Source organism: Bos indicus x Bos taurus, chromosome 12 (assembly GCF_003369695.1).
Source record: "Bos indicus x Bos taurus breed Angus x Brahman F1 hybrid chromosome 12, Bos_hybrid_MaternalHap_v2.0, whole genome shotgun sequence".
Classification (NCBI taxonomy): domain Eukaryota; kingdom Metazoa; phylum Chordata; class Mammalia; order Artiodactyla; family Bovidae; genus Bos; species Bos indicus x Bos taurus.
Window position 1 is genome coordinate 85,533,011 of NC_040087.1, and position 71,821 is coordinate 85,604,831.

Sequence of the window (71,821 nt, forward strand, 5' to 3'; positions counted from 1 at the left end):
GCTTGGAGAAGACCCCACATCGGGGGAGGGGACAGGCGTGAGCGAGGTGACGCTGGGGTGGGGGCAGGAAGAGACGAGCGTCCCAGGCAGGAGAGAAGGCAGGGCGGCAGGAGGCCCCCAGCGACCGGGGGCATTTTTCCCCAGTGTTTTATTTTGTCTTTCTGTGTTTTGACTCTTCTCAAGGAGCCACCCACTTGGTTATTATTTTCAAGTGTAGGGGCCCCAGTTCCCAAGTTTTGATTATTCAACTTTGCAACTCTTTGCAACTTTGCAACTCTTTGCAGCTTTGTCTCTGTGCTTCCCAGGTGGCACCAGTGGTAAAGAACCCACCTGGCAATGGAGGAGACACAAGAGACACGGGTTCAATCCCTGGGTTGGGAAGATCCTCTGGAGGAGGAAATGGCAACCCCACTCCTGCATTCTTGCCTGGAGAATCCCATGGACAGAGGAGCCTGGAGGGCTACAGTCCATGGGGTCACACAGTCAGACGCAATTTAGCAACTAAAATCAACAACCATTTTTAACTGTAGGATTCTACGGCATTAAATACACTCACATTGGAGTTGACCCTGAACAACATGGGTTTAAACTGCACAGTCCGCTTATACATGGATTTTTTTCAAAAGTAGTCACAGCAGCTCCACACAACAGGGGCTGGGTTGAATCTGCAGCTGGAGAACCATGCGTGTGGAGGACCCGTGTACACAGAGGACTGACTATAAATTATTCTACGGTTTTCTACTGTGTAGGTCAGCGTCCATACTTCCGCTTGGAGTTCAGGGCTCAACTGTACTGAGCAGCCATCCACACCACCTGCAGAACTTTTCCACCTGCCCAAGCTGAAACTCTGTCCACTCAGCGCTAACCCGCAGCCCCTCCTCCCCAGCCCGTGGGGTCACCAGCTACTTTCTGCTTTAAGACTTTGATGACTCCAGGTCCCTCCTCCGAGCACACTCAGGTCATACCTGTCCTTCTGTGACTGGCTTACTCCACTGAGCATATCGTCCTCAGGCCTCATCCGTGTTGAGGCCTGTGAAGGATCTCCAACCTCTTCGTGGCCGAGTGGTGTTCCACTGCGTGGGTGGGCCACGGTGTGTTCAGCTGTCCCCTGTTGGCGGGTGTGAGTTTGCTGCTGAACACGTGGGTGTGCAAACATGAGACGGTTCCCTTGTGAAGCACACGTGTGTTTACAGTCATCGCCGCGAAGTGGGTTCAGCCCCTCCAGCCGCAGGCTTTGACTGTGTCACCTTGTAGCGGGGAGCCCAGTGATGTTTGAGGGAGAGCTCAGGATGGAGGAGCAGGTCCCCGGCCGGGAGTTTGGAGACGCGGCTGAAAGCGGGAGGAGGCGCCAGGGCTGCGGCGTCTGGGCAGAGCCCTCTGGTTCCTAGGGTCCCCACGACAGGCGGGCGTTGGGCTGGCCTTTACGGGGCATCCATTTGGGATGAGAAGATGGAACCCGAGCTCTGGGGAGAGAGAACCTCCCACGAGGGCCCCACGTAGAGGGCGGGCCGGCTTTGTTTCAGGGGCGGCCCCGCCCCTCCCGGCAGGGTCTTAGTCTGCCCCGTGGGCCCCTGGCCTCCGTGACTCCCAGACGTGGACCCACGGTAGTTGTTCCTGAGGCTTTTATCTTCATCGCCGTGCTGGGCTCTTTTTTTAGACTCAGCCTAGATCTGCATGTCCCCGACGCCACTATCCATTACACTGTCAGCCCGCAGGGTGCCTTGGGGCAGGGCGAGTGTCAACAGAAGGTGAGAGGGGAAGTCAGCCGCCAGGGCTAATTACCCTGCCTCGCAGTTAATTAAATGCTTGTTAGGAGCAGCGGGGTAGATCCTAATTAAACGTGTCTAATCACAGTCCCCTGACATTCCCGGACACCAGGCGCCTACCGGGCTGAAGTCGCTCTCTCGAGGGCAATAATACCTGTCAGGACCCGAGGGGCAGGAGAGGGGGCGCCCGGCTCCGTGTTTTCTGCCCTCGGTTTCCAGGAAGCGCGCACTTGGCGTCAGTGTAATTTACACTCGTTTCCGGGCAGTGACCCCGAATTGCCCTGACAATTCTGTCGCTTTCCCCTCTTTTTCAAGAGGAGAAGAAAAGGAACAGAAAGTAACAAACATTCAGCGGAAGCGGTCAGCAGTGTCCTTCCGTGCGATTTGGGTAATGATCATGATTAATGCGTGTTGATTGTTCTGTCTCTTATGTTATGTAAACAAAGCTGTGGCCTTCTCCTTCCAATGCCAATTCCATTTGGAAGCGTGGAGGGAGGGCAGGGTGGCCCTGCCAGCCTGCGGGCGCCTGTGCCCGGCTGTGCCCGCCCCATGGTACCAGACCCGCCTCCTGCCCTGGGCATGCGGACTGGCACCACCCCCTCAAAATGAGCCGGGATGGGGCGAGCGGGTGTCCGCAGGGGCGCTGCAGACCCCAGACAGTGAGCAGAAAAGGGTGGACTTGCCGGGGCTCTTTCAGCCTTCGTGGGCAAAAAAGGAGACGGTGGAGGGGAGTCGGCAGCCGCGTAGGGGGCGGGGAGGTGCGGGGAAGGCAGAGATGGGGCAGCCTCTCCAGGCCCGTGGGGGTTGGGGCTTCGACCTGGTCAGAGACAGAGCTACAGTGCCATGGAGCCGGTCCAGACAGACCCAAGAGCTTTCTCAGGCTGGGGGGGTCTGGGACCACTTTTTAAAAGCTTGTTAAGAAGCACAGATGCCTGCACAAGTCTAATGGCTGCAAGAGAGGAACCCCGACTCCCAGCCAGCTCTGTGGTTCAGCTGGGGGGCAGCAGGCACCATCAGGGGAGGGAAGATCCTCAGTGTCCTGGCTGGGCATCAGGAGAGGAGGCTGTCTGTGACAAACCCCTGGTGACTGACGGCGTGCGTCCTCCCCAGGAGCCCAGGCAGCATGCCCAGGGCCGGCAGCCGGTGCTGCAGGGCCAGAGTCCGGAGGAAACCCACCGCTCGGGTTACAAACCGGCTCGCATATCCATCAGGCAGAAACCCAGGCTCAGGACGCAGGAGGCCGTGCTAATTCATGGGTGTTCAGCACACAGAGCTGCAGTTTGTCCCGGTAAAGCATGCCTAGAACTGCCCCTCTTTCGGAGGCCCCGTAACGAAGGGGTTAAACCAAGCCACCCCTTCTTATTTTTCACCTTCTCACCAAACAGCATGAATTAATGAAAAGATGTGAGCACTCAGATCTTTTCTGGCAAGAATGCTTGTTGAAATAATCAATTAACCTTGGAAGATCAAATTGACAGGCCTTAAGTGCAAAGTTATTCAAGATGCCAGATTATCTAGCCAGATGACTGCTTCTGTTGCAAGAAGGCGGTGAGAATGCTTTTGAGAAATTTCAAGGCTTCGGAAAGATTTAATGTTATTTCCCCACAGAATTAATCTGCCCATTAGAACATACTTTAACCTCTCACGAGTAATAACCTGGGATAACTTTAATTTACCTCTTTCCTTTATTCATACAGTGAAAATGAGCTGAAGACAGCAAACAGATAAATTAGGTTCAAGCTTTTGCCTTCATTTATTTTCAAAAGGGTTTTTTTTTTTAAATGAAATGAAATCTCAATTTGCATGAGATATTCTAAATTCGTCAAGGTGCCACTCAAATGTCCTTTATCTTGTAATAGTAACTACACTGGATTTTGTAGGCTCAGGATGAGAACATTTTATTCAGTAATGCTTCTACGATGGAAGCTGTCTTTTTCATAACTGGCCAGTCTGATCGCTTTTGCAGAAAATAATGGTATGCTGTCTGGGGGCTAAAGACTCCCTGAGAGGTGGTGTCCGTGGGTTTACACGTCACGTGTCCACGCCTGGCCATGGTGCCATGTTGACTACAGCACTGCCGGCCGTGGGATGCGAGGCAAAGGTGGTTTCGCTTGGCGTCACGCTTGAAAAGTGGCGCTAGGAGAAGCCGGCTTTTCCACGGTGTTTTTCTTACCCCATTTTCAAAGTCATTAGCAAGATGTGAGTATTGCTGTAATTTGGAACAGTGGCTGTGCAGAGGAGAGTGTAATTCCGTCTCGGCGTTCCCCGACCCTGGCTAGCTCCGTGACAGTTTTTGTTTCGTATGAAAGCCGCCTGCTTATTGGTAATTCCTTTAAATAAAGGAATTATTTTCCTAAGCAATTTGTTTTGATTGTGTTACGTTCTAGCTCGTCCCTCCTCGGCTGTGATGAAAGAAAAGCTAATCTGCTGGTTTACTATCTTGCCACACATAAAAGACAAGTGGAAAATGGAATTTTCGAAACGCGAAACTCCTAATTTCTGTGACAAAATGTGAATGAAAATGATGAACTTATTCACAAGAGATGAGATTTTGAAGTGAATGATTTACGGGTGTGAGCGTTAAAATACATTAATTTCGTGTGGAGGCAGCGACCGTCACTGTTGGTTCGTTGCTGGGCACGGCGGGCGTGAGCGGGCGTGCCGAGGGCAGACCCCTCCTGAGCCACCACACGGTTGAGCGGGCCTGGCAGGGGAGCAGCGGCGGGGCTCAAGTCCAGGTGCGGGGGCACCGACCACCCCAGCCCAGGGGTCCCCTCCGTCCGTGGCCCCGAGTCCGTGGGTGCCCTCCAGCAGCCATGCTGTGCACCCCGCGGGGACAGCAACTCTCTAGCCAAACCCGGGACTCTCCCACCTCCACGCAGTCAACGCTGAGGCGTCCTGCGCATCTCGGGGTGATGAGCGACGTCCCTGGCCTCTCCCGCTGATGCCCATAGCACCCGCTGTCCAGCTGGGACAGTCCAAACTGTTGGCAAATGCTGGCAACCGTCCCCCAGAAAAGAAGGCCAACGGAGGCGCCCCACCGTGGCCTGCTACAACTTGAGACATCCCTGCGCCAGGCTGGGGCCTCAGCAGAGGCTGCCTCACACACAGCTGCAGAGACGCAGGGTCGGCCCCTTGCGTCTGTAAACTCCCATCCGAATGGGATGTTTGCAATCGTTTGCATCTTTATGAAAGAGGACACCCCAAAGGCCAGTAGTTCAGGCCCCGTAACATCTGGACCCAGACCTCGTGTCAAGCCAGTCAGCGTGAGTCAACTCCCTTTACCAGGATCGTGCCCTGCCCTCTGCCCGCCTGCCCGTCTCACACTTGGCGGCATGTGCCATGACCCCCACAGAAACAGCCGTCCTGCCCCGTGGACCCCCACACGGCTGGGACCGACGGTCAAGATGCGCCCTGACGTTGCTTCCTGTGCTCAGGGGGCACGTCCACAGGCAGGGACTTGGAGCCCTGTTCTCACACATTTGAGGATTTCACACAGATACAGGTTGCCACCTGGAATTGTACACGTGATTTGTCGTCAGGTTACCTGCAGACCACGAACTCCTGAGGAACACGCCCAGTCCCAGGCAGTGTGTGGGGTGGGGGGTAGAGCTGAGAAGACGAGCCGTGTGTCTTTGCTGCTGAGCCCTGGCCCTGCTGGGAAGACCGAGCTCGGAGACCACCACGAGGCGGACGCGTGGTCCTGACGGGACCTCCCCAGGAAAGGGCCCCTTCCCTCCTCGGCCGGTCGCAGTTCGCTGGGGCATCCCCAGCCGTGGGGCTGGTGGGTGGGCGTGCGTCAGCCCCTTCTCCCCAGCGCCCGTCCAGCTCAAGCCCCCTGCCTCCCAGCCCCCTTGACCTGCCCCGTTCACCTGGGCCCCCCGCAACCTGGGGAGCATGATGTGACCACAGGCAGGAGAGACCCCCGCGGAGATATGGGCCCACGGAAGCGCCTAGAACAGGAGGGCTGAGGCTGTCCCTCCACCCGTCGGCTCTCTGTTGCCAAAGAGTGCTTTTGCACTTGAGATGGGTCCTGGGGCCTGAAGCCACCGAAGGCGGTGGGCAGGGCAGTGGAGCAGACCAGCACTGGGCAGGGGCGGGGGTCGCGTGTGAGCTTGAACACTCATGCTCGAGCATGCAGTTGACAGCTCTGGTGACCTCGCAGCTGCACAGACCACGTGTGCAAGCAAAGCGCAGCCCCTCCCCCGCCACCGCCTCTCTGCCCGCGAGGCGACCTTAGAACACTGCCCAGGGAGCTGGGAATGCAAACCGTGTCCACAGGCTCCAGGCACACCCCGCAGACAAGCCCTTCCCACCTACAGCCCCCGGAGTCTCCAGGCCAGCGGTCAGCCAGAAATGTAATGTGGGCCACACTGCTGCTGGTGCTAAATCGTGTTTGACTCTGTGCGACCCCGTAGACGGCAGCCCACCAGGCTCCCCCCACATGGGTGAGCTTAAATGTTTCTACTAATCACTTTTTTTTTTAAGTAAAAGCAAGTAATTTTAATAGTATGCTTTATTTAATCCAGTGTATTAAAAACACATCTGTTTTCAATCCAGCAACCACGCTCCTTGGTTTTTACTCAGATGAGTTGAAAAGGTGCGGCCACACAAAAACCGACACTCGGCGTCTATGGCAGCTTCACTCAGCGCCACCAAATCCTGGAAGCAACCAAGATGCCCTTCAGTAGGTGATGGGTGAACACACCGGTGCATCCACGTGATGGCAGTTCATTCTGTACAAAAAGAAGTGTGTTTCAGTTCACAGAAAGACGTGGAGGAAACAGAAACGCGTGTGACTGAGCGAGAAGAGCCGGTCTGAAAAGGCTACGCCCTGCGTGACTCCAGCAAGACGATGTCCTGGGAAAGACGAGATGCTGGGGACTATGAGAAAGGTCGGTGGAGTCCAGGGGTCAGGGCGGAGAGAGACCAGGGAGAGCACAAGGACCGCAGGGCGACGAGACTCCCCTTCAGGAGACGGCGACGGTGGGGACACGACGTCAGAATTCTCACCAAGAGCGCACCCCAGTGTCACCCGCGGGCTCTGGGTGGTGACGACACGTCCGTCAGGTAGGCAGTCCAGTCGCGTAGTCATGTCCGACTCTCTGTGACCCCACGGACTGCAGCACGCCAGGCTTTGCCGTCCTCAACCGTCTCCCGGAGTTTGCTCAGAACTCATGTCTACTGAGTCGGTGATGCCATCCAACCATCTCATCCTCTGTCGTCCCCTTCTCCTCCCACCTTCAGTCTTTCCCAGCATCAGGGTCTTTTCAAATGAGTCAGTTTTTCCTATCAGGTGGCCAAAGTACTGGAGTTTCAGCTTCAGCATCAGTCCTTCCAATAAACACCCAGGACTGATCTCCTTTAGAATGGACTGGTTGGATCTCCTTAGTCTAAGGGACTCTCAAGAGTCTTCTCCAACACCACAGTTGAAAAGCATCAGTTCTTCGGCGCTCAGCTTTCTTTATAGTCCAACTCTCACATCCATACATGACCACTGGGAAAACCATAGCCTTGACTGGATGGGCCTTTGTTGGTAGGGTGATGCCTCGCTTTTTAATATGCTGTCCTGGTGGGTCCATCAGTGGTAACAGGTGCCCCGCTGCAGTGGGGGCTGCTGGTAATGAGGAGGCTGTATGGGGAGGGGTGGGGGTTTGTGGGGGTCTGAACCCCTTTCTTCAGTTTTACTGTGAGCCTAAAAACTGCTTCAGAAAATGAAGTCTATTTATTAAAATTTTTAAAAACACATTCTTCTTTTCATGATAAGCCTTCAAAACCTGATCCAGGCTTTCCCTCAACCCCCACCTCCTTTCCACTGGATTTCATGTCTCAGTGGCCGCCTGGCACCAGTGGCTCCACCCTGGGGGCTCAAGTGCCACCTGCCCAGCTCTGCGGAGGTTGGCACACCAGGCCAGTTACCTGCGGGATGGAGTCGGGGCAGGGAACCACGAGGAGGGGGCTTCACCTCCAAGAGCCAGCTTCGCCCTCCTGGGCAAACGGCACCAATGCTGAGGCTCCAACACCCGGCCAGGCGCAGAGGAGTGAAGCGTCTTCCCCTGACCTGCCTTGGCTTCCTCGGACGCACCAGTGTGCAAGCGGTCTGCGAATGGGTGTTTCCAGCTCACCATCAGCGTCCTTCAGGCTCTCGCAGGGTTGTTTCAGGACCCAGTGCTCACTGGAGTGAGCAGTACTTATTCACTCAGCTCAGAGGAGCACTATTACTTCAGAAAAACCCTGCATTTTAGGGCAATTAGATAAATAGGTATCAGATTTTATTCCTTGGCTATACAATGAAGTAGGAAGTTAGTTTTAAAATAGACCTTTCGGGAAAACACATTGTCATAAAACATCACTGATTTCATGTTCAAACAGAGGGCTTTACCTCTAAAAACCTTCCCTGAACATTTTACCTACCAACAGTTCAGCTGAAAACCAAGCTGTGCCCAGTAAGTCTGGCCCCGCTTAGAGGATGCTGTGGGTGATGGCAGGAGAGCTGGCATCTGTGACGCTCTTTCCTCCAGGGCAGCCCGGGACCCCGGGGACAAGTCGTGAGGAGAGGAGGCCGCCTGTGGCACGGAGGAGAAGTGGACCCACAGGCCCGGCCTGCCAGGCCACAGAGTCAGGGCTCTCCCCACCTGCTGCGGGCAGGGCATGGTCGAGTTCACGGGGGTGGTCAGCAGGCAGATAGCACTCTGGGAACAGCGTGGGCCACGGTGGCACCTGAGCTCTGCACCCTCTCAGCCCTGTACATGGGGCCCCACTGCCCCCCTCCTGCACCAGACGGGCGAGCCTCAGCCATCCCCAGGGTTCCAGAAGCTTCGGTGAAGAGGTCCATGTAACCCTGAGCCCGCCCTGCACAGTCAGGTCTCAGGAAGCGTCAGCCACCACAGCTCTGGACAGTTCGGGGACCAGATCCACGTGGCAGGAAATAAATCGGGGCAGCCACACAAGGGCATGGACTGAGTCAGCGAAAGAGCATGGGTGTGTAGGAGAAGGAGGAAATCAATGGATGAGAGACGGGGAATGGGGCAAAAACGGAGAAGGAGAAAGGAGCGCCTGCAAGGGAGAGGGGCTAGCTGGCACTGGGGGACAGAGAGCCCAGCTCCATGGCTGTGAAGCAGGGAGACGCTTGCCGGTGATGAGAGGGCAGGACGCCAAGGTCTGTAATAAAGAAGTGATTAATTGAGGCAGACGGAGAGGATTAGAACAGAGCGCTTTTGATATTATGCAGTTGGGGAGGAAGGCTGCAAGGAATTTTAAAGCATATTTAAAAAAAAAAAGAAAGGAGAACGAAGAGCTGAAAAAAATTAAAGAGTGGAGAACTGACTTTGTTTTTTGATGGGCTTGCTGCAAACTCAGGCCAGGAAAGCATGCACCGCTCTGCCCAGAGTATGTGTGTGGTCAGTTCCCTGGGCAGCAGCGCCCGTCGCTTAAAAATCTGGACATAGCAGAACCCAAGGTGGAGAAGGGGGGTCCACAACCACAGGCCCGCTCAGTCTGTCCGACTCTCTGGGGCCTCGTGGACTCTAGCCCGCCAGGCTCCTCTGTCCATGGGGTTCTCCAGGCAAGGATACTGGAGCGGGTTGCCACCTCCTTCTCCAGGGGATCTTCCTGACCCAGAGATCAAACCCACATCTCTTACATACATCTCCTGCACTGGCAGATGGATTCTTTACCACTGGGCCACCTCTACCTTCTGCACATTATAAAAATTCAGGTTCTTAAATGTCCGTGTGAAAAGTCCGAGTGCAAGGGTCAGGCTCCTCACATCCCGTCTAGTTGGGACTACGATGCGCAGTAGAGAAGCGGGAGGCGCTGAAACACCCGAGGTGAAATGGATTCGCCAGGGGAAGAGCACCAAGCCAGCTCGGGGGAGCCCCTTCCAACGCAGACTAGAGCCGCCTGGGACACACACAGCACCTTTCCCCCCAGAGTCCACAAAGAGTACTTCTAACGCACCCTCCCCCAAGGTCGCCCTCCCCCAAGGTCGCCCTCCCCCAAGGTCGCCGCTGAGTAAACATATCACAGGGACATTCGTGTCTTTAGGAAACAGGTGACGTTGAGGGCATAGAAGCAGATGTACATAAATTGTCAAGACCACTTTAGTGTTTACAATTGTTTATTGTGGTGTATTTACAATGTTGTGTTAATTTCTTCTGTACAGCAGAATGATTCAATTATATGTATATATATATTCTATCCATGCATTCTATCTGCATAAAAAGAATTTATGTATATGAATCAATATATTCTTTTTAGAATTCTTTCCCATTGTGCGCCTATAAGACATTGACTGCACGCCCTGCTCTGCACAGAGGGCCTTGCTCATCCATCCGGTACGCAGTGGTTTGTGTCTGCCAACCCCAGACTCCCCCTCCAGCCCTCCCGTCCGTTCTCCAAGTCCGTGATGCTGTTTCACAGATAAGGTTGCTTGTGTCCAGTTTAGACTCCGCACACAAGCAGTATCAAGACCATCTTAAAGTTGGAGAACCGGAAGACCAGATTTAAAGTTGGGGAACTGGGAGCCCAGGTCGGGTCCCCAAAACCCGAAGTGAGATGTGGACTCACCTCCTCCCCTCAGCAGCGCTCCAGCCCCTGAATCTCGGACCCACCCCCTTACCATGGTCGAACCAAGAGAAACACTTACAGCGATGCGTTCTGGGACCAGCCATCTGGTGCATGCTGATGGCCTAGCAAATAAGTGAGTGAGTCTCTCTAAGGCTGGGGAATGATCCAGAAGCTGAGCCTGCTTTCCAGGCCGCAGGTTCGGGCGGCCTGCTTCTGGCTGCTACCAGTGGTCCTGTGAGAACTGACGTTATCTGGAGCACAAGCCCCTCCGGGAGATACCTGTGGCTTTATCAGCACACAGAGGAACCCACAAAGACGGAGGACCCCCAGACCAAGGGGTCTCTGAGTCACCTGTCACCTGATCGTTTTTGAGTCATTGAAAGACTGAAAGTCTGTGTACAAAATGGAAAACTCCTGGAGAAAATAGTGGATGTTTCCTGGAGTGTCTATATCGCAAAAGTAATTGTATCATTTACTACTGCTTTTCATGGACCACTGTATTTAAACCTCTTTTAGTTAAAAAAGGTGTTTACGTATTTAAATGGCTTAACAGATCTGAGAACTTATCCCAATTTGTTGGCTAACTGATCTTGAAAACCCAAATTGCTTTGAATCTCAATTTTTCCCTCTCTAAAATGAGAACATTAGACCAACTGATTTCTCAGATTCCTACCAGATCCTGTTGTTCTCCGAGCTTCCACAACCCTTACGCTCTGGACTCCAGCTTGCTCTACTGAGAAATAAAAACATTAAATTCCAGGACAAGCCCAGAGCCCCCAGGGCTCCCGATAAAGCCAGCGTGGATTCCATCAACCAGGCTGTTTGGCCACATAGCAGTGCACTGATTTTTTTTAAAAAAGGAAAGTGTTCCAACTTCAGAGAAGTACTAGCAACATGGAGGTTGAAGAAACAGAGGCTCAGAGAGGCGGGACAGGGTCCCATCACAGCCGGGCGGGGACTCGCCACTTCCACTACGTTTGATTGTCCACTTTCGGTCATTAGCACGTTTAATGGTGTTTTTCCTGTAGAAGCTTCACTAAGATCTCAGTGTTGTGATCTTTGTAAATGGAGAGCTCTCCAGAATCTGCCCAGATGGTACCCTCAGAGCCATTCAAAGAACCCCTGCTTTAGAAGCTGTTCACTGATAACTATTTCTAGCACAGGAAATAAACATTTTTAAAAGAGCTTTACAAACGTCCCACTACAAAAGCCACATCGCAGCAGCACAGCAGCAGGTCACCGCGTGTCGGACGTGGTTGGAACTCACGTGGTCTCTGTTCCTGCAGAGGGAGGTGTTTCCGGAGCGTGAAAGTGATGGAAAGGGTCATCCCGAGAGGAGGACACGCTGGCTTTGACAGGCCAGGGGCAGGAGGACCCTCAAAACACTGAAAAACGGGCAATTTTCCGAAATACAAGAGGTAACAAGCGTTGCTGAGGACGAGCCGAGAAAGGAGCCCGTGAGCACCCAGGGGGAACGCAAGCTGCCGCGGGCGCTGCAGAGAACAGGGTCGGCTCCCCCAGAGGTGAAGCTGGGCCGCCATGCGATCCAGCAGTTCCACTCCTGGGGCTTCTCCTGAAGAAATGGAAGCGGGACACTGGGAAAAGCCTGCGTCGCCACGGTAGTTGCAGCGTTATTCACAGACGCCGAGACACAGAAACGACCGAGTGTCTGTCAGTGATGAATGGGTGAGAAATGTGGTATGTGTTTATTCTATTATATGTATATTCCACTTATGCATACTAAGAGGCAGCCTGGTGGCTCAGACGGTAAGGAATCTGCTGGCAGTGAGGGAGATGCGGGTTCAATCCCTGAGTTGGGAAGATCCCCTGGAGAAAGGAATGGCTACCCACTGCAGTATTCTTGCCTGGAGAATCCCATGCACAGAGGAGCCTGGCGGGCTACAGTCCATGGGGTCTCAAAGAGTCAGACACGCCTGAGGGACTAACACGCACACAATATACATAATGTTATATATTCTACTACATATGTTGTATGTTATAGCTATTCCACTTTATATAATATTATATATTATATGGAGTTGTATAACATTATATATGTTTATATTATATAACGATAATATATTGCAATATAATATGATTATATACAATTTTATGTTATATAGCATATTTGACAGAGAAGGCAATGGCTCCCCACTCCAGTACTCTTGCCTGGAAAATCCCATGGGCGGAGGAGCCTGGTAGGCTGCAGTCCATGGGGTCGCTAAGAGTCGGACACGACTGAGCGACTTCACTTTCACTTTCACTTTCATGCATTGGAGAAGGAAATGGCAACCCACTCCAGTGTTCTTGCCTGGAGAATCCCAGGGACGGAGGAGCCTGGTGGGCTGCCGTCTACGGGGTCGCACAGAGTCGGACATGACTGAAGCGACTTAGCAGCAGCAGCAGCACCATATTTGATATTTAATTATATTATAAATAGATTATATTATACTATATTATGTATTGTTATTGTTCAGTTGCTAAGTTGTGTCCAACTCTTTGCAACCCCATGAACTGCAGCATGTCAGGCTTCTCTGTCCTTCACCATCTCCCAGAGTTTGCTCAAACTCATGTCCATTGAGTTGATGATGCCATCCAGCCATCTCATCCTCAGTTGCCGCCCTCTCCCCCTGCCCTCAATATTTCCCGGAATCAGGGTCTTTTTCGGTGAGTCAGCTCTTCACATCAGGTGGCCAAAGTACTGGAGGTTTAGCTTTAGCATTAGTCCTTCCAATGAATATTCAGGGTTGATTTCCTTTAGGATGGATTGGTTTGATTCCCTTGCTGTCCAAGGGACTCTCAAAAGTCTTCTCCAGCACCACAAGTTGAATGCAGCAATTCTTCAGCTCTCAGCCTTCTTTATGGCCCAACTCTCACATCCGTACATGACCACTGGAAGAACCATAGCTTTGACTGTACGGACCTTTGTCAGCAAAGTAATATCTCTGCTTTGTAATACACTGTCTAGGGACTATTATATATTATATGATACTATATAAAGTGAAATATATATAATATATAGCATATGTACTGGAATATATAATAATGTTACGTATGTAGTGGAATATACATAAATAGAATTATACATATCACATATTTTTTAATCCTTTCATCACTGACAGACTGGACATTTCTGTATCTTGGCTGCTGTGAATAATGCTGCAAAGAACGTGGTGAGGTGTATCCTACAGTGTCAATTCCACTATTTATAATACTGTGTGTTATATATAATATATTCCACTATATATACTTCACATATTTCACAGATGTAATATTAGTGATATTACATAATGATAGTAGATAATATTCTATATGTTTCACTCTATATATAATATTCTACTATATATAACTTTATATATTATATAATACATATATTCTACTAGACATAGTATTACATATAGCACGTAATATTATATATGTTACGTATATATATGTGGGGTTCCCTGGTGGCTATATATATAGGCTATATCTATCCTACTATATACGCTTAGGACTTCCCTGGTGGCAAGACGGTAAAAGTGCCTGCAATGTGGGAGACCCGGGTTCGACCCCTGGGTCAGGAAGATCCCCTGGAGAAGGAAATGGCAACCCACTCCAGTACTCTTGCCTGGAAAATCCCATGGACGGAGGAGCCTGGTGGGCTACAGTCCATGGGGTCACAGAGTCAGACACGACTGAGCGACTTCACTTTCACTCTCTACACCACTAAATAATGGTATATATTATATATATCCCACCATATAAATAAGATTCCGGCTAGATACAGATACAGATACAGGTGCAGAGAGAGAGGAAGGATTCTCATGGTAAAAGGAAGGAAATCCTACCACTGGGACGGCACAGAGGGACCTCGAGGACACGGAGCTCGGGGAGGTCAGTGAGAAGGACAGACTGCAGGCCAACCCACAGCTGGAGTCTGGACGCTGAACTCAGACTCCGCAGCCTGGCGGTTTCCAGAGGTGGTGGATGCGGCGGGCTGGCACGGGTGGAGGTGACCAAAGGCACAGACCTCCAGCTTTAACTGTGAAAACAGAAACGTCTGTCTTAGGGAACACTGAGAACCAGCAAGAGGTGTGAGGCGTCTGTCTCAGCCTGAGGGTGGACGCAGTCAGTCACTAAAGTGCAGTGAGGGAGTGAGGCCTGGAGCCGGACACCCAGTAACTGCAGGGACTCGGCTCTGAGAGTCTGGGGAGCGGGCCCCATGTTCTCGGCTCGGTGAGGCCTGCGTGGCCTGGGGAGCCTCTGACCCCTGCAGCCCGGGGCCTCTGTGTGTGTGCAGCCCGAGGAGGGGGCACCTCCAGGTGACTGTGGGCTGGCCACGCGTCCCAGCTCGCCGTGACCACCATCCCCTCTCGTGTGCGTGGCACACGCAGGTCACGCTGGCGGTGCCTCCCTGCCGGGACCACAGCAGCCACTCTGCACAGAAGAGCAACGCTTAGAGAACCAGCGTCGCAGCCTTCTTTGCCTGCACAGCGCACTTCTGAGCAGGCACTTGGCTCCCCTGGAAGGGGACGTCTGGGGAGCGGGGACAGCTGGAGACAGCCCAGGGTTGGGGATCAGAGGGCTGGCGGCAGGGCTCCAGGGCAGCGCACCCCGGGAAAGACCTGGGTCTGGGCGGCCCCCGCACCCAGCTGAGAACCACAGTTACAGCCGTGACCTGTCTTCCCCTGTTGGCACGAGTGGGGAAAACGTCTTACTGGCAGAAAACTAAAATTCAAAAACGCTTTTTCCTCCAGCTGGCAGGGGAAGAGGAAGTTTACAGGTTGTAACGAGCAGGCCCTTTTCTCACAACTGCAATCCAGGCATGTGACTAAAGCAATGCTTAGCTGCTAGACCCGAAGCTGACACAGAACAGCCATCTCTGTGGCCACCAACTCTCGGAATGTGGAGTCAGGCCGCAAGCTCTGGACCGCGCAGGGCACCGGGAGGCCATCACTGAGTCTATGCTGGGCCTTATGGAGCCTGCTCTCAGTGGGGGAGACCGGTGTCCTCCCAGTGGAAGGTTCTGGAAATGGTCAGAGGGGTCACCCAGGAGTGTGGGTGGTGGGCGCATGCCCAGGCTGGTGCTGCCTAAGCAAAGCTTCCGGAGCCCCCGTGCGCCTGAAGGGGGGTGACAGGGGACAGGAGGGAGTGCCCCTGGGCTGAGCCCCCGTCACGTGGACTCCGGTGGGTTTTGCTGATCCGGGTTTTCCCTGCCGGAACCGGGGGGCTGGGAGCACCCCCGCGGCCCGGCCGCCCAGAGGCCACTCGGCTCCTGTCTGCCTTTTTGTTTACACTGGGGACACAATAGGAGCTGCAGTCCTTCCAATACATCATTTATAAGTGTATTCTACCTCTGAATGTACAGACAGAGCTGGCTGTGCGTGAATAAGCCCTGTGAATATTGCCAAGACACTGTGCTTTGTTCAGCATTATTCTTCACAATAGATACCACACTTTGGAAGTAATTTTAAAAAGGGAATCAAAATAGTGGTACTTTTAGCCTTTGTTTCTTTTATACCACACTGCATTCTCTGTCTCTCATTCAGCCGCTCCCATTATCCTGACAAATTAAATAAACCACTCCAGTGCAGAAAGGCTCGGGCAAGCAGGACTTCGCTCCAGTGCAGCCCCGGGAAGTCGAAATAAACATTGAGGCGGTTTCTGTTAGCCTTTTCGGCTCATTTTAGTGGGGAAAAAAAAAGTCGGGGGGACTGGAGGCTTGGAGCCGGCCAGCAGCGCCCAGAGCCAGCCTCCGCGGCAGGTGACGGACAGGTGGAGAGGCTGCGGTTCCAGGGTGCCGAGCGCCTGTCCTGCTGGCGGCCGGGAGCCGGACAGGTGAGTCCCGGGAGCGCGGGGCAGGCTGGGGGCTCCGCGGACCCGGGCAGCTGCCGAGCCGCTGACCCCAGTGTGAGGTCCAGACTCCCCTCCTGCAAGCATCTTGGCGTGTCTCTTCTTTCTGGAAGGCATGATTTATTCATTGTCTCCTGAGCCGCTCCCTAAGGAGGGTCGGTGGGGGCCAGGTGTGGGGAAGCTCCTCTCTGTCTCTCTCTCAATATCTGCTCGACTTGCAGCGGGTTTTGGTCTGTACAGACTCCATCTGTTTTTGAAATTCAAGTCCTGGAGGAACTGAAGACAGGATTTTTGAGTGCAGGCTTGGTTTTGGTTCTTTTGAGGGCCCAAGGAGCCATGAATGCCAGCTTTAGATGGTATCTAACTTTTTGCCTGAAAACATTTTTATTTTTGCATGAGCAGAAAGACAAAAAATTTACTTGATACTTGGGAAGGAAGCTCTTTCAAATTAACCACTGACTTTTGTTTTAAGACACAAATTCACTGAAATAGAGTGCACGCTGGAGCCCACAGAAGTCTGGGTTTGTCCTTGTGAGTCAGGCCCAGAAGGCAGTGTCGGTCTTGAAGAGCAGCTCTGGCTTGACCTGGGAAAAGAGCTGTGAATGTTGTGAAAGCCACCTTCCGATGGCTGTACTGGGACCCCACAGCCCCCCCCGCCTTTGGCCCCCACCCACTCTTAACAAAATAGGGGAGTTGGTGGAAAAGCCTGAGTCCAGAGAGCTGGTTGTCAGGGGCCTCTGAGGCAGCCAGATTCCTCATGAAAACAGGGCCAGTAAATGCCAGTCACGGGAAAGGCTTTGAAGCCTGCAGCCACCAGCCAGGATGACCTCATTGAAAATGCACGCTGTCCCAGGCCTGGGGTGGGAACTCTGTGTTCCAGCAGAGGCGTCCCCCGGCTTCCGAGTCAGAGGCCACCGCAGGCAGAGGGAAATATTGAGCTGGAGGAGTTTGAACAGAACCATCGGGGTTCATCTTTTATTACCAAAGAAAGACTTGAAAAAGCCCAGGTGAAATTTCCTTCCATTGTCTAGGAAAATTCTCTGTAATTTGCCCCCAGGGAAACCCAAGTGCCTTGCGGCCGGGCCCTCTGCACCCCTGCGTCCCCCCGCTCCTCCAGCTCAGCGTAAATGTCTCCAGGGTCCCTGGAGGATGGCGTGGGTGAGCGGAGGACGCTGAAGGTCAGGGTTGCCCACTGTGGCCTGACTTTTAAGCTAAAAAGGTTTTTCTTTCTCTTGTTGCCATGTCAGGTCTAATTTGGCGGCATTATGCTAAAGGGGTGGGCCTGCTCCTGACAGGAGGGGGTTAAATGAGATTACAAGCTTCAGAGTCTGTCAGCAGCTCCCACTGCCTGGGATGTTAAATTGCGATTTAATGGTCAGCTTTATCTGTGGAGTATCAGTGGAAATCTGCTGTTTTCAGCAACTTAATTGGCACTGTGTGCACAGGAGTTTTTTCGGGGAGGTGGGAGAGCTGACCAGATTTTACTGCTGAATTATTTAGAGATCACCCTGGCAGAATGTCAGTGAAATGTGTGGTGCGTTTTGATTTTCTGGAGCGCGGAGAGCTTATGAATGGGCAAGATGATGGGATTCTGCTGCAATACCCAAAAGTTTTCTAAAAATATTCCTGGGCTCCGATGTAGTTTATTTATAGACGGAATAAACAAAGAGTAACAGTTGCTACCACAACATATGTGTGGAGCCTGACTGCCAGCGGGGCTGTGAGAATGTGCAGCAGAGAGGCAGGGACGTGCGCTCGCCCTTCTGAAATCTTAGCCGACCGCATCCGTGTGGAGCTGACTCTTCTGGGCTGGCTTACAGGTGAATCACAGGTGACTGAGGTGTGTGCACACATGTGCACGCGTGCAGGATGGCGTGTAATCAGTGTCCAGCATACCGGTTGGTCCCACGTGTCAAAGTCGCCTGCGGAAGGCGAAACTGCACAGACACGCTGTGGACGCCCCATCCCATCCTCCACAAACCCATCAGTTACCTCGGGTTCCGGCCAAGCGGCTCAGGCCGGAAGGACCCTGAACAGCCCGTGTTTCCAGCCAGGGAGGGGGTATGGTGCCCTCTTCCCATCACCTGCAGGAGAGCATGCGCCCATCGGAGGCACCCGCGGCCTGGGCGCCGGTGATGCTTGAGGGAGCACAGGTGTCAGGCGCACTGGGGGCGGTGGGGACATGTGAGGGGTCCAGGGCAGAAAAGGTGGAAGGACGAGAGAAGACAGAGAAAGTGCTTTCCCGGCAGACACCCGCATTGCCTGCTCCCAGGGAGGGTCAGTCCGGAAAGTGCAGGATTAGTAAATTTAATATCCTGTCAAAATTCTCATGATAATGAGTCCTGGCCAGCCGCAGCCACAGCCGCCTCCACGCTGCAGCCGGAGAGATAGCGGCGCTCGATCGCCGGCAGGAGACCGTGCCGGGCCCCCAGCCCCGCGCGCCCTGGGCCCTCACAAGGCAGGGCGGGCCCCGGTTTTCCCTAGAACCGGGGGAAAGGCCTCATAAGGAAATCTAGTTCTAAGAAGATCGCTTGCCAGCCTGCCTCTATGATCCAAAGCGAGCCTAGACGGATGAGCTGGAGAGTCCCAGAGCTGGGGGAGCGACAGGCAAGGAGAGGGCAGGCTGGCCGCGGCCGCCTCCCGGCAGGACCGCCACTCGGCCTGCGGGCTGCAAGGGTGATGCAAGCTGTGATGGGCTCAGCGAGGAGCACGGCAACGAGACCGTTCCTCTGCAGTTTGTTCAAGGCGCTGCACCTCTCTAAGCAGCTGTCAGATCCGTGCATTATGGCGCATTGAATCTGAATGAGGCTCTCAACATCAAAACCTTGCCTCCATTATGATATCATCTCCCGCTCTAAGCCGTAATGCTTATTAATTCTGCACCCATACTCCCCGGCTCCGGCAAATGTATTCCATCAGCCTAGCATTTAATTTAATTAGTACAGCTGGGCTCTCATTCTCCTTTCTGTGTCAGAGGTATTGTCAGCACGGTCTGCTGTAACACAATTACTGATTGCTTTTAGATAGGCAGAAATATGATTAGGGTATTGGGTGACTGTATCATAAGCCTTATTAGATTCATTTGAAATCTGGAGATAAATAGGAAACTTTTATTTGCAGTGTAATGAGATTATGCTTATTAGGCCAAGACCTCACAGCCTTTTGCAGAGAACACTGTATCAGCCGGATTATACTCTGGGAACACATTCCCAGCTCCCAGCACCCGAGCCATTTCCGAGCCTCCGAGACTTCCCTGTTGTCACACTGGAGTTGTCTGGGGATTAAGGCCACCCCAGATCTTCCCGGTGACAAAGAGCCCTGGAGTCCCTTTTCCTTCTCAGAGTCTGATGGAATACACACATTTTGATATGGAATTTCACTTTGCGAGAAACATTTTGAAAAATCGGTACACAGGCTAAGAGAAATTATACTTTTAAACGTATTTATTTGCTTTTAAGGATGTTTGCATTTATTACATGTCGCTTACGGAGATTGGCATGTAATGAATGTCTGAAAAATCCCTGGTGCTCAATCTCTAAAACATTTATCACTGCTGTTATTGTTTTGATAACAGCTAGTACAATTCCAGAAACATTTTTTTTCCATTGGCATTTATTTGATCGTCTCAAATTTCGAATATTTGTAGAGGGTTCAGGCAGGAATTTTATCCTACCTAAAATATGAATAGTGTGGAGCTGCCATGAAAGGGCTGGTATGACCTAAGGAAATCTGCTGAAACAGAGCATTCAAGATGGCAATGTATTTAACTGAGCTGAAATTTGTCAAACACACCTATTAGTTTTAAAATAAAGTGTTTCTATACCCAAGGAAAATGATGATGATTTCTCCTAGATACAAAAGTGTTGAAATGATATAAATGAATTTTGCTTTAGGAAAATCCAAGGTGTAAAATCTAAATTTGCAAGTTACATGCAGTATCTTTAAACTATGAATCGTCTCCTATATGACTCCCATTTAACCCCACTTCATTGTTACCAGATAATTTATAGCATCATTTGATTTAAATGAATCTAGGTAGATAATTTCCATGAGTTCACTAATCACATAAGACTTCTGTGTACAATGGACGTGCTTTGGCGTGAATGTCCACAAAACAAGGACCACATGCTTCGTGATTAAATATGTGATCAAATCAAGATACATGGAAAAGGAACACCTGTGCTGGGTCACCCGAACGGACAGCTAAAAAGGAGGTGGAGGTGGTGACAGGGAGAACGAGGCTTGTTGCTTACTGGGCACCGTGCTTCCATCTGGGGAGATGGAAAAGTCTGGGAGACACGGTTACAGTCCAACAATGGGGGGGATGTCATTACTGCCACTGGATTGTACACTTACAAATGGCTAAAATGCCAAGTTTTATGTTGTGAATGTTGCACAACAGCAGCAGAAAAAAAATGGAAGGGAGAGGCGGGTCTGTGGTGTGAGTGGCAGGCCGTGGGCACCCCGGCCAGTGACTTGACGCTCCAGCCCCGGAGTTGATGACCCGTGGAGTTTAAGCCCCGATTTAGTGAGCTCTGCATCATTCCTGCAAGTTCCGTTTTGACATTTCCTCTCAAATAAAGTATCAGACACTCTAGGGAAGACGCACGTTGTCTCCCCAGAACGATCCCCAGGGAGGATCTTGCTTGGCCTTGGCAATCATTCTTGCTGGCGTGATTTGTATCCAGAACTAGGACTGTCTGACTCCGTTCAGGGAGCTGGTGTTCAGGGAAGGATTAAATGAGTAAGGAGTGAAGAAGCATCAACACGTGTTGGTGACTTCTTTTTCCAGAGGAGAGAGCTGACACTCCGGCTGCCGCCCAGCCTTTCATCAGCCTTACAGAGGCGTGTTTGAGACATGAAACCACCACCTATTTTAACTGTTCGTCACGGTGACTTGCTATATATGAGCTGTGGAGGGCTTCCCCCATCTAGTTTATCACCAGGCATCACCTCACACATTTATTTTTATGGGGGAAGTGACAACCTTGAAGTTCAACTCCCTTAGCAAATTCCAGTACAGCAGTGTCATCAATGGTGTTACATCAGACACGGGGACTTGTCCGCCTTCTGCCAAAAGTCTGTGCCCTTTGACCTGCCTCTCCCCATCCTCCCCGCCCACTGCCGTCCTCGCATGGGGTGAAGTGGAGGTGGGATCTAAAGTCTGTGAGGGGAATGGGGTTGGCCTCCAGGGGCGTCGGCAGCCGGAGGGAGCCCTCTGCACCCACCTCATCCTAACTGGCCTTCCCCAAACCCTCATCCCCTCCAAGATACGGCACCCCCAAACCCTCTTCCTCTCTGGGGTATGGCACTCCAACCCTCTTCCTCCCTAGGTTCCGTTCAGTTCAGTCACTCAGTCATGTCCGACTCTTTGCGACCCCATGGGCTGCAGCACGCCAGGCCTCCCTGTCCATCACCAACTCCTGGAGTTCACCCAAACTCATGTCCATTGAGTCGGTGATGCCATCCAACCATCTCATCCTCTGTCGTCCCCTTCTCCTGCCCCCAATCCCTCCCAGCATCAGGGTCTTTTTCAGTGAGTCAACTCTTCACATCAGGTGGCCAAAGTACTGGAGTTTCAGCTTCAACATTAGTCCTTCCGATGAACACTCAGGACTGATCTCTTTTGGGATGGACGGGTCGGATCTCCTTGCAGTCCAAGGAACTCTGGGGTACAGCACCCCAAACCCTCTTTCCCCCTGGGGTAGGGCACTTGCATAGCTCCCAACCCTGCCAGAGGTGCTAGATTTTCTCCAACATCAAAGCATGCCGTGTGCAATTCCTGTTGTTTTTTAATTTAACTAAATATGTGAGCCACTGAAATAAGAGTGCAAAAGACCATAAAGAATATTTTTCTATGGAAATTGAAGTATTTAGGAAAGACCATATAAAACCAGTTGTTTGAAAATATGTAGAATTGGCGCTCCGCTGGCAGTGGGCAGCCGAGGTGCAGAGGGCAGTCAAGCAGGCACGGGGCGCAGCAGCTGGGCGGATGCAGCAGAATGTTGGTGCCAGAGCATTTAGCCTAATCAGTAGGCAGGCACTTTCCACCTTGCTGTGTGTGCGAGCACACGGAAGTGATGTGAAGACCGAAGACTATGCTCTGACTATGTGCTCCTGGGTTACGTGGACAGGCGCACCATCGCCCGACGTGGCCCGTGTTGAAAACCTGTCTGCCAGCCAGAGGCCTTGAAGGGAAGGAGAAGGCCTCCTGGGGCAGCCTGTCCGCTGATGAGAAAGTCTGACTCTGCAGCTGGAGTTCAGGAGCTCTGCTGACGTGAAGGGGCACCTGAACGAGCGGGAGGCTCTGCTGGGTGCCTTGCGCGTCTTCAGCTTCTCCACACCCTTGTCCCCTGGGAGAAGCAGACGCAGCTCCACCTGCACACTGCTGCGGGGGCTGAGCAGACTGAGAGGAGGCTCGGTGTGAAGGCGGCCCCCATCCAGGGCTTCTCGGCGAGCGGGACTATGCCACAGACAAGCCGAAGAAGTAAGGCCAGGCCTGCCCCTCACCTGGGCCGGCCCCTCCATGCTGCTCCGCGTGGCTACTGGAGGGGTTGTCCCAGCACCAGTGCTGATAATAAACGAGCAGTTCATGTGGGGAAAAAAAAAGACTCACTTGTAGGTGAGATCAGTGTCAGTTATCAGTGGAAAATCATTGAAACCTAAGAGTCAACTTTCAGATTGCTTCACAAGCAGTTAAACTAATTGTTTCATTTTAAAGAAAACACGAGGGATGCATTATAGATAGAAGTTGTGTGTACAAGAGAAAGGACTATGAAACCCCCTCAGCAGCAGCTTTGGCCCTACCTCAACGTAAGTACATGAGTCACGTTAAAAGGTTCAGGTATAAATCTGGATTTTTTATTCCTTATTGGGACACTCTTTTCTGATCACCCACTAATCCCCGGCCCCAGTGCTTGAGCCCAGAGGAGCTCTGAGCCGGGGCCGGGGGGAGTCTGGAGGAGACAGGAGGAGCTGTCTGTGTGGTGATGCCTCAACTGTAGTTCTGACTCCGAGGAATTTGTTGGGGGTATTTCCCAAGTGGTTCCAGACGTTTGCCGTTGGGGTAGCGTGAACAGGTGTGCACAGGTAAATGCCTGGCAGAAGCGTAAGTGGAAGGATGGACCCTTTCATGGTGGCCCTAGGATGGGACAGACGGGTTGGCATGGAGTGGGGGGGAAGGGAGAAGATGTCTCCTGCTTTCTCCGGCAGGCTCAGGAAAACACGTGTCCAACCATCACGCATGGCTCAGTCCTCCCTTTGCCTCCCTAACCAGTCTCAGGACATTAATGGGTGAACTTTAGAGAGACACCACTCAACACGTGAAGGAGCAGAAAGCGTTTTGCTCAGCAATGATGAATTTCACAGAGAACCTGCACTTCTCTGGTGACTTTCCAGCCAAGCCCGAGGCGCATCCTGTGAGTGTGGCGCCGCAGCCGCCGTTCCAGCCCCTGCTTTATCGGGGAAGCGCTTGGCGGCTTGTCGGTCCTTCTCCCTGAAGTGAGTTGGAAGCCGCCTTGTGTTTCTGACTGTGGGAATCCACCTTGCTGGCGGGCTCGGCAGAGGCAGGGACTGGACCGCCACAGTACAAAGAGCCCTGATGGCCCAGAGAGCCAGGGACGGTGCATGGGGCAAGAATGGCCACGGGGAAATCTGGGCTTGGTGTGGACTCCAGGGCTGACCCTGCGGAAGCCCGGGGCAGCTTTCAAGCCCTGGCAGATGCTGGCCCTGCCCTGGGTCTGTTTCACCGAACCCTCCTGCGCAGAGGCCCCCCACACAGAGAAGGCCCCTGGCGGTGCCAACAGGGGGCAGGTGAGAACCACGGCTCTGGGTGTGAAGGGCAGTGACTGGCCTGGCCTGGTTGTCAGGGGCAGGGATCGGGGGGGCCCTGGGGCTGTGCCCACTGCACTCCTGCCTCTCACGGAGAGTCTGTCCAACCCGGCAGGCCTACCTGACTCTCTGAGGCCTCCCCACCTCATCCCGGCCTCACGCTCCTTCCTTTCCTCCTTCCTTCCCCGGGAGCCCCGTCATCTGAATAATCCCACTAACTCTCCCGTGTCAGCCCTTCTCCTGGGGGCCAGCTCCCAGCCCAGAGAGCAGCTCCTGACATCTGCCGTGGGTCTGGCAGGGCCCCAGGCCAGACGCGAGTCCATTGCAGCAGACGCCTGAGGGCTCGCTGCGCCGAGAGCCCCGTCGCTCTGTCTCGACCTTGGTCCTAGGACTGTCCCGCGGCGCTTTGAACATCCAGGGTCTCACCAGTCCTCAACTGCCGGGGTCCTCCTAAGCCAGCATCCCCACAGAAAGGCCTGGAAAATACACGTTTTCCAAAAGCATCCTTCCCCTGAAGAAGGGCACAGCAGCCCACTCCAGTGTTCCTGCCTGGAGAATCCCACGGCTAGAGGGGCCAGGTGGGCTCCAGTCCATGGGGTCGCAAATAGTTGGACGCGGCTGAAGCGACTTCACTTCACTTCAAAAGCATGTTTGCTGTTTGCAACAATAGCAGATTTCTAACAAAAACCAAGCTTCAGAAAACCCAAATTCTCTCCTTTAATTCTCACTGTGAGTCTGTTACGGATGAGGAAACAGGGCCTGGAGGGGGACGTGCCTGCAGCTAAGCTGCAGAGGCCGCTTCAGGCCCTGCGGTGGTGAATGGGGGAGGCGCTGGGGGTCTCGGGAGCTCAGGGTCTCCGGGCAGCCTGGGGTTCCCACTCACACCCGCGTCCGTCCCTCCTCTTTCAGTCTCGGTGATAAAATGAAGTGAAAGTGAAGTGAAGTCGCTCAATTGTGTCCAACTCTTTGCAACCCCATGGACTGTAGCCCACCAGGCTCCTCTGTCCATGGGATTCTCCAGGCAAGAATACTGGAGTGGGTTGCCATTTCCTTCTCCGGGGGATCTTCCTGACCCAGGGATTGAACCTGGGTCTCCTGCATTGCAGGCAGAAGCTTTACCCTCTGAGCCACCAGGGAAGTATCACCATAAAGAACTGTTTTCCAGAAGCTGGCTGTGCCGATGTGCCAGACCACGAGGGGCGTGTGGCTGTACGGACTCGGGGTGCGGTGAAAAGGCCACCCTGCCCTTCTTGAGACTCCCCATCCCATTGCCTGCAGGCTCAGGGGTCTGCACCATCAACGCAGAGCAGCTTTGCAGTGGCTTTCAGTAAAGTCAGTGTCCTTATATTTTGTGTAAAAGGAAATCGTGTCATTAGGTGTTAAATACATGTTGTTGTTTTTCGTCTCTAAGTCATGTCAGACCTTTTGTGACCCTATGGACTGTAGCCCACCAGGCTCCTCTGTCCTTGGGATTCTCCAGGCAAGAATACCGGAGCAGATTGCCATTTCCTTCTCCAGGGGATCTTTCTGACCCAAGGATCAAACCCGTGTCTCCTGTACTGTGGGCAGATTCTTTACCACTGAACTGCCTGGGAAGCCCAAAAACATGTTTAGCACCAAATAAAACTAGTTTTTTATCTCCGGGCCTGTGTTACAGGCAAAAAGTGTGTAAGAAGGAAATGATCGTGTCAGTTTTCTGAGAACTAGCATATTAAATGAAAGCATAATCATTGCTATATGTTTGTTTGATGTAGATTCAAAGGTGGAATCACTACAGATGTAATTAGAGTAATTATTAAAGTCTGCCTTTAGTCCAGAAGCCCCAGGGAATACTGCGCATTCATTCATCTGAGCCTGAAATATTTCCGATGAAAATCTGAGCTGCCTCCCGAATCACCTGCCGGTCCGCTTTCTAGGGAACGGTGGTGTGGGGTACACCTCCACCTCAGAGGCAGGGCCTGCGGCCTGCGGGCACCATCTGAGAGCAAGCGCTCCTCCTGCCAGGATTGTCTTTCTTTGCTTTCACGAGAACCATGTAAATTACGTCCTGAGGTGAGAAGGCTGCAGGCAAAGCTTTCTCAGAGACCAGCCTCCTGACCGCTGCTCATACCAGACATCCTGCCGCTCGATAGCAGAGCTGAAACCCCCAAAGTGAAATGTTATCACCCTCTAGATCCTAAGCTCACTTCTGAGTGACTGTGTCCTGAAAATAACGGATGGAAAAAAATACACGAAACCACAGAGGGCTTCAATTTACTATTGGGCTCAGCCGCTTCAGTCGTGTCTGACTAGGCGATCCTCTGTAGCCCACCAGGCTCCTCTGTCCATGGGATTTCCCAAGTGAAAATACTGTAGTCGGTTGCCATTTCCTCCCCAAGGGATCTTCCTGACCCAGGGATCGAACCCACGTCTGCTCTGTCTCTTGTCCTGGCAATGGATTCTTTACCACGGAGCCACCCCGGAAGCCAGTAATTCACTATTAGCTTGTTGAGTTCTGATCATCTTATATAAACCTACGTACTTCAGTAAAGAAGGCAGCTGTATCCTTCATCTTGGATCAGAAAGGATGATGGACTTGCTTCTTGGGGGTCCGTGCCTCTCACTGTGTCCTTCTTCAAGTCTAGGCGAGACTCTGGGATGAGACCGGATGGGATGGGAGGTCCACGGCCCCGTCCCTCCAGTGCTGTCCTTCAATACAAAGGGATGACTCAATCAACAAGTCAATCAGCAAACGTTTACTGAGCCCCTGGGAGCTAGAGGTGCCAATGCCAGGAAAAAGAGTAAAAATTGCTGCTGCCCTGCAAAAAAATCATCATAATCATCAGGTGGGCAGTTGGGACAAGCACACAGTTTTTAAAAAACCAAGTTATGTGAAGCAGGGACCTGTGAGGACCCAGCGGCTGTGACGCGGCACCAGGGACTGCCTCTCTGTCCCTCCTTCCCACGCTCCGGCACACGCGCTTCCCCAAGTCGGCCGAAAGTTCCATAGACAGTGAGCATTTCCCGGGCTCTCCAGATTCTTGGGATAGAATTCCAGACAACCTGGGCTACCAGGAGCAGCCTGCCTTCCCAGGGCGCCGTCTTTGAGCTGCATTTGGGAACACATGGGCTGGACGCTGTCTTGGGTTGGAAAGACACAGGAGAGCTACCCCGTTACAATCGCAAAAGGGCGCCAGCTCATCCTGCGGTCTTTATCTTTAGAGACTCGCCACATCCCTCTGTGGTCGCCAAGAGATGTGTGGTTCCAGGATGAACTAGCTTCATTTCTGCTGATCACCTTTAAAGTACAAAAAACTACTCAAACACAGTGAGAGAATAAATTGTAAACCTCCTGCTCAATGAACGTGTTGGTGTTACGTCCTCACCAAGCTTGTCACAAATCTTCTTTTTCCCACTGATCTATCCAATTGTCGGTCACTTTATTCATTCAACCCCACGCTGTCGCCTGGCCCCACGAAGCACCAGAGACCCACAGCTTTGCAACTGTCTTCAGAGGACTTGTAGTCCCTCGAGACTGCACAGCCAAATTGCCCCCATCAGAGACCGACTTGGCTCCAGGGAAGGAGCAGCACCAAGGAGGACGCGTGGCCAGGTCGGCCCTGGAGGCAGCCTTGACCTCCCCTTCACGTGCAGCGGGCACCGGGGCAAGTGGACTGTCTCCCGGATCACTGCTGTGAGAACCAGCCTTTTTTAAAAGTCAGTATTTTGAATACAATCATCCCCCTCAGTGTTCTTTCCCACTTTTTTTCTGTTCTGTTCAAATAGATCTCTATACAATTACCAGGCACGCCCCCCATCCACAGGCTCCCATGCAGCTCTCAGCAGAGCAGCGAGATCCTCTCATTCCCCCCATTTACTTTCACGTCTCTCACCTTCGTCAATTAGCAGCAGATCCTAACTGCACGTGAAAGAAATGCTGGCCCCTTTTTAAATTTCAATCCCGGTTGATTTGACGTCCAAGTTTATACTGTTATTTTGTAGTTCTAGCGACGGGGGCGATTGAGATTCAGAAAATTTCATCCATAGGTGCCACATTTGCATTTCAAGAGTAGTCGTTAGTGAATAGAGTTTATACACTCGCTCTTGAATGAAAACGGCAGTGGCAGAGGCAGCATTTAAGCAGCTGGTAAGGATGCCCAGGCCACCTCATAGCAACCGCCAGGTTTCCAAGGGCAAATAGCTCCTTCCGACCCTAAGCAACTAGACGGGAACATCAAAACATGCCTCGCACCAGACCTCCAATACCCATTAGTGCTAGGAGCTGTTACCTCAATCATGAGTGACAGAGCCCTAATTATTAAGGTAATTAGAAGTTATAACACTGGCAATATTAAAGGGAGAACTTCTAGAGCCCATTAACAATGTTACTTTAAGTGATCTGGCTGTGAACTGTTCAAATCTCTAATTACATTATACGTCTATCTTAAGGGGTGATGTAATTAAGTGATGGCGAGGGGATTAGCGTACACTGACTGCTGCTCACGCTCCTAAGTACTGTTTTCTCAGGATCTGGCTGCAGCGACGTCATTCCGTTTTCTGCCACTTGACTGAATAGAGTGTGTAGCTGAAGAAACCTGACCTTGATGTGCTTACGTGTATTTTATGCCCATTTTTCTTCTTTCCTTCCCCTATTGAATGTGCTTCTTTATATTTATGGCAAACTCATCTAAACCCAGTAAAAGATAAACCGAGGTGCCTTTAGTTTCTGCACAAAATGTAGGTTCTGTGTTTTGATACATCAAAACATTTAAATGTTATGCCTGTCTCTCCACTACTGAATCAATTGTTCTGGAGACACAGAGCTATAGGGAAACCTTCAATAATGATTAAACCATAGCATTTTTTTCCTTTTGTGACCCAAGCAATACATTTTATACTGGACCTATCATTATATCTTAGTTTTCTACAATTTCTCATGAAATTTTATTTAAGATTCAGTAAGATTTGCTTATTTATCATAAGCATGCATGCATGCTATGTCACTTCAGTCACGTCCAACTCTTTGCAATCCCATGGACTGCAGCCTGCCAGGCTCCTCTGTCCACAGAATTCTCCAGGCAAGAATACTGGAGTGGGTTGCTATGCCCTCCTTTAAGGGATCTTCCTGACCTGCATCTCTTACATTAGCAGGCGGGTTCTTTACCATGAGTGTCACCTGAGAAACCCCTCCAAATTTGATCAAAATGAGTTGGTTTTGAGAAATTAGACTTCCAGAAAAGACAATATTTCAAGTTGCCTTCATGGAGAGCTTCATTTTTTATTTTACAAATCATCTTTCATTTAGAAATCATCTACTAATCCATTATATGCCGATAATGTGAGAATATGGAAAATGATGGATAATGAAAATAATGAAGGATATTGTCTTCATTTAAAGTCAGGCTTCACGCAGGGAGCCCCAGGCAGGTGCTCTGCGGCAATCTGAAGGGATGGGTGGGAAGGGAGGGAGGCAGGAGCCGGGAGCGGGAGAGGCGACATGGGGCCACAGGGTGCCTGTGTCCGCTTCAGGCCGATACACGGCAAAAGCCGTCACGATATCGTAAAGCAACCATCCTCCGATTAAAATAATTAATTTAAAAGCAGTAAAGTCAGGCCTCTCCATGCCGTGCACACTGGCTTGACGTCAGCGCTGCAGCTTCTATTTCTTCTCGGACCCGGTAAAGTCCCCTCGTCTTCCTTTCCTGCCTGACCCCAGCTGTTGGTGTCCTACCCCGGCCCGTGTTCAGGCTGGAGGAGGAGCAGGTGAGCGGGAGGACCAGCGGGTCGACTCCTCCCCACCCGATTGTGTAGCTGCATAGACGCAGAGGCCACCCTGGGGCAGCCCGCCCCGGGCATCCCTCCCCCACCAGTAACCCCAAGCTTATCCCCTACTTAGATCCCACACATAAGTGATCGCTTACAGCGTCTGTCTTTCTCCGTCTCGTTTCATTACGCGTAATACCCTCCACAGCCATCCACGTTGTTCCAAAAAGACTTCGTTTGTTATGGCTGAGTAGTGTTCCGCTGGACATACAACACGTCTTCTTTCATATGTGGGTGGACACTTCGGCTGCTTCCGTATCTTGGCAACTGGAGATAATGCTGCTGTAAACACTGAGGGACACGTAGGTTTTGAATTAGTGTTTTCGTTTCCTTCAGAAAAATACCCAGGTGGAACTGCCAGGTCGTATGGTAACTCTACATTTGGTTTTCTGAGGAGCCCTCCGTACTCTTCTCCACGGTGGGGCACCGCCTGGCATTCCCACCAGCAGAGCCCAAGGGCTCCCTTTTCTCCGCAAGAGACTGAGTTAATTTTGGAGGTTATCCTCCATGAAGCATGTGTTGGATCATCTTCGTAATGTTCATATTGGGTAAGATATGAGCCCCGGCTAAATTGGATTTTGAAATGAGCTGTCACCAAACTATTCAGAACTGAATAAATTAAAATTTCTGTTTTCGTCCCAAGTGGTACATAAGCTCTGCGTGTGCATTTGCTCTCAGATATCCTTTCAAGAGGAGCACTCATCTAAACGAGACAGTGCTCAGAATTACACACCCACAGTGGAATGTCGTAGGGCTTCCCCTGGTGGCTCAGATGGTAAAGAATCTGCCTGCAGTGCAGGAGACCTGGGTTTGATCCTGGGTCAGGAAGATCCCCTGGAGAAGGAAATGTCAACCCACTCCAGTATTCTTGCCTGGAGAATCCCATGGACAGAGGAGCCTGGAGGGCTACAGTCCGGGGGTTGTGAAGAGTCACGACTAAGCGACTGACACTTTCCTTCCCACAGGGAAAAAAAGCCCGCCAGCCCTGATTAACTCCACCCCTCGAAACATGACACCTTTGCCTTCAACACGAGGCTGCATCTTCGAGCCCTTGGTCAGGTTTTACGCCTGAAGGAAGGATTGTAGCTGTTAGCAGGGCTCTGTTATTGGGCACACACCTCTACAAACACATCCAGGTGGGCCTGTGTTGTGGGCAGAGACCCCCACGTGCTGACCGCTGTGTGAGTCTCCTGTCACACGTGGCCCGTCCTCCCTGCGTTTGGGAAAACAAGACCTTTTCTCAATGCTTTTTTAATTACAGTCATAGCTACCCAGGTCTAAAGTCTTAGGTTTCACATGCCCCAAGGTGAGAGGGGAGAAGGAAATAGCACCCCACTCCAGTGTTCTTGCCTGGAGAATCCCAGGGACGGGGGAGCCTGGTGGGCTGCCATCTATGGGGTCGCACAGAGTTGGACACGACTGAAGCGACTTAGCAGCAGCAGCAGCAAGGTTAGAGGTCTGTTGACAGCATGCGTCTGATAACTTCTAACCTCTGTTTGCTTTCGCTGTGTCAGGATAAAATTATTGTCATTTTTAATCACTCTAAAACATCAGAGAATTAACTTGGAACACATGGGAAGGTTTTGGTGAAAAGGGAAATCCTATGGAGTATAAAGAATTTTTTAGCTAAAATTAGCAAGATTATTAACATTTGAAAATTATGAACTCCGCAGGAACACTAAAACATTTTCATTTTTAAGAGCGTTGTATCAGAAACATATTCTGAAAACATGTGCAGAACTTGGGGCCCATACAGTGAATAGAATTCAAATAGAATGAAGGTATTTATGTTCTTGAGAGAGTGCCTCACTTTTTTATTGTTTTTTTTTTCTTTCTTCTAATCAGTGTTGAGTTCAAGTTTTGCTACAGCCAAAGTAAAGTCTTGCAAAATTATACACTTCTACATTACTCTTGAACTGTGTGATTTCAAGTGTCTATTTATGGGTATGCATGTCTATGTATGTGGATGCTTGTATGCACAATGGAATAATAATTTAATTCACAGAGTTGTGCCTTCAGTTGTAACAGATTTTAGTTGTTACACATTGTTTTGTTTTGCTAAAAACTGAGAGTTTCAAGGATCTTATTGTTTCAATGAGCCAATGTTCAGAGGCACTTGTATCCTTTTCTGTAAATGAACCGAGACCAGGGCGTGACACAGCCTGTCTTATGACCCAGTCTTATGCCTAGTCTGCTGAGCCTGCATCAGGAGATAGTCCAGGGACCACAGGTCAACTCTAGGAACCCAACACCTGTGCAGATAAAGTGCAGAAAAGAGAGTCCTTTTCCCGGAGGGTCCCCTTTTTTACTTGCTTATAGCTCCCAGCCTCCTAACTTGGATGAAACGTTATCAAAATCTTTCACTAAACATAGTTTTAATTTTATCCAATGGGGACACGCTAGCCGATGTTCTTGGTGGCCCACCCAAGACTGAAATTGAGCTGCCATGACTGGTGATTATGACCTAACAAAATGCGGTGCATTTTAAACATTCTCTTCTGAACTGCAAATATAGGAAATTGACGTTGGTTCCCAATTAATGTAATCCTTCACCAGCCTCAATTCGAGAAAGGAAAGCATGCTTGCAGCACATTAGTTTTGGGAGGTCATCACACAACAGTTTCTGAGCAGACATTCTTAAATATCTTGATCCCCAGGGCACAGTGCACTCTTAGAAAATGCAGAAGACCTGTCTATGTGAGGCACACCCATAAATACTCGTCACATGGCAAATTAGCACTGAGACTCTTTAGAAAGTGTTCATTTATTTAAAAATAGCTATATATAACATTAATAAATAAACATTACCTTTAAACTTATTCTTTTGAAAAATTTAGCCATATTTTCAAGAGAATAAAAGGCCATTTAGTGGAAAGGGTACATTATTTTAAATCTGGCTTGAGAGAAGACAGGCAGGTTTTCATATCTGCCTCAGTGTTCAGTCTGTTGGTGTGATTTGGTTGAAGGACCTCATGCCAATTTGTACTTGGAAAAGGGGAGAATGTTTTAATGCTCTTAACAAACTGTGGACATTCTTCTTTGTCACTGCACCAAACCGTGACATTTAGATCCTATGGGCTCATTTCACAGACTCTGAAAACATGTCAACAAATATGCTTTCGTATTTCATATTTCAATCCACTGGGTTATGTGTTTGAATGAATCTTGTACCCATTCATGGTTTGTGCCATCACACACCGGCCATTTGGAAAACACTGAATTAAACTATATTCCAAAATCACCCATTAATATTACCACCACTTTCAACAACAAACAGCCTTTGAGAATTAGGAAGCTGTTAGAGGCAAGTTTGCACAAATCTGAGTTTCCGTTTCGAAAGTCAAATGTGACCATGAACAATAAAGGGTGCCAGTTGCTTTCCTTGAACTGATGGGCTGCTTCTTTCACTTTCATCGGATATCAAGTCTTGATGTCATGGCTCGTCTGTCGGGTTCTTTGGAGTAAAGACAGCGCTTGGTGAAGAGGAAGAGTGGCTAGTTCAGCGCTTCTTGGTCACGACCATGACGTCTTCGCGAGATCAGCATCATGCTTCCCATCCCCTCACACAGAGCGTGGAGGAGACACACGCTTAAGGGACAAGAGTTAAAATAATCACTTTCACAGCATCGTCAAGGCATCTCCCAAGTATAGCCGGCATTATTAATTCTTAACTATTATTATATCCCATGAGCATGGGCTATGAAGCTCCCCATGACAGTGGGCAGCGAGGGGAACCCCTGCCGTGGCATGGACCAGACCTAGCAGTTCAGCCACCTGGGACTCTGCCCCAACAGCACCAATACCCACATGGGCAGAGGCCAAGGGCATGGTGGCATCTTCACAAAGACAGTGAGGGCCTTGGGACCTCTTATAAAGGTCTTAGGGTTCCCCAGGTGACTGAGTACCACATTTTAAAAATTGCTGAATTAGACGATGGGTAAGGGTCAAAACAAAAAGCAGTTGTTTTGTTAGGAATCTATGAGGACTCCAAAAACTCATAAAAATAACCCAAGCCAGGCGATGTCTTTTTCTATCGAAGTAGCCAAAACCTGTGGCTCGCTTGGAGAGCTGTACAGGGAAAGAGCTGGTATGTTATAAAGAGCAAACTGGCATCCTTGATCTGAGAGACAGTATCTACCAACTTGCAAGTGAAGCTTGAATAAGAATTCAGGGCCTAAACCAGCACCACCGAGCACTGCTGGCTGGGGGAGGCAGCGGGCGGCTCTGCTCGTCCAGGAAAAGCTGAACGAGCTCCTCCTACTTCCATGCTCCTGACACCCCCAGGAGCCGCCCGGGTGAGGGGAGGGAAGAGTACATGGATCGCAGTATAATTGGAACCGTGGGTGACTTTAATAAAAGCTAATATTCATTTTAAAAAATAGGAATGGTGCTTGCATCCTACAGAAAACAAGATGTCTTAAGAGAAATCTATGAAAACGTATGAAAAACGTCATATCAGTAAAGTGGACGAAATTTGTAAAGTTTTGTTAGTATGCAGTTAGTATGCAGGCGATCCACATTTCAGACGATAAAAACCTTTTTTTTTTAAGCAAAACAAAGACAATAAAAGCTAACAATAGCTAGAGCTGCAGTTAATCTTTAGAATTCAGTTTATGCCTTGGCAGTTTATTCTGTTTTTGGTGAACACAGGTTTTTTGTGTTTTTTGAAAGCTTTTTGGCTTTGATTCAGGCAAAAGCAAAACAAGGCTGAACACGCAGTGTTCTGAGCCCCAGTGGACGCCCGCAACAGCGACTCTCGGCTCATTTGTTTTAAAGGTTGTGTATCTGATTACAAGTGTCTTTAATACTCTTTTTTTGAGACAAAATGGGATAGATCTAAAAACGGAAAGTGAATGCCTTGCTAATGCGTATTGATATTTTCAGAATATTGACATTTCGTAACTAGTTTATACAGAAAATACATTACCAAGTATTTGCAAGGTGTTTTTAAGTCTTGTTTGGACCAGCAGCTGATGACTTTATTACTATTGAATAAGCCATTAAGGGGACTACATAACCGCAATATAATTGTTTATTAAACCTTTTACAGTGAAATGAACACTTAGAAAGAGAGAACTGTCTCTGCTTTCTCTTAACCAATAATTATAATGTATTTACCATGTGTTTTCTTATGTCACTGATGCATGGTAAATTGTATGTACGGTGGCTTCACATTTTACCCATAAGGGTGGTTATTTTATAAATGTGCTAAATCTAATTAGAATATATTCAGCCAAGAACAGCAGCCACCAACACAAAGTCCCGCCTACCTGGCCATTTGCTTCTCATTTCAATCCCTTTGCTCCTGGGCGGTGTCCAAGTAGCAGGACTGGGTGGCAGGCTCAGGACAAAGAGAAGCTGCTCCTTCTGGGAAGTTACAGGTGAGAGCAGTGCCGACCTGCTGCTGCAGGACCTAACCCCCCGTGGGTCTGCACACCGCCTCATGCCGGCCCCCCCGCCAGCCCTGGACGTGTGGTCTGGCTGACCAGCTGGGTCTCGGTGAGCTTCTCAAGGTCTTTCCAATGTCACACACCTGGGAAGACATGTAGGGAGATGTGTGTGCATTTCAGGATGTGTGTGGTGTGAAATACAACACGGGACATGAAAGGGAAAGTGGAAATTTTTTTCCAGAAAACTAAGAAAACCCCCCAGCACCTACACAGAGCGTATGTTTTTTTATCTAAAGCGTTAAGGATCGGAACAGCACTAAAACTAAGTGTGTGCAAAGGATGGGCCATTACACAGATTTGTTGTTGTTAAGAAGAGGCAGACAGCTGAACCTGAATCTCGGTCTACTCAGCGACACTTGGCCATGTGACTTGGTGGTAGTTACTTGCCCTCTCTGAGCCTTTGTTTCCCCTTCTGTGAAATGGGCTTCGTGATAGCACCTGCCTCACGGGACTCCTGTGCGGATGAAATGAACGACGTGGCCCATGAAGGGGCTGCTAAACTGCTCTTATTGTTCGGTGGCTAAGTTGTGTCTGACTTTGCGACCCCATGGACCGCAGCACTCCAGCCTTCCCTGTCCTTCACCGTCTCCTGGAGTTTGCTCAAAGTCATGGCCGTCGAGTGGATGATGCCATTCAATCATCTCATCCTCTGGTAAACAGTAAGTGCCCAATAAACGCTAGATATTGTTCTTTTTGCTGCCTTTGGGAAGCATGGCATGTAAATACTGACTCTCATTTTGTATCGGACTTCTCAGATGGCTCAGTGGTAAAGGATCCACCTAAATGCAGGAGCCGCAGGAAACACAGGTTTGATGCTTGGGTTGGGAAGATCCCCTGGAGGAGGGAATGGCCACCCGCTTCAGTATTCTTGCCTGGAAAATCCGTAAATTTCCCCTGAGCTGGGAGGGCACTGTGGACGCAGCTTCCCCCGCCAGGCTGCTGCTGCTCCAGCTGCTCGGGCCACTGCTCACCTGGAGACGGACGGCGTGAGACGGTGGGTCCAGAGTCCCTCTGTCAGGATGACGGGGCCGGGGCAGAGTGCAGGGATGCGCCCCAGTGCTTCACTGCTCAAAGTGGTGTTCCGCGCTGCCGGGAGCTTCGAAAGAGCTGAGGAAGAGCACTCAGGCCACTGCCACCAGCTGCCGGCGGAAGCGCGAGACGGGTCCTCCCGCCCTACATCCACGTCCCCGAGGGGAAGCACCCCTCGAGAGCCCATGACCGCCCAGGGAGGCAGCCCTGGCACATGGTCCTGGGCACCTCTGTGACCTCGCGGTCCTCACTGCCCCTGGGCCCCATGTTCTTCTCTGTAATGGGAGAGGATGTGCCCCCTGGAGAGGGGCTCCACGTGGGCATCTCTGCCATGGAGAGCCGATGGAAAGGGCTCAGTGGGAAGGTGTGTTACTGATGGAAATCCAGTGTATTAATAAAAAGTGAATGTCGGTGACTCTCTTCTGTAAGGATGTGAACACTTAAATGTGACCTTGGGCATGTAGGCATGCATGCTAAGTCGTCTCCATCATACCTGACTCTCTGTGACCCCAGGGACTGTAGCTCACCAGGCTCCTCTGTCCATGGAGATTCTCCAGGCAAGAATACTGGCATGGGCTGCCATGTCCTTCTCCAGGGGATCTTCCTGACCCAGGGACTGAACCCACGTCTCTTATGCCTCCCGCATTGGCAGGTGGGTTTTTACCACTAGTGCCACCTGGTATCAAGCCACACTGGACGTGGTCACACAGGAGACGGCAAGAGTGAATGTCGGCATTCTAGGAATCTGTGAGCTAAAATGGACTGGAATGGGTGAATTTAACTCAGATGACCATTATATCGACTACTGCGGGGAGGAATCCCTTAGAAGAAATGGAGTAGCCATCATAGTCAACAAAAGAGTTTGAAATGCAGTACTTGGATGCAGTCTCAAAAACGACAGAATGATCTCTATTCATTTCCAAGACAAACCATTCAAAATCATGGTAAACCAAGTCTATGCCCCAACCAGTAATGCTGAAGAAGCTGAAGTTGAACAGTCCTGTGAAGATGTACAAGACCTTTTAGAACTAACACCCAAAAAAGATGCCCTTTTTATTATAGGGGACTGGAATGCAAAAGCAGGAAGTCAAGAAGCACCTGGAGTAACAGGCAAATTTGGCCTTGGAATACAGAATGAAGCAGGGCAAAGACTAGTAGAGTTTTGCCAAGAGAACACACTGGTCATAGCAAACACCTGCTTCCAACAACACAAGAGAAGACTCTATACATGGACATCACCAGATGGTCAACACCGAAATCAGATTGATTATATTCTTTGCAGCCAAAGATGGAGAAGCTCTATACAGTCAGCAAAAACAAGACCAGGAGCTGACTGTGGCTCAGATCATGAACTCCATATTGCCAAATTCTGACTTAAATTGAAGAAAGTAGGGAAAACCACTATACCTTTCAGGTATGACCTAAATCAAATCCCTTATGATTATACAGTTGAAGTGAGAAATAGATTTAAGGGACTAGATCTGATAGACAGAGTGCCTGATGAACTGTGGACAGAAGTTCATAACATTGTACAAGAGACAGGGATCAAGACCATCTGAAGAAAAAGAACTTCAGAAAAGCAAAATGGCCATCTGAGGAGGCCTTACAAATAGCTATGAAAAGAAGAGAAGCAAAAAGCAAAGGAGAAAAGGAAAGATATACCCATTTGAATGCAGAGTTCCAAAGAATAGCAAGGAGAGATAAGAAAGCCTTCCTCAATGATCAGTGCAAAGAAATAGAGGAAAAGAATAGAATGGGAAAGACTAGAGATCTCTTCAAGGAAATTAGAGATACCAAGGGAACATTTCATGGAAAGATGGGCTCAATAAAGGACAGAAATGGTATGGACCTAACAGAAGCAGAAGATATGAAGAAGAGGTGGCAAGAATACACAGAAGAACTATGCAAAAAAGATCTTCATGACCAAGATAATCACGATGGTGTGATCACTCACACTCACCTAGAGCCAGATATTCTGGAATGTGAAGTCAAGTGGGCCTTACGAAGCATCATTATGAACAAAGCTAGTGGAGGTGATGGAATTCCAGTTGAGCTATTTCAAATCCTGAAAGATGATGCTGTGAAAGTGCTGCACTCAGTATGCCAGCAAATTTGGAAAACTCAGCAGTGGCCACAGGACTGGAAAAGGTCAGTTTTCATTCCAATCCCAAAGAAAGGCAATGCCAAAGAATGCTCAAACTACCACACAACTGCACTCATCTCACATGCTAGTAAAGTAATGCTCAAAATTCTCCAAGCCAGGCTTCTGCAATACATGAACTGTGAACTTCCAGATATTCAAGCTGATTTTAGAAAAGCCAGAGGAACCAGAGATCAAATTGCCAACATCCGCTGGATCATCAAAAAAACAAGAGAGTTCCAGAAAAGCATCTATTTCTGCTTTATTGACTATGCCAAAGCTTTTGACTGTGTGGATCACAAGAAACTGTGGAAAATTCTGAAAGAGATGGGAATACCAGACCACCTGATCTGCCTCTTGAGAAATCTGTATGCAAGTCAGGAAGCAACAGTTAGAACTGGACACGGAACAACAGACTGGTCCAAATAGGAAAAGAAGTACGTCAAGGCTGTATATTGTCACCCTGCTTATTTAACTTATATGCAGAGTACATCATGAGAAACGCTGGGCTGGAGGAAGCACAAGCTGGAATCAAGATTGCCAGGAGAAATATCAATAACTTCAGATATGCAGATGACACCACTCTTATGGCAGAAAGCAAAGAAGAACTAAAGAGCTTTTTGATGAAAGTGAAAGAGGAGAGTGGAAAAATTTGGCTTAAAGCTCAACATTCAGAAAACTAAGATCATCGCATCCGGCCGCATCATTTCATGGCAAATAGATGGGGAAACAGTGGGAACAGTGTCAGACTTTATTTTTCTGGGCTCCAAAATCACTGCAGATGGTGACTGCAGCCATGAAATTAAAAGACACTTACTCCTTGGAAGGAAAGTTATGACCAACCTAGATAGCATATTCAAAAGCAGAGACATTACTTTGCCAACAAAGGTCCGTCTAGTCAAGGCTATGGTTTTTCCAGTGGTCATGTATGGATGTGAGAGTTGGACTGTGAAGAAAGCTGAGCACAGAAGAATTGATGCTTTCGAACTGTGGTGTTGGAGAAGACCCTTGAGAGTCCCTTGGACTGCAAGGAGATCCAACCAGTCCATCCTAACGGAAATCAGTCCTGGGTGTTCATTGGAAGGACCGATGCTGAAGCTGAAACTCCAATACTTTGGCCACCTGATGCAAAGAGCTGACTCATTGGAAAAGACCCTGATGCTGGGAAAGATTGGGGGCAGGAGGAGAAGGGGATGACAGAGGATGAGATGGTTGGATGGCATCACTGACTCAATGGACGTGAGTTTGGGTGAACTCCGGGAGTTGGTGATGGACAGGGAGGCCTGGCGTGCTGCAGTCCGTGGGGTTGCAAAGAGTCGGACACGACTAAGTGACTGAAATGAACTGAACTGGACTGAGTGCCTCCTGGAAGCCTGCCCGCAGGTATTGGAGGATGAAAGTGAAAGTTACTCAGTCATGTCTGACTCTCTCTGACCCCATGGACTAATCTGCAGAGTTGTGAAAGGAAGCCTGAGAACAGGCAAGCAGAGAGCGAGGCAAATGTGGGGCCCTCAGTGTCGTCGGGGAAAACAAAAGCCTGGTTTTTAATCTATTTTCAAGTAAGTAGAGAGAAACTATGTCTTTCCTTCTGTATTGTTGGGCACTTGATGTGATCCAGGGCTTTCCCTAGGCCTAAAAAGTGGGGTTAATTCACAACTAATTTGCTGTTATGAAAGCTATAGCTTTAAAAATATATAAATCATAGTGTGGTTATAAGTGTAGGAAGAAAATACACTCCAATCACATAATGGAAGAAAATAATTTGTGTGACAGCCATGGCTATCTTCCAGCAGAGGACTATTTTTTTCATTTCCTACTTTTCTGTAGCATGTAGATTCTCAACAAGGATCCTATGTCACTTAAAAGTACTGAATAAATGCTTCTGGATTTGAAAAAGAAAGGCCCTGTCCAGCGGTAACTAGCTCGCTGGCCTCATTAAAGACGCGCTCTCACCTGCCTGGCTCAGTCGTGGTTTCCATCACGCCAGGTGTGGGGCATCCGGCCCGGAGGCCTGGCCTGGAGACCGGCAGATGGCTCTCCCTGTGCTGGGCGCTGGAGGCCTAGGCCCTGTGAGCGAACCGTGGCCCCCAGTTCCTGTGTTGGAGCCCCTGCCCCCAGGAGCTCAGGATGTGACTGTACTTAGAAAAAGGGTCATTACTGAGGCGGTCAGCACGACGAGCTGCTTGTGAGGGAAGTGGTCAGAGACTGACTTGTCTTGGTCCCTGACATCCTGGAGAGGCAGCCCAGGGATCCCTGCTGGGTGCCAGCAGGTCGGGAGTGTCCCCAGCAAAGGAACAGCTAGGTCAGTACTCAAAGGGTCCTCTCTCTGGGCTCAGCACGCCTGGGCCTCACACACACTAAGCTCCCTGTCAGGCCTGCAAAGAGCATCCTGAGCTAAACACCGTGGCTGCCTCCACATGTACTCGGGAGGACATGCCTCCCCCACCTCACACACCACCTCCCCCCACCTCACACATCTCCCACACCTCACACTGCCTCCCCCACCTCAGACCGCCTCCCCAACCTCACACCATCTCCCCCACCCCACACCATCTCCCCCATCTCACACCACCACTTCCACCCCACACCATCTCCCCCACCCCACACCATCTCCCCCATCTCACTCCACTTCCCCCACCCCACACCATCTCCCCCACCTCACACCGCCTTCCCCCACCTCATACCACCTCCCCCCATCTCACACCACCTCCCGCCGACTCACACCGCCTCCACCCATCTCACTCCACTTCCCCCACCCCACACCATCTCCCCCATCTCACACCACCACTCCCACCCCACACCATCTCCCCCACCCCACACCATCTCCCCCACCTCCCACCACCTTCCCCCACCTCATACCACCTCCCCCACCCCACACCATCTCCCCCATCTCACACCTCTCCCACCCAAAACCGCCTCCCCCACTTCACACCGTCTCCCCTCACCCCTACTGTGTCCCCTCTCTGGAATCCTCCCCAAGACCCATCAAAACTGAAAGCAAAACCAGCAATTGTTTCTGAAGTTCCAATTCCAAATGGAGACAGGCCACCTCAAGCATTTCAGGGCTGCTGCCCTGGGGGCCAGCCTGGCAGGAGGGCTCCTGCTGCCCTGCCCCTTACCTGCTCTCTCTGGAGTCCGTGGGAGTCCCACACTCTCACCAGGGCGGAGTCTGGGGTCACTGGTTAGCATTCTGCTTGGAGGCAGCCTCTGGTACAAAACCTCACCCCATACTGCAGTCGGGGTTCTACTCTTCCACCAAACCCAAACCCAGGCTCATTCCCTGCTCCCCTGACTTCAGGAGGCCCCCTGGCTCCCTGCTCCTCTGACTCCAGGCGTGGAAGTCACCCGGTCACCCAAGCACCTCGGGGCACAGTCCTCTGGCCCATGTGTCAGGGCCCAAGGGTCCTCGCCGAGCGCCCACCACGCGGCACACTGTTGGGGGCACCCCCAAGCTGCCGCCCTGGCGGTCACCCTGTGTCCCCGTCTCGGAAGGAGAGAGCACTCTTTCCTGCTCAGAATCCTCCAACTGCCTCCAGGTTCAAGCCCAGGCTTCCACAGACCCTTGGAGCACCACTCCTCCGCGTTCCCCCGACCTGCCCACCCTCCTCTCTCTCCTTCTGCTCCACCGGCTCCTGTGGCTCTTCGACTGCCCTGAGCTCTCTCCCCTTCCCCTCAGCCTCCGAATGTTCTGCTCATCATCTCATCACTGAGACCTGCCCTGGCCAACCTAGGCTCCCTCTCCCCTTAACTTGGGTTTATTTTCCCCAGAGCACGGCCCACAACTTAGCGTCGGCAGATAATCCTCTTATCTGTGAATTTCTTGTCCCCAGCTACACCTCCAGAACCCAGATTATGGACCTGTAAGCGGCTCTCGGTAAATCTGTGTTCAATCAATGAAAAACTGAGCTCCTTTCACTCCCATAACCATCAGCTGAGAAAAAGAAATCCATTAAATCCCCAGATCCTAAGCCAATCTCTTGTTTCTGCTGTGACACAGACACAGCTTCCTTCATGAGAATATTGGTCACTGCGTATGTCTCAAGCATGGTTTTGGGGGAAAATAAAATACATCTTTGCCCTGCTGAGGAGCTCCGTCACAAGGAGAAGACACTCCGGCCGGGGTGTGTCTACACCTGCAGGGTCACCGTGGCTGCTCCGTGTGGGTCTTTAATTAAGATGAAAGAAATGAAAGCCAGGAGACGGCTGCTTGGCTATAGGTCAAGGGCTAAGTAGCCACAGGGATGGGTGGTCACAGTCAGACATGGAACGTTGCCTTCAGCACAGAAGGTTCTCCTGAAAGCCCAGCTCTACACTTGACCCTGGAATCATTGTTTCCAACTATTTGGGGATGAATTGGGGTTAATTAAATAAGACAGAAAGAAAATAATTGATCTTGTTTAAATATCATATTATGGTAACAAGAATCAGCAGATTCATAAAATCATTTCAATAAACCATCTTGCTAGATTCCACAGGAATGTGTGCAGGAAAAGAAATAGAGAAATAAAGCTACAGAGGCTGAGTCTGAGCATCGCCAGTTGGAAAGTACCTTTGATTGTCCCAGAGGGTTGGTGCCAACCTCCTATTTCCCCCGGGCAACACTGCAAACCCTGGGAGCCCCTGATAGGGGAGCCCCCAGCTGGTGCCCAGACTGGGCCAGGACTTGCTTCCGTGGCCCCGTGGTCGCAAGGGCTGGGGAAACAGAGCTGCCGCTGGGGCTCTGCGGCGTGCGCGTTGCTTTCCCTACAGACTCTCAGGCTCTCACAGCTTGCAAAAGGGAGCTGTAGACTTGGAAACACGTAGGTTGTGGCCCCCACTTGTCCCACGGTCATTGCTGGACCGTGGGTCAGGAACCCGAGCCTGCATCCTGGCAGCCCCGAGCCTCTGTCACCACGGCCAAGCGCTGACCCGCCCTCAGGGGGCTGGGCTCCTCCGCTGAAACTGGCGACACAGGGCTGATCTGAAAACACGTAGGAAGAAAATGCTGAGCAAAGTGATCACGGGTTCCCGCACGTGCCTCCACCACGCGTCGGGTTACACGGCTTGAGTCTGCGGGACTCTGAGTGTGAAACGATGGAGAAGTGCACAAATCCCACCCACACTGTTCCTCCTGAGGGACGTGGCCTCCTTCCTGCCCACGCACCGGCCCTCGCCAGGCCCTCCCGTGGACGCTCTGACCTCTGTGTGTGGCCTCCTTCCTGCCCATGCACCGGCCCTCGCCAGGCCCTCCCGAGGACGCTCTGACCTCTGTGTCCTCTGCCTGCCAGCTGTCACCACCAGGGCCCCGTCACCAGCACATGTGCTGGAGCTTCGCACTGTTTCTGGCCATCGAGTCTGTGCTCTGCAGCGACAGAAGCTCTCTGTCTGTACCGGGTCACGTCGCTGCTTCAACACCCTCCACCCTCATAAGGAGCTTTTGCTGACGTCTGAGGTGCATACAGAGAGATGACTGGCTCAAAGGGGACAGCCCGATCAACTACCAAAAGGTGAATCCCTAGGGCCCCCCTCAACCCCGCTACCAGCCCCAGACTTGGGACCAGAGACGTGCAGTCACTATCCCCTCCTGTCATCCTAACTCCAGACATTACGGGCTGGCTCACCGGCTTCTAAAGTGAATGCACAGCATGGATTCTTTTGATTTTGGCTTATTTGGTTCAAAATGATGTCCAAGAAACCCATTCATGTTGGTGTGTGTAGTAGCGGTTCATTCCTTTCCATCCTTTTGCCATTGGCCATGGTCTGAATGCACTCAGCACCCAGCTCATCGAGGGCCTTCATAATATCTGCCAAACAGTTATTGAGTGTTAATAATAATATCTATTACAAGCTTCGCTCAAGACAACGGGATTCTAAAACTCCGAGGCAACATGCTCATGGCCATCAGAGCTCTCTTTCCAGAATGATCCAAATGAGCAAAGACTTTAATTCAGATTTCATTTTAAGAAGAGAACATGCACATACACGTGTGAGATCACACTTGACCCACAGAGGACTAGAACAGCAAGGAGTGGCGACCCCGAGTCCCCTTACGGCGCCTCCAGGAACCCGGCTCGGGCTGCTCTTCCCAGTGGGTCTCCCTGGAAGCTGGCCTGTTTCAGTTACTCCAGTGGCTTTAGGCTCCCTGGGAAGAAACGTCACCCACTGCACCTGGACAGCCTTGATATGACGCAAACCTGACCCCGCTGGGCAGAGACACTGAGCCCAGTGCTTTCTGCCGAGCGTGCTGCCTGCTTTGCACACAGGCGTTAGAAATGGCATTTTGCATAAGTGGTTTTACGTGGGTGGTTATTGAGAAAAAAAAAAAAACCCTCTATCACAGCAGCCCCTCAGTGGGTAATTCACAAGTGCTCACTTCTGCAGAAGAAAATACAAATCTCAAACAAGCTGTGGAAATGCATGGAAACATAGAGCGTACTTCCTTTGACTAAAACTTCAGCACAGTTACTCGTTGGAAAGAGGATCAACCTTCTCCTGTGTTAATACTGTTAATCTTTTAAGAAGGACCAAATCGTTGGTATTCAGAGAGGTAAAATTGTTTATTGTCTTTTCTTTAATCCTTTGGATTTTTTTTTTTATGCTGTCGTATCACTTGAAATTTAGTCAAGGTTAGTTTATAAAATTCTGAACTAAGTGGGAATTAACCGTGTTGTTGCCTGAATACTGGAAATGCCTGCTTCGAGGGGCATTGCCGGGGAGTGGGATCCGTGTACCCCCAGCCCAGGCCAGAGCTATCGTTTATCCTGACGACTAGGAGATTGGCACTTGCTTAAGCTTTGTACCTGGGTAAGTGTCTCATTCCCCTGATACAAGGCCCAGCCTGACTGGGGGCAAACTCAGGATGAAATCACAGAAGTAAAGGAAGAGACACAGGACTCCCACGGTTTCCATCCACAGTTTGCTCGTGGTGACTTTTGGATTACTGCTCAACTGCCTCCCAGTTCGCTCATTCTGTCTTTAGCTCTAATTTATCCTAAATCCACCCAGTGGGCTCCTCATTGAGTTATTATAATTTTTTTTCTTCTGAATTCCTGAAAATTTTTTTCACTTTTTGTGTGGTTTCTAATTCCTGCCCATTTTTGAGCTTGGTTTTATCTCTTAAAAGACAGTAAATATAATTACGCTAGCCCACATCTAGTAACTTTGGAATCTGGGGTCACTGTGTTCTGTGCTTGGTGCCTCCTGCCTGTTTCTTCTCACTCGTGGTGGTATTGTCTGCGGGGTCTGCTTATCTTTGACTGTGTGCTGGACACGGTGGGGTGTGTGTGTGTGTTTAAGTGCTGGAGGAAACCATTTGAGGCCTCTGTCTTCCTTTAGGGAAGAACTTTATTTGCTTCTGTAGCTCCCTGGGTGGGGGTGGGAGGCAGCAGTCTGCGACGCCCTAAACCAGAGGCAAGCCTGAGGTTTTCGGGGCCACCTCGCTGGTGTGAAGGGGGCTGTAGAACTGTGGGCAGGTTGCTCACGTCACCCTCACTTCTGTGCGAAGCCCCTCGGGGTTGCCAGCCCCCAAGTGGGGGCTCCTTTATCCAAGTGTGGTGCGCCGCAGATTCCAGCATGTTTCCTCGGCTCTGGGAGACCACCAGAAGCAGAGTTCAAGTCTCAGCCACGGCTTCCCGATCAGCCGCTGCCTATGAGATCCAAAGAGACCCTTCCTGCCCAGTTTGTCTCTATTCCAGCTCCATCTCGGATTTCAGTCCAGTAATCTCCCACTATCTTCTCAATTCTTTGAGGCTTTAAAATCTGGATTTCCCCCAGCTTATTGGGTTACCTTCTGTAAGACATAGCAAGTATACAGTTGTTACAGCTGATTATGTTAGTTATTATATTTGCTTTTACAACCTTATGAAATTGTATTTGCTTTTATAATATCATAATGTTACAGCAAATCGTCCAGTCTGCCATTTACTGGAAGTGGCAGTTCTTTCAACGAGAAACTTAAGTATAGATAAAGCTGTACTTATAAAAATTTCCATCAGAAAGAAACTTTCTCTCAAAGCCCATCAAAAATTGTCAAAGTGATAGCGGTTCACAGGTTTAACTCCTTTACTGTCACTACAGTCATCTCCGAGGTGGCACTGTTATCATCCACATTTTTAAGTGAAGGAGACTGTGGCCCAGAGACGGGGGATGACTTGGCTGGATAAGCAGCCAGTCAAGGGCACAGCGCAATTGAGACCCAGGCCCGCCTGACTCTGAGGCCCATTCTCTTGGCCTCTGCTTTAGAGTCAGGATTGAAAACCGATATTTTAATCTCTGCCTCATGCAGCAAAAAGGACTTCTTCAGGAGACGAGTGGCAACTGTGAGCACCCAAGAAGTCAGTGGATAAAATATGCTTCCACTGCATATTGTATACAAATCAGTTCAACCGTAAAGTCTGACAGCTTGTAAATAATGGCTTAAGAAACCCAGAAAGAAGAGAGGTAGAATTAATTTAGAGGCTGATTGTCCCTGGGCTTTAGTGTAACCCCCAGGTCTCTGCTTCCCAACTTTATAGTGGCATTTCGTGGGTATGTACTTCACTGCAAAGCTCCTTTTCCTTCTCTCAGTGTCTAGATGATGGAGGAATTATAACACAGATGTACACATATTGTAGGAAGCATGTAAGGTGGAAAACAAGTTCACAGTTTTTAAATCATGAAAGCTAGTTTATATTTTAGTAAGTACAAAGATAAGTAACTAGATATTAAATAATTAAGTACTTAGATGCTCAACTAAGATTTGAAATAATCTAACCCCAAAATAACTCCTGAGTTGTCTTAGACGAATTATAATACACTTTAATCATTGTTTTAAAATGCAGTACAATGCAATTTTTTGTGCAGCACACTGCATATAAAACAAGCTCCAGAAGAGTATCAAAAATAATCATTAAAAATCCATGTTCACTTCTGTTTTGAGGACGAGTGCACACTGTCATTGCCGTTGTTCAGTCGATAAGTCATGGCCAACTCTCTGCGACCGCATGGAATGCAGCGTGCTGGGCTCCCCTGTCCTTCACTATCTTCTGGAGTCTGCTCAGACTTCTATCCATTGAGTCAGGGACGCTAGCGAACCGTCTCATCCTCTGCTGCCCCCTTCTCCTTTTGCCTTCAATCTTTCCCAGCATCAGGGTCTTTTCTGGTGAGTTGGCTCTTCACATCAGGTGACTGCATGAGATCGCCTCAAAGTACTTGACGCTATTTTATCCCATGAAACTCTTCTAGTAAACGTCAACCTGTACACAATCTGAAACCCGTGGCCCTTCCTTTTGAAGGGTCCTTTGCAAATGCGCATCCTGCTTCAGGAGGTCTGGGATGGGATCCGAGATGCTGCACTTGTAACGAGATCCCACGGATGCCCCTGCTGGGGTCAGCGGGTGTTTCATTTCAAGATGCAGAGTTCAGAAAGGTAGCTTTTGGATCACATATAGAAGATATGAGAAAAATCCAGTAATTCTATCAATAAAAATTTCAAGAATAGTCTAGTTATTTTCAAGCATAAGTAAATGTGTCTACAAAATTACATAAGGCAAAAATTTTTGCTTAGCCCTGCTCTTTTAAAATTATTTTCTAACATTACAAAATTACTATAAGCTGGCATGGGAAACACACTTTTTCAGATTTTTTTTATTGATGAGCAGAGCTTCAATAGTTTTTTAGAGAACATCCCATGGAACCTCAAAGATAAAACCTGGGTAAGTATATATGTCATCAGAGGACAGGGAGGGGGGTGTGTGTGTGTGTGTGTGATACCTTCAAATTTATAAAGACAGTAAAATAAACCTGTGTCTCTCTGTCAAGTGGCAAAGAAAATAAATAGGAAAAGAATGAAAACTATATGTCCTCACAGACAGTACTATATTTATCCTAACCGATAAAAAAATTTTCTTTTTTCCAAATACTAAGCTCAATGAATGTAATTCAATATGCTCTCCTTATTAAAGAATGTAATTCACCCAATGTAGAGAACTCATAACTAAACACAGAAAATCGTTCTCTATCACAGAAAAAAAATGCACAGTCAGTATCCAATGAGAAAGAGACGAAAGAAAAGAAAGACAGACAGAGGATGAGGAGAGGGAAAGAAAGAAAAAAGAGGCGGGAGAAGGAGGAGGAGGAGATGAAGGAGGCTGTAGAGAGTGAGGAAGGAGGGAGTGAAGACAGGAATTAGTTCATCTCAAAAGGAAGCATCTTTATTTATCATTATATAAATAAACTCAGAGATCCAGAGTCAAGTAACTATTCAATTTTAATGTCTCCCCATGAACCTCTTGCAAGGAGAAATTATCCCAATGCCCTTGGGTAGCAACATGAAAGATTACTGAATTTATGTTGCAAACAAAGCAGGGTTTGTAAAAATGGGCCAGATTCTTCACTCGACATCCTGTCCCCTGTCTCTAATGAAGCAAGGACTCTTGAGGTGATCAGATAAACAGGCAGAGGAACAAGCTAACATAATGCGGGTGGAAGACATTGTGTCTTAAAAGGACGCAACCGTTCCTCAACACAGCCTAGTAGGTAAGAGGTCTTAAAAACTCACTGTGGGCAAACTATCCTGAAAATTCACCAACTCCCAATACTTCGGTTCTCTTTGTAATCAAGCATTATTATTTTCAACATTGTGTTGTGTGGCTTTCTCTTTTTCTTGCTTGCTTTATCTGGAAGCAGACATTCAGCTTCTTGGAACTAGTGAAGCCAAAGATATGGATTCAACCTCCATGCTGCTGCTGCTAAGTCACGTCAGTGGTGTCCGACTCTGTGCGACCCCACAGACGGCAGCTCACCAGGCTCCCGTCCCTGGGATTCTCCAGGCAAGAACACTGCAGTGGGTTGCCATTTCCTTCTCTGTCTGCTGCTGCTGCTGCTGCTAAGTCACGTCAGTTGTGTCCAACTCTGTGCGACCCCATAGACGGCAGCCACCAGGCTCCCCTGTCCCTGGGATTCTCCAGGCAAGAACACTGGAGTGGGTTGCCATTGAAATGCATGAAAGTGAAAAGTGAAAGTGAAGTTAGTTGCTCAGTCGTGTCCGACTCTTAGCGACCCCATGGACTGCAGCCTACCAGGCTCCTCCGCCCCTGGGATTTTCCAGGCAAGAGTACTGGAGTGGGGTGCCATTGCCTTCTCTATGGATCTGTTAACTCCATACTCATTCTGAAGCGGCAGACTTGCTTTTTAAACACTTAGCTATCTTCTAAGTAAATTAGGAGAAAAAAATAAACCATTTCACGGGTCTCGGGCTCTTCATTTCCTCCTGTAGATGTTAGTTTCCACTGAGGTCATGTCCTTTCACTCTGAAGAATGTCTTTTAGTGCTGTTTATAGTGCAAATCTGTTGGTTGTAAATACTATCAGCTTTCAATGATGTGAAAATGTCTTTTTACAAGCTTCTTTTGCAGGATATTTTTGCTTCATATGGAATGACTGGGGGCTGATGGTGTTTGGGGGGCTCTTCTTTCATCATTTTAAAGATGCCTTCCCTTCATTTTCTGCCCTTCACTGTATTTCATGAGGAATGAATGTGTGATCCTGCGCACATGTCCTTTTTCTCCAGCCGAGTTGAAGAGTTTCTCTTTTTCTTTATTTTCAGCAGTTTAACTAAAGCGTGCCTCTGTATGCTTGTTTTTATATTTATCTTCCTGAGAGTTTGATGAACTTCCTAGGTCTGTAGGTCATGTTTTTCACCAAATTGGTCAGATATCTGGCTATTATTTCCTCAAGAAAAAAAAAAAGCTTACACCTCAGTATTGCTTGCTGGGCTTCCCTGGTGATTCAGATGGTAAAGAATTTGCCTGCAATGCAGGAGACCCGCGTTCAGTTCCTGGGTTGGGAAAATCTGCTGGAGGAGGGCATGGCAATCCACTGCAGGATTCTTGCCTGGAGAACCCCAGGGACAGAGGAGCCTGACCGGCTCCATGGGGTCCCAAAGAGTCGGACACAACTGGGTGACTGAGCACCTCGCTTGTTACTCCTTCTGACCTCCAGTTACATTAGAGGTCAGACCGTCTGATAATGTCTGCAGGTCCCTGAGGCTCTGTTGACTTTCTCTTTAATTTTTCTCTCTCTGCTCCTCAGGTTGGATAATTTCTGTTGATATCTTTGAATTAATTACTCTCTCTTCTGATATTTCCTGCCTGCTGGGAGCCTGTCTTATGAATTGTTCTCTGCAGTTACTATACTTTTAAGTTCATAATTTCCATTTGACTCTTCTTTATAATTTCAAAATCTTCACTGAGATTCTCAATCTGTTCACTTGTTAATACTATATTTTCCTTCAATTGTTTGAACATGTTTATGAAATCTTTGCTGAGGGCAACATCTGGGTCATCTCAGGGTTGGTTTCTATGAACAGCTTTTTCTCTTGACTATAAACTTCATTTTCCTATTTCCCACCATGTCTAGTGAGTCTTTTTATTTGCAACCCTATTCAACTGTTCAGTTGAAGGCATGCAGTGTGAAGGGCCCACCTTAACTGAGAGTGTGGTTTGGCCGGATAGTTAGTGGAGTGAGAATAGGGGCAGGGGCCGAGAGTATTTCAAAGGCGAGATTATGATGAGTGACTAGGAGATAAACTGGTTCAAAGAAGACAGCCTCGGGATCGAAGGCCTGTGGACACGAGCGGGCTGTGCACGGCCACGATGCGGGCCCTGAGCTCCCCTGAGGAGGGCTCCAGGGGCAGTTGTTTGTGGCAAATAATCACAGTCGCAGACTGCAGACCTATACAGAGAGTGCGGAAGACGTGTCAGAGAGACCGAGTTCTGCTTCCTTCCTCTCTTCCACATCGGCCCGTGACCAGTCGCTGGATGGCCACCACGGACTCGCTTCCCTGCCCTGCTGGTCACGTGTGGGAGTCCAGAGTTTCCCCAAGTTCCTCTAACTTGGCCCAACTTTTTGCTTCCTCTGTGAGTCTGCCCAGAGCTTGGCATTAGGTTCATTAGCAAATCGGGCCCAAGCACGGGAGCCTCACCCTGAGGCCATCCTCTGGGGTCTCGTCTGGATGTGCAGGCGTTGATCTGGCATTGATGAGCCCCCTTCCCCCGCAGGGTCTGCTCAGCTCTGGTTGCTATTTGGCTCCCCGTCCCTTTCCCGCTTCTACCTGATAAGCCTGGGTTAGTCTTGCCCTGTGTGTGCACAGCCGGGCCCTCAGCCACACCGTCCTGGGGCCCCCGCAGGACACCCAGGGCCCTCCGGCCGCATGGCACTCTCTTCTCTACTGTTCTGCAGACTGCAGCTGCTTCAGGCACCCAGAACTCTGAGTTCTGTTTTCCTGACTCAGAGAGACCACTGGGCTCTCTTGGGTCCCCGACCACTGGACTGTGGCCAGGAAATTGCTCCCAGGAAGGGAGGCAGGCCACGGGGCTGACCTCACAAGCTTCCTTCTGCTGGAGATCTTGACCTTATGAAACCGGTTGGTTACCTGCTGCTGGAAAACAACTGCCGTGTATTTTTTGTCAGGTTTTACAGTTGACTGGGGCTGAAGAACAACCCAGGATGGCTTCCCCATCATAGACAACTGGCTGTTTTTGTTTATTTTTACCTATCCAGCAAATGTTTCTTGAGTGTCTACAATGTTGGAGGCATTAGAAACACAGGGTGAACAGATGACATGATCTTTGTCCTCATGAAGTTTATAGTCTATAGGAAAACATAGATATTAAACAAATAACCACAGAAATAAATCTGCTACTTAAGGTGTGGTAGGCGGTGTATATTTTGAAATATAACACCTGCCTTAATTTAGACTGAGAAAGAAGGCATCTTCAAGCAAGTCACCTGAGTGACGTGTAGGCAGACTAAAGTTTGAGGGAAGAAATATGAGATAAAAGAACAGATTAGAACCAAGAAAAGACTGTGGGAGGAGGTCCCTGGGGCAGGAACAGAAGTCACCCAGGGCCTTGGTGTCTGGGGACAGCAACCCAAGGGCATAGGACAGCAGGCAGGGCTTCGTGTGAGATCACATTGTCAGAGAGCTGGGCGCCCGGGAAGTGTGCGATCACTCTCAGAACTGTCTTGTCACGTGGAGGTCATTGTGTGCACGCTCAGTCGTGTCCCAGGCTTTGCAGCCCGCCAGGCTCCTCTGTCCGTGGGACTCTCCAGGCAAGAATACTGGAGTGGGTTACCATGCCCTCCTCCAGGGGATCTTCCCGACCCAGGGATCCAACCTGAGTCTCTATGTCTCCTGCATTGACAGGTGGGCTCTTTAGCACTAGCACCACCGGGAGCCCTAAGGGTAGATGGCAATGGCGCCCGCTGGTCCCAACGTGTGGCCATGCCACGTCTTCCAAGAACAAGAACGAATGTATCTTGGAAAGGATGGACTCTCAGCTGAGGATGTTCGCCTCAGAAGACCCAGTGTGCTGTAGGTCAGTATTTGCTGAGCTGGTAAAGCTCAGTAGTTAGTCCTTCCCTTCCAAACGCTCACAGGGGTTGAGCCGCGTCTCCTGCGTCTCCTACGTTGGCAGGCAGGTTCCTTACCACTAGCGCCCCCTGGGAAGCCCTCAGACAACAAAATCCCACCTAAAAAGCCCTTTTAAATGTTGCCTGTTGGTTCTCTGTACTTCCACAGGTTTAGTTAGCTGAAGCAAGAACCGAACAAGGGAAAACAGTAGAATTAGAGGCATCAGAATAGTTTTCTGGAGCTTAAGTGTTAAGACAAAGAGGCCGAAGATATTAGGAGTTACAAATACCAAGAAGAGTAGGAGGGCACCCAGGGAAGTCACTTATATAATTACTGAAAATGTTTCCAGAATCTTCTCTGGAGGCCTGACATAAGATGCCACTACTAAACGCCTATTGCGATCAAGGTTACTCTTCTGTCTCATACTTCAACTGAAGCGAAAACATTTTTAAGTCATCGAAGAGAAGCTTTCAAACACAGTGTCTACAGCCTCATATGATCACAGCCGTTCACATGATCACCAAATTTGCTTGGTAACCATCCACTCAAATTAGGCAATTTTTGCTCAGTGTTTGACAGTGATTGACAAATATTGGTCAATCTGGTTAGTTTTGGGTTCAATCATCCTGTTATTAAAATAGTTTCTTTGGGGCAGAAATAAATTAATACTCATGCAAGTCATATTTTTTTTTCAAACTGTTGCAGGAGGAGCTGTGTTAATTAAAATTTTAAAGATACTCTGATACAGTAAAAGCACGCATCTTTTCTGCATAAGATACTAGCCAAAAAGATGCATAACTCTGTGTGTGTGTGTGTGCACGCGCGCGTGTGATGTAGGAAGTTACGGCCCATAATCGTGTACACGTGTAACCTAGTTCTCCAATGTCACCTCACATGCATGACACTCAGCTAAGTGAAATGTATAGTGTGATATATTGCAACCATATATTGTGCACAGTTTGTATATAAAAAAGAAAGAATGATTAAAAGTCGATGAGAGACTGTTTATAAATCTTGATTGCTTCATAATTTTAACTTTGAGCAACATTTTTATCATAATTATAGGCTTTCTTAAAGCATTTATGCAGATTGTGGTTACTCAAAAGGGGGTTTATTCCATTTTGGTATAAACTACACTTTTTTTTTCTTTATGAAATCACTCTTTGAGTTCCTAATACTCAGTCCTCTGCCAGAGCTGCAAAATTCACATGGCAAGCATTCATTCCTCTCAAAGGACGGTCGCTTTAGCCCCTCGCCTGCCCCCGTCCTGCCCCCGACACGGGGCAGGCGGAGAAGCGCACCCTTACCGAAGGCGCTCACATCTGCAGAAGCTTCGAATTCCTCTCTGGACTCTCACAGGCCTGCGAGGCAAGCGCATTGCACCCACTTCTCAGGTCAGACACTTAATCCCTAGAGGTTTAAACTGTGACCAAATATTCCATTCTAGACTCACAAAGCATCAGTGCTGCTCACTGTAAAGCTTGAAAAGTCGAGGTCCTGGTGAAGGGAAGTGGTGGAGCCACAGCAGAACCGGGGGTTTGCCTGCATCGGAGGCACAGCAACAATCTCATTGAAATTTAGGCAGAATTGTTCACAGAGACTTTGGCATCATGTAGATTCAAAGCCAGTGAAAAATCCTCCAGCGTTTTCTTCCACAGAGTCCTCGCCTTCACTGAGTGAGCACAGACCTAAAAGGAAAGGAGGAAAAGAAATACATCACCAGAAACGAACATGAAAACAACCCCACCCGACTCAAAACAAAGCTTTAAGAAGAGCGCGCCGTGAAAGGGAAGGGACGGGGGACGGGGGTCTGTCCCACAAGAGCGACCCAGGTCTGCTCAGACCTGCAAACGTGCTCCCACGGGGCAGGAGGGGAGTCACACTCCAGGGACGAGAGCGCGGCCACACCCGTGGGACCAGCTCCATGCCCGGGGCGTTGCAGAGCAGCGGCACAGATACGCCTAATGACTGCGTGAAGTTCTGAAACAGGAAGGAGTGAGACCTCCAAAACCTACATGAAAGAGGGGCGTCCCTGGGTGTCCACTGGGTCCAGTCAGTAAATAAGCCGTGAGCCTGGAGGGCCACAGTCCATGGGGTCGCAAAGAGTTGCACGACTTAGCAGCTAAACAGCAACGTGGAGGGAGAAAGAAGTTAAGATCTGGTCGCTGTTTCCTGGAGAAGCGGATTTGATCACAGGAAGGCACGTGGCAGCTCCCCGTTGTCACGGATTGCAGGGGTGGAGCGGTCATCTCGGGTTTTCAGAGGCAAACACCGAGATGTCAAGGTGGCCAGAGTCCGGGTTCTTGAAATGGATGCTTGTGTCTTGGAGATGGTGATGCCCTCGGGCGCTGCACTGGTCAGACCAGTGGCGTTTTCACAGGGGAAGCAGCCGTGGCTCCGCTGGCCCTCGCTCTCTCTGTCCAGGAAGTCAGCATCAGCCACTGCAGTTGTCACAGGGATCCTGAAAGTGGGCGCTGACGTCTCCACTCCACAGACGAGGGGCCAGGGCTGGAGAAGCCCAAAACCTGCGCGGAGCCACACAGCTCAGAGCTGCAGGGGAGCCGGGCTCCGCACTGATGGCCCCGTCCCAATCGCTCCATCATGGACACACATCTGCGCACCCGCTGTGCCCAGCCCCTCCCTGGTGTGAGTGCGTCTCCCGACTCCACTACCCCAAGGCCAGGCCTCTTGCAGGCTCCTGTGTGCGCAGCATCAGAAAGCAGGCCAACCACAAATATTCGAGATTTTACAAACTTACATCACTTTTCAAAGGTAAACTGTTTAGATTATGAATGAATTACTGAGGAGGTCCTCTGTTCTGTCCCTGTGAGTGTATATTCACAGAGAGAAAGTTCTGTATTCACAGGGGTGTACACAGAGACACACCAGCAAGCCGCTCCTCCTTTTTTTTCTAATTTATTTTTTATTGCCACGTAGTTGATCTACAATGGTGTGTCAATTCTGCTGTACAGCAGACTGATATACTGTTGCATTCTTTTTTGTGTTCTTTTCCCTCATGGTTTATCCCAGCAGACTGAACAGCGTTCCCATCTCTGTAGTAGGGTCACGTGGCCCATCCATCCTACTTGTAATAGTTGGCGTCCACTCAACCCACACTCCCAGGCCACCTCTCTCCCACCGCAGCCCCTCCTTTCGAGAACAATTACTCAAGTTCTTCACCAAAACCGTTCAACCCTTTGGTGAAGTCTTCCAGTAACCACAGCTGTGCTTCCGTGGTGAAGGACAGGAACAAAATGAAAGATGGCCTTCACCAGCTCTGCTAGAATATGCTGATGTTCCAGCTGTCTTCCTGCTCAACGACCTGGGCTTCAGGGTACGCCCCTGTTGACTCTCAGGAGAGGACAGGAGACGCTTATGCCCCATTCAGCGTGACTACAGACATTTGACAAATCAGCCAAAATGCGTTACTTTATGGCTCAACAGTTAGTTCAGTTTAAATCCTTAGATTTAAAAAAAAAAAAAGGCATAGAAAAAGAATACTCTGAAAGTTACCTTTAACAAAGAATGGGTAGCTAGAAGGTAAAGGATGGTCCTGAGCAGGCGAATCTAACAGCATGGAGACCACCGCTAATTGTGCTGTCGGAAAGGCGCATCACCTCCTGGAGTCCCCACGGGAAATTGTCTCGGATGAAGCCCTCCTCCCGCTCCCCGCCTCGGTCCGCATCATCACGGCCTCCCCGCCCCCAGGGTCCCCGTCTCACCGACCTTCTCCAGGCTGGCGCCTCCGAAGGACGCACAGTCTGCACGGCACAGCCCCTCCCCTGAAGGGGCTCCTTCGCCTGCGCTTCCTGCACATTTAGCACATCCCTTAGACCTGAAGGGTCTGTTCCCTAGGGACCTGCTTCCTGCCGAGTCTGACCTTAGGGCTCAAAGCCAGGTATCCTTGCACTGAGGCAAGCCTTCCCAGCCCCTGCCTTTCCCAGAGACCAGCCAGGGCCCCGTGGAGTGGAAGTGAGCTGCTCAGTCACGGCACGTCACATATAAATGGGTCACACCCGCAAGCATGCGTGCTCCGTGTCAGCACGTGGGAATCTGCACAGCCGTGTCCATGTGGGCTGCCGCAAACTTTGACATCATAATGCTTCCATAAAACTGGAAAGTAAATCACTGTAAGTGCGAGGCAATACGGTTTCCAGGTGCGCTTCAAGTTATCCCTTAAAAGTACTAGGTAAAGCGAGGGAGTCTCTCAAGTCCAATCAGAAACACTTTGGGGCACTTTTAAAAATGCTGGTAAGTTTCTCAAGAGATTGGATCAGCTGGCCTGGGATGGGCCCTCACACTGGAATGTTCTAGAGGCCTTAAGTGATTCTCATTTGAAATAGTTGTACTTAAACAACTATTTTTGCGGGTAGGTTGTGAAAATTGTGAACTCTCTGGTCAAAAATTCATTTTTGTATATTTAGAATTAATCAGTCCTCGACCTGGGGTGGAGAAGGCAATGGCACCCCACTCCAGTACTCTTGCCTGGAAAATCCCATGGATGGAGGAGCCTGGTAGGCTGCAGTCCATGGGGTCGAGAAGAGTCGGACATGACTGAGCGACTTCACTTTCACTTTTCACTTTCCTGCATTGGAGAAGGAAATGGCAACCCACTCCAGTGTTCTTGCCTGGAGAATCCCAGGGACGGAGGAGCCTAGTGGGCTGCCGTCTATGGGGTCGCACAGAGTCGGACACGACTGAAGCGACTTAGCAGCAGCAGCAGCAGCATAGACCTGGGGAAGAGGCTCTTAAAAAGTTAACACATCTGGTTCTCCATTAAAATCTAATTAAAAATCAATGGACACAGAAAGCTTCAGTTGTCCTAAAACTGCCATCCCAGTAAAACATTTGTTCTGTATATTTTAAGAGGACAAGGGTGGGGCATTAAATTTTTTTTCCATCCCATCAGTGAGAATATGAGAAACAAGTGAAGCCCTGATTTCAAGCACGAGGCAGTGGTGCGTGTGTTCACAGAAGATGTGAATGTGGTGCGTGTGTTCACAGAAGATGTGAATGTGGTGCGTGTGTTCACAGAAGATATGAGTGTGTCCCAGGCTGATCTTACAGTAAAGCAAATCAAAGTTAGTGTTTTGGTCTCGGCTTATTATAGAGTAGATAGTGGCCTAAATAACCTAGACTTTTTTTCCTAGTTTTGTTGAGATGTGATTGGCACACAGCGCTGCGGCACCAACTTACACCCTTCATGGAGGATCAACACCACCTCATAGAGATACAACATTAAAGAATCGGGAAAGATTATTTTTCCTTGTGACGAGAACTCAGGATTTACCATCGACAGCCTTTATATATAACATGCAGTGGTGCTGCTGATATCAATCACTTACTAAAGATGTGATTATAATTCAGTCATGACCAACCTAGACAGCACATTAAAAAGCAGAGACAGCACTTTGCCAGCAAAGGTCCAGATAGTAAACGCTATGGTTTTTCCAGTGGTCACATACGGATGTGAGAGTTGGAAGAAAGAAGGCTGAGCACTAAAGAACTGATGCTTCCCAACTGTGGTGCTGGAGGGGACTCTTGAGGGTCCCTTGGACGGCAAGGAGATCCAACCAGTTCATCCTAAAGGAAATCAACCCTGAATATTCATTGGAAGGACTAATACTGAAGCTGAAGCTCCAATACTTGGGCCACCTGATGCGAAGGATGACTCATGGGAAAAGACTCTGAAGCTGAGAAAGATTGAAGGCAGGAGGTGAGGGGGACGATAGAGGATGAGATGGTTGGATGGCATCACCGACTCAATGGACACGAGTTTGAGCAAACTCTGAGAGATAGAGGACTGGGAAGCCTGGTGTGCTGCAGTTCATGGGGTCGCAAAGAGTAGGACATGCCTTAGCGATTAAGCAACAACAATAAATCACAAATTATTGTGCTTGTCTGTGCCTTTTGACAGCTTCGTCCGATTCCCCGATCCTCTGTTAACCACAGCGCTGACCTCGCCTTTTGTGAGTCTATCGGTGGGTTGTTTTGAGTGTAATTGACCTACCGTGCTGTGTGAGTTCCTGTTGCACAGCATAGTGATTTGATATTTTTACACATTTCCAAGTGATGACCGTGATAAGCCTCGTTGCCATCTGTCACCATACGAAGATACATTTTCTGAAATGCCTATCCTGAGGGAATCTATGAGGCAGAAAAGTCACTGTCTTTCAAGGGAAGCCCTGAGAAATTTCTTAATCTTCATACTGACATTTGCTTTTCATCACGCTTTGTAGTATAATCAAAGTCTTCTATTTTGACCTTCCAGCTTCAAGAATAAGTTCTAAAACTGAGGAGTTTGCATGATGGTTGTACAAAAGGAAGGAGAGAGGTGGGTGAAGCAGCAAGTCAATTGCAATCCGTGGTATAAAAATCTAACAAGTAATCATCTGTGGTGACGCCCGCCTTGCCTTGTAACATTCGGTGATGGATGTGACCTTGGCAACATTTGCATTTGGTGGACAAGTTAGGTGGCACCAAGAGGCGAAACTTTGGGAAGGCATTTCAAGGAGGCTCTGAGCAAGCCTGTGTGACTACTCTTCCTGCAGAGTCATCCTTCCCTTGCACCAGTCTCCCGAGAGAAGTGTGCGGGGCCCACCTGTGCTCAGGATAGAGAGACGCGAATCAGGAAGCTGACAGAGAGAAAGGGGTTGAGCTGGGGTCTCTTGGGATTCCAGGGGCTGTCCAGACTTGGGGAGGGGAGGCTGCTTGAGGTGGTGGCGGGGGGTGGGGGTGGGGGTCCCAGGCCTGCCTCTGGGGCGCCAGAACAAAGGAAATGCTCTTCTGCTCCCCTCCCCTGTCCTACTGCCTCCGGGGGGCACAGAGCATCTTTGGCCTCATCCCTGGTCCCCAACTATGAGGGACAGCCGGCTCCCACCCAGACACCCCGACTTGGGGTGGTGAGAAAGAAGTGGCTAGCCCCGCGGCCCTCTGCTCTGGCTCTGGGCCTCGCTGCGGTCCGATATGGCCGTGAACAGATGGGCGACCTCGGCGGTGCCGGCTGGTTCCGCAGCGACAGCGAGTATTTTCCTGGGTCGCTATTTCCCGGAGGCCACTGGCAAGGCTGGCTGCCAGAGGCCTTGACTTCCGTGGGTAGAGGCCTGGGCACCTGGGGAGGAGCCCCGCGGGGCTCGCTGCCCCTCCTCGCGCAGGGATCTGCCAAGCTGCCACCGCGTGGGAGGAGGGGGCCTTGGGTGGAGGCGGGAGGGAGGGGAGCTCGCGGGTCCTCCCTCGGGCGCCGGACATCCCCTCTGCTCCTCCCTGCCTGGGTAGGAGAGGAGCGTCTCCCGCTTTACTGAATTCCAGGGTTGCCAGTGCCCAGGGTCCATCCAGGACTTTCCCAGCTCTGGTGTCCGGGGCGCTCCAGCCCTTGATGTGGGTTAAAAATCCACTTCACAACCCCCATTGATATGAGATATGGATTTGACATCTGTTTGCCAGAGTGTTTTGCACTTAGCCTAACACCCACTATTAAGTGACAAAATTGTGGCAGCCTGTCAAAGCCAGATGACTGGCAGCTGCTGGCTTACAAAACCACTCAAATATTTGCAGGTTTTGAAGCTTTATGCAGTGTTGTACCCAATCTTTCAGTGATTTAACATGTAAAATATAAGTCAAAGTTTTAAATCTGTATTCCAAAATGTTTCCATTTTCCTCCAAAAGGAAAAAGCATTCAGGGTGTCTGCTGGAATCAGGCCAATTTCAACCCCCCTCCTTTCCCACCACCACCAAGATTCCTGAGCAAACCCGGTTTTTAAAAAATGTTTGATTTTTTAAAAACCAAAGTCTCTCCTCCTATTGTGACCGACATCTCGGAAGACAGAACTAAATTGCCTTAAACTCCAAGGGAATACAGTTTCTCAAAAGTAGACTGCAAGAATAATAAGAATCCCCAAGTAAAGCAGGGCTTCACTTTGCATTTGACAGTTGCACCAACGTGCCTTTCCAGGGTAAAGGCTCCTAGGTAACATCTGAGCCGTTTGGTTATTTCTAGAACACAAACTCCTCTCCCCACACCTCTAAATAGCTTGGTCCAATTAAGAAATAATTTGCAAATGGCAGAGTATTTCTTTAGATTAAGGTCCATTGAGTAAAGTCATGTGGGGTTTTGTCTCCACAATTAGAGCCGGACAGACAAGGACCTCCTGAAAACTGCAGCTGTGAGCAATGGGGGAAAAATTGTCCAAGATAAACAGATAAGTAAACCTGCCTTAAACCCTGGAAGACTGGTGGACTGACAGCCACTTGAGATGTTCACATGTGCGGTGCTTGCAGGCTTTTAAAAATGTTAGTAAATATCCTTTCTTCTGCTGGGAGGGGTCGTAAGTCCTTTTGGAAAATGGCGAGGAGGGGGGCGGTGATCATTTTCAGGCAGTTGCTTTGCTTGTGAGACGTTTCCAGAGAGGATCAAAGGGTGCTAGAGCCACAGTTCTAGAGAGAGAGGAGAGAGACTGGAGAGGCGGCTCCAGCCAGGGGGCCTTCTCCGAAGGCTTCCTCCTCTGGTCCCGAGGGGTGGGCGTCTGGGGCCTCAGAAGGGAGGCCGGGGCCTCCACCAGCAGCGGCAGTCCAGGCGCAGGAGGGCGGGAGCCCTGGAGGCCCCATCGGCCGTGCGCTCCTGGAAGGCGGCCTCCGACCGCAGCCACTTCCTACCTGGAGAGTTCTGTGTCCGCAACAGTGAACCTTAGGCACAGGCTCTGCTTCCGCAGCGGCCGAGTCGTTTGGCAGAGGGGTGAGGGAGTTAAAAGCCCGTAGCAGAGCAAAACAAAACAAAAATAAAATAAAAGCAAGGCCAAGGTAGCCCTTGGGCGAGAGAACAAAGCTGAAGCTCGGTCCCCTCGCGCAGCGAGGACTCGGCGGGGAGCGAGGGGGCGGCGCCCAGACCCCGGGAGCCGGCGCAGGTGACTGCGGACTGCTGGTGCGGGCGAACACCCTCCGCGCAGAGGTCGGGAAGGACCTGGGGAGCAGTTCCAGGCGGAAATCTAGTTTATGGGGGGGGGGGGGGGGGGTGCCGGAGAGAAGGGGGCTTTTTCAGGCCGGGACAGCTTTATCGGGCCCGATCTCTGGGGCCGGGCCGGGCCGGAGCTGGGGGTGGGGGCGACGACCGATCCGCGGAGCGAAGGGGGGCGCGGGGCGCGGGCTGGGGCGCGGCGCCGGGAGCACGGCGACTCGGCTCCACCTCCCCGCTCCAAACGGCGTCGCAGCTGCTCGCGAACCAACTGCTCGATTCTATTCACTGTCGAGTAGGAACAAAAAAGTGGCTATTTATTAGAATACTTGTTTGGTATTGTTCGGCGCCGCACAAAAGGCGTTTCATTATGTGGAGGGATCCCCCTTTTTCCAGAGGGAAACAATAACTGGAAATTGTCTTTAAAAGTCTTTTCCATCAGTAATAAATTTCATTTTCTCGTCTCCCTCGCCGGCAGCGTGCGTGTCCGGGAGGGCGCGCGAGGCGAGCAGCGGCGTGTGCGTGTGCAGCGAGTGTGCGAGCGGGCTGCGCGTGAGTGTGCGCGTGTGAGTGTGCGTGCGCGTGGCGCCCGCGCCCGCCGTGCGGCGCCGCTGGAGCCCGCCGGGCTGGGGTCCCCGGGCAGCGGCGCGCGGCGCCGGGCCGGGAAGGCAACGGGGGCCGAGCGCCTGGGCGCCGCCGAGGCGGACCCGCTCCCGGGACCCGCTGGAGCCGGCGAAGGAACTAACTGTAAGTGTGTCTCCAACTTGCGTGGGGTCTTCCGCCCGCCCCGAGCCGAGGAAGGGGGCGGGAGGGGCTCCGGGCGAGGGCGAGGGTCCCTAAGCGACCTTGGCGGGGGAGAGGGGGGAGGGTAGGGCGTCCCCGAAGCTCCCGCCCCGGCTGAGAACAGGTGGGGAGCTGCGCTGACCGCCGCGGGGGGACTGGACCCGGGCGCCGGCCACATTTGTCATTTTCTTATCTGTGCGCCCACTCCTCCTTCCTCCTCGGCTTTCCGGATTGGCCGCCACCCAGGGGACCGAGACTCTGTCTCAGTCGGGTCGCCCTTTGAGGGCAGAGGGGGAGGTCGACCCAGTCGGTTTTTGGGGGGAGGGGAGGTTCGCGTCCGCAGGCTCCGCTTTTCCTCCTGCCCGCGCGCCCCCGCCCGCCGAGGCCAGGGCTCCCGGCTCCGGCTCTCGGCCGTGCGCTCCTGCAGCGCCGAAAACGAAAGCCGTGGGTCGAAATTGCCTTTTAAAAATTAACATGTTGAGCGTGTGCCATTTAGTGAGAAGTGTTTTGGGCAAAGAATCAATTTAAGTTTGACTGACCGACGGTCTTGACTCTGTTAATACTGCCGCACGCACGCACACTCAAAATCCATGAGCAGGGACCCCTGGACGCGCGGCGAGCGCCCCTGGACCCGGCGCCTGGCCTGCAGCCCCGCGCGCGGCCGATGCCTCGGTCCAGCGAGCTAGAGCAGCGCGCCCCAAGACGGGCTTTGGGGTGCCCTAAAGTCACGCGTGCCGGGCGGGCAGCCCTAGACCTCAGGGATCCCCTTCAGCGAGGGCGCCCACCCCCTTGGCTCGCAGTCCCTCCTCCAGCGAAATCGGCTTCCCCGCTCCGCGCGCGGCGGCCTCGGTCCTCCGTGCGCGCAGCCGGGAGTCACCCCTCCTGCGCGCGGGTCGCCCTCCTACGCCTCCTATTCCCCTGCTTTAGCCGCCCGCTGAGAAGAAAGGTGGCAAGGTGGCGAAGTTTCAAAGGTGAAATGGATTTTTGATGGTGGCTGGTGCTGGAAACCCGTGGCCGGGAGGGGCCGGGGCGGCCGCCATCGACCGGGGATAAGACGGGGCTGGCCGCCTCTCCAGGCAAGAAACGGGTGTTTGAACATGATAGCGGCCGCCGGTCAATTAACCCATTAAAAGCCCGCTTTGCCGCATCGATTTCCCGGAGCGCTGGGCCCGGCGCTCTGGACGCCCCTCTGTGAAGGCGGGCGCGGGGGCTGCACGGCACCCAGCGGGCGCAGAGACCTCCAGCCCCCGAGGCAGCGCCGCCCAGGCGGCCAGGAGGGGGCGGGAGGCGGGGGGCTCTGCCCTACGCTGAGGTCCAGGAGGGAGGGGTTCTGTCCTCGGCTCCGGCCTGGCAGGTGGGCTTCGCCGAGGCAGAGCGGGGAATGCCCCGCGCCGGCCAGTTTCCCCCGACTCGCCCAACTGTGGCTGCGAACCACAGGCTAAGCCGGCACCCGCGCCGAGGGAATCCGCGGCCAGCCCACCTCCCTGAGGCGCTCTTAGGCTTCCTCCCCAGCGCCTCCCATCGACGGGGCGCCGCGGGCCGGGCGGCTGGCCTGAGCACTGTGTGTGTGTCGGGGGAGGGGGGGGGGGGGGCGCCACACTTGCTTCTTGAGGACGACAGCAAACCCCCAGGTGGCCTTGAATTCGGGTCCCCGTTGTCACCGAAGAGGGTAAGGCTGACGGCCAAGCCTGGCGCGGGAAGCAGCAGCTGGAGAGAGCGGGCAGGATTGGGATCTGAAGGAGGGGCGTCTCTCCAAGGAACCTGCGGCTGCTAAGACTTGGGGGAACCGGTCTCCCCCGCACAAGTAGAAGGAGGCCTGGGGGATGCTGCAGGCTGTGCCCCAAGTGCGGCCTCTCTGCTCAACCCCGGGGAAAAGGCTGGTGGTAAGCAGGATCTCCTTCCGGAGAAAATGAGCCTGTATTGTGAGTGCTCAACACCCTTCAGATGAAACCTAAGAAAATGCCAAGTTCCTACCCGGAAACCTGAGCACCCCTCCCCTGCCGCTTGGGGGGGGGGGGGGCTTGGTCCTTTTGGAGCCCCCAGGGTCCAGTCCAGGAGCAGTCGGTCCATAAAGGGAGAGGTGCGCACCCCACTAGCCAGCTTCCTGGACAACCCTCTATGACCACCTGCTCTTTCCTCACTCAGATCTGGGGTTCAGATATTTAGCCCTGACACTAATAGGGTGCTTGCTCTCTCTCCCTCTGTCTTTTTCTTCCTTTCTCTCCTCTCTCTCATGCCAAATCTCCCTCCATCTTACTTTCAGACTGCCTAATCCAGAAGGTGGGTAGTGTCCTGAGTTGGGGGAGGTCCCTGGAGACCTTCCCCATCTCCCCTGCCTCCCCCAACAAATACCTAAGAAAGAATAATGCAGATGTGTCCTCCACAAAGACCCATGCCCCTGACGTCCCCCAGGCGTCCACCCACCCGCAGGAGGGAGATCTAGCCCCCCTTGCAGGGCGGCTGGCTCTGTGTGGGGGAGGTAAGGAGATGGCCCTGAATGTGGGGGGGGCGGCGGTTCTCAGTTTGAGCACAGGGCCCAGCGCTGCCTTCTCCCAACCGCGCTGCCTTCTCCCAACCCCGCTGCCTGAAGACTCTGCTGGACCCACTTCTCTGTTTGCTGTTTTCTGAAGTAAGCAACTGAAAGGGCTTGAAATTGTGTCAAAGTGATGTTTTAATCTCATTGAAAAGTGTATTAAAGGACAAGATGTAATTTATGTGAGATGCTGCGATGAAAGGAGAGATTGGAGTGGATGGGCCTTTCACTCCGCTGAACTCCGTGTCATGTTTATATTGAAGCCTGTGTAGCCAATCTAATTTGCAATAACAGGGCCGGCCTGAACCAAGAAGCATCTCTGATTTCACTTTATTTCTTTTCATATAGAAATTCCGTATGACTGTCTCCTTCTGTGAGTGACGCCTTCTCTATTTGGGGGCTAATGAGAGAGAATAAGAGGCAAGGCTGTGTCTACTCATAACCCAGCCTCTTGCCTGCACACCCCTGGTCCCTGGCCGGCCTGGACTTGACTGGGGGCTGCATGGCCCAGAAACACTATTTTTGATCTCTTCAGAATGAACCCGAGGGCAACCTCCTGTATCAAACCCTGTGCCGCAACCCCCACCCCAGGCGCTTGGATGGGGCTCCTCGGTTGAACAGCACACGCTGGATCAGTTTCTGCCAAGGATTTTAGCTTTAGAAGTTAGCTTAAAAAGCAGATAGTACTGTATTCTCAGGCCTTTGTTTCTGCAGATTTTAATGGGAAACACTTAGGAAGCTCCCCCCATTCAGCAAAGTTTCATCTTTGCTGAGTGTTTCCAGGAGCTTCGAGAGGAACCAAGCACACCCCCTGTTCAGACGCCAGCCTTGTATTCTTATTACCACTCCGAACACAAGCATTCTTTACCAATAAAAGACTACACGCGCCAGAAAATTACAACTTCTGTACAACGTAAAAAGGTGTATTCAAACTGTTAATTACCGAGGGTTGTATAAATGAAACTTTCGCAGTGACCCATTTAATTTTGTGGTAATTACTGACAAAATAAGACAAGGATGAATCACAATACAGTATATTTATCTTGAAGGAGGATATTGCACTGGCGCAGTTAAGCCAAGGAGTAAGAAAAAACTAGGGTGGGGGGTGTCGCAGAAATAGAAAAAGTACATAAAAATCACACCCTGAAACCATCTGGGTTCACACTGCAGAAGGCGAGGCTCAGGTGGCTTGCTAAAAATTCCATCCAGATTTTAGAGGCTCCCGAACCCTCTGTTCAGGCATCGTCGAGTCAGTCCTGCGGATTCGCCGCCTTGAGCACAACTTCTGCAGATCCTGGAAATCTGGGCGGCAAAGGGAGGGCTCTGCCTGCCCTGCCTCAGCTCTCGGCTGATTCTGCCCCGGGACGGAGAGGCTGGACAGCCCGCGGAGCAGCATTCCCGGGGACCCCAAAGCGACACTGAGCCCAGGCCTGGGAGAGCCGGGCAGGATGCGGCGGGGGTTGGGGACGTCCCCTCGCCCAGTCGATTCCTGCAGCTGAGTCCACAGGCTTGCTCCTTCCCGCTCCGTGTCGGGGCTTCAGGGACGGTCGAGGAAGGGACGTGGCCTAGCTTGGGCATCTTCTCTGCCACCCCGGGGTCGGGCAGCGGCTTAGCGAGGCTTTTCGGGCACTAGTTGGGGTCCCTGCTCCAACCGCTTTCCCGCCCAGCCCTGCATCATCGGTGGGGACAGAGAATGCTGGCCGCCTGCCGCGCCCACTGGCGCCTGGCCCTGCGCCCTCTCACCCCACCTGGAGCCTCAGGGACCGGCGACTGGTTGCCCTGGGCGAGTGGCCCTGCGCCCCGCCGCGGCGGGTAGGGCTGGCAGCCCGCGAGGCCCCTGCCTTCGAAGTCCACTCAATAGAACTGCGCGCTGAAGGCGCGCGCCGCCCAGCCCTCCAACCCAATTGGTTTGGGCGGATGGGCACCCTTGAAGAGACCAAGCGCCCCGGCGGACGGGGCAGGAGATAGGTCTGGTTGAGATTCTCCTCGGGAAGTTTCCCGCAAAAGGAGGGCCGGGCGGCGGAGCGGCAGGAGGAGGCGCGCTGGCGGCGAGGCCTGGGCGCCGGCACCCCGCGGCCGCCCGCCCTCCAGGGCGCCCGCAGCTCCCGGGCGGAGGGCGCGAGGCTCCCCTCGGGTCGCAGTGTTTTCCTCTCTTGTCTTCTCTTGTTCATTCATAAACCTGGTGGCTACAGACGCGGCTTGAATATTGACGGCTCTCCCCCAACTGCTCCGCCGTTAACCCAATTACAGAATTCATCAAGAACTGTGTGAATTATCTCTTTCCATACAGTATCAGCATTAGCCTAATTAAAAGCTATAATGTCTGATATAATGATTAAATCGTTAGCTCTGCTGTAGGGAAGCAATATTTTGTTTTCCCTTCAATTAGAAGCTGATTGAGGTTTTCAGAGCAGGTCAGCTGTGAAATTTGAATTATATGTGTGAGTACTGCTCACAGGGTGAGCCCCTACTCGAAAGCTCCCAGAGATTCTCCAAACGCTTTCACCCAGAGCGCTGGAGGCACAAACAACGCGCGCGCGCGCTCACACGCAGGGCGGTTTGATCGTCGCCGGGAATTCACGCATCTCCACGCCGGTGCTGGAGAGTCCTGCTTGACTTCGAGGGGATGGGCTTCACTTCCTTTGTCCAGCAGACGCTCCTGAAACAGCACCCCCAAACCCCACTCTTCTCGTTGAAGGAGAAGAAGATGGCCTTGCCCGCGGCGAGCGGCGGCCAGACCTCCTGCTCTGTAAGGACCGAAGCCACTCGAAGTTCCGACTTGGCAGCGGTTCTCTTTCCCTCTGCTTCCTCTCTTCCCGCTTTCCCACGACTTTTATTTTCCCCTTTAAGACAAAAACTCGCCACCATCAAGAAAAAACTTTCATGTTACTTTGGCCCCTTGGCTTTGGTAACAGTGGGACCAAGGTAGCCTGGTCACGACGCAGAGTGGGTACGCGAGCGCCCGGGAACCAGGAGAGACGAGCGCCCCCAAGGCCCCCAGCTCGTCACCCGCGCTCAAAGCCCCGAGTGCGCGCGCCGAGCCCTGGGACCCGCTGGTGGCTGGAGAGCGCCGGCCAGAGGCCCCCGAGCTCCGCCCGGGCGGCGAGGGCGGTTGCGGCCAGCAGACGGCGACCGCGGCCCGCGCGGCGGCTGGGTACAGGCTGACGCGCGCGGGGCCGGCGTCGGGGTCCGGGCGCGCAGCCGGCGGCTCCCCCCGCCTCCCCGCGAGGTCCCCTCCCGCCCGCCCAGCGCCGCGGTCCCCTCCCACACGCGCGGGCCTCAGCCTCCTCTCCGTCTGCGCCTCCTGTTGGCCGAGATGACCTCGGAGGCCTTGCGACTGAATTGTCTTCTTTCCTTTTCCCTCCGGCGCTTTCTTTCCGCCTTCTCTTCCTCTCTCTTCTCAGATTACTTTATTTCCTATATGTCCGGCCAAGGAATTGGCGGCTCCGTCGTGATTTGCTTGTTAAAACTTTGGTCTCGGTCCGTTGGGCTGCGCCCTGGGCGGTCTGTGGAGGCGCTTACCCGCGGCCTCGGTCTCGGGGGCCTCAGGAAGTGGCTGGGCTGAGTTAGGCAAGGCCGCAGGCCGAGGTCTGGGCACCGCCTCCGGAGAGTGTCATCAGGACGGCCGTCTGCGCCAAGGCCTCGGGAGACCTTGGAGAACATTCCTCTTATTCGCGTTCCCAGAGGGCCCTTTGATTGTCCTCGGAAACTCCTAACCTGTCTGTCTCTGCTCCTTGGAGCTTGAGATGGGCGCTGGAACAGAAGGTCATCTCTGAGTGCCTGAGAGCAGGCTTTCATTGACAGACTGCTGGGGCCAGGCTGCTGTCCAGCCTTCTCCTGAGCACAGCCTCAGCAAGGGGAGAGAGCCAACACCAAGTCTGAATCACTTGGAACACGCAGCGTGAGCTCCTGGTGTTAAAGTCCAGAACACAAGTTACTGGAGAGTCAAGGGCTCTTGTATAACCGCCTAAACACAGGACTTGAATATATATGCATATATTCTTTGGGTACACACCTGTATGTATATTGATACATATATTCTTTGGTATATACATGCACATACAGGTGTGAATATGTTCTGTGTGCACCAGTGTGTACATGAATGCATATATGTATATGTCCTGTGTGCATACATGTATTTTATGTGTGCACACACATATGTAAACATATGCACATTCTCTGTGTATGCGTATGTGTATACACATGTATGTGGACACATGCATATAGTCTGTGTATACATGTTTATACACAGGCATGTATTATCTATGTGCACTTGTATGTACACATACGCACAGGTGTGTGTATGTAATTTCCTCTAATGATGGCTTGGATCTGAATTCTCTTTGAGGATTGACCCAAAAGTTAAATAAAAGGACAGCAAGCGTCTCTGCGTATCCACGTTTCTAAGCTGATCTCTTTGGCGCTCTGAAAGAACAGGCACTAACAAGTTTCTGAGTTGCCAAGAGAGCAATGTGGCCGATCAACAGTGATCGACCCCATCGCTGGGTGTCTGGGCTCGGATGCTACTTGGAACCAGTGTAGGCTGTCTTCATATTCTGCAACGCCTCGCCTTGGAGAGGGGCCCTGCCAACCTGGTGGGGGTCGGGAGGGAGGAACATAGACTCAGGGAGAGGAGGCGTTTCCCCAACTGTTTTGGGCCATTTCTGGCTTCTTCAGGAGTGACAGGGAGTGAAGGTCACAGGGGGGGAGACGCTGAGGCTGGGAGAAGCCGTCACTGGCAGGGATTCATGTGAAGCTCCTCAGTCTCCATGCCAGGGAGGAAGGCACTGGGAGTCCTGGCAAGCAGTGCCCTGCCACTGCCTAACTGGCACAGGCGGCGGCTGCCAATCATCCATCACTTGGCAACAAGTTACACCTGCAGCTCGGGTTTAATGCTTGTGCATGTGAGCACCCACAGCGCGCGCACCAGCTTGGGCCCAGGGACCACCTCATCACTGAAAAGGGCTCGTGGAGAGCGCCCGGGATGCTGAACACCAGCGTGCTCTAACAGAGGGCTAAACCGTTTACCCCCTATTCAGTTGCTCTGGAAAACAAGGGTAACTTTGTATTTGGAAACAATTTTCAAGACAGTGGTGGAAAGAAATCAGACCATTTCCGAGTCAGCTATCCAAGTTCCCCAAAGCATAAAGCATTCCTGCAATGCACAGTGGAGTGCAGGGTGTTTATAAAATAAATTGCTCCATTGATATGGAAAAATAAGGTGCCAAGCCTGGTTCACACAAAGCGTTTTCAGGGGGTCTTAGGCTATTTAGTTTAAAATTTAAATTGAAAAGCATAGGAAAGAAATCTTTCAACTGCTAAGTGGATAATATAGTTTATAATTTGTAAACCATTTCCTTTATTTCAGTCTTGCTGACTTTCCATAACACATGGGATCACACCGCACACCCATTGCCTCCTAAGTTATCAAAGGAGAAACAGATCTATAGTTTCTTCAGCAATATTCCTGTTCTTTTTTTGTTCATTCACAATGGAAGTGGTATTTGCAGGTAGTGCATGAAACAAATCAAAAGGTTTAACAAACTCGATTGGTGAAATAAGAAGGCAGTTGAAAACCAAGTTTATAACCTAGATATTTAGTGAAAAATAAATATGAAATGATGTTTCCTTTATAATATAATTATATACTATTTGATGAGTTCACTATTAAATGCTGAATGGCCTGAAATGAAAGCAGTTAGATCGGCAGAGGCCAATTTGCTCTCGCACTGCATACTGCAACAATCCTGAAATAATAATAATAATAAAAAAAAAAGCAACGGTAATAATCACAGTAATTGAGAGGAAAGAAAGCATTATTCCTGTAGCCGGGACAAGCAACAGGGTCAGGAAATTCACAAGCTCAGAATTTTTTTAAGGGGTGGGGGTAGGGAAGAGGCGTCGTGTGTTCGCTGCCCGACATACTTGAACAGCCTTCTTAACTCGTCTTGTAACGATCATCATTATATGCTTATTTTTGTCACAAGGTGGTCAGTTGGGCGCTTTGGTTGGGCACCACTTTATCCACCAGCCATCTCCTAAGCACCACCCTCCACAGCGCACAGAGACGCCCCGTTCCTCCCCGAGGACTCTAGGGATTTTCCGCAAGCCTTTGGGCCATTTTCAGACCCTTGGGGTTGCACCCACAGCGTGAGCGCACTGGTGTTTGAGAACGGGCCTGTGCTTCCCGGTACTGAGAACACTTCGGGGTTCAACAGTTACACCCGCAGGCCTGTGCCTTCGTCGTTCCAGGAAACAGGCGTCTGGTTTGCATAAAGCAGGAAAAGGGCATCCGCCTCCTAGTCCCGAGGCCCCACCTTTACAATTCGGGTTCAGGTGCCCCCCGCCCTCCGTTCAAGAAGTTTTCGCAGTTCTTAAGCAAACGGCTCCAGAAGAGCGTGGGCTAGATCCTTCGTTTGCGATTCCAACCAACTTTTTCAACGGTCGTTGAGTCACTAGGTTGTCGCTTTCAACCTTCCTAGAAATGCCATTTTGGGAGGAAGCCGAACCGAGAAGAGCACGTGATGACAACCCCTAGACTCATTACCCACCCCGCGACCCCGTCCAAAATAAGACTTCAGGGCTAATGCTAAGAGCAGCCGTGGAGCGGAGCCCGACGCAAACGCTCGAGCGTCTCGGGATCCTCGTGGCCTGGACCGCGGAGGCCTTCCCTACGGAAAGGGGCTGAGAACTTCAGCCCGCCAGCGGCGAAGCGTGCGCCTTGGGAGGGGGACGGAGCGGTCCAGGCCTCGCGGGCGCGCCCGCGGGGCG